This window comes from Arvicola amphibius, chromosome 6, assembly GCF_903992535.2.
Source record: "Arvicola amphibius chromosome 6, mArvAmp1.2, whole genome shotgun sequence".
Lineage (NCBI taxonomy): Eukaryota > Metazoa > Chordata > Mammalia > Rodentia > Cricetidae > Arvicola > Arvicola amphibius.
Window position 1 is genome coordinate 132,957,763 of NC_052052.2, and position 72,089 is coordinate 133,029,851.

Below are 72,089 nucleotides of genomic sequence, written 5' to 3' on the forward strand. Positions count from 1 at the left end.
CTCAGAGAGGAAGTGAACACAAGCCCCATCTCTACCCCCAAAGCTATTTCCAGTAGATAACCATTTGCAAATGAAAACTTAGTTCTATGCAATGAAGTCTCTCTGGTGATACAACCCACTCTCAAGGACAGGCCCTATGCCCAACAGAAGATGACCAACACAAAACAAACTCAACAGCATCTTTGGAGGTTCTTTGTCTCATATTAGTTTGTTGGGGCATTTGTTTTTAACCTTACAGGTCCTTTGCATATGTATTATGGCTTCCAATTTTGTGGGGTTTTTTTTTTGGGGGGGGGTTCGAGCCAATTTTGTGTTTTTATGGAATTCCTAAATGTTCGAATGTGTGTGTCTCTGTGTCCAAATGTGTTTCTTGTGCTTTTTCTTTGACTCTTCTTTTTTCTTATTTGTTTGTTTTGTCCTATTCTGGTTTGTTGTCTTTGCTCTGTGTTATTTTATTATTATGCTGAAGATGTCTGTTTGTTTTCTAACTAGACACAGGGTGCAGATTTGGGTGGGAGGATTCTGGAAGGATCTTGGAGGAGGTGCGGAGGAAAAAACCATAATTAGAATACATTGTTTGAAAAATATATTTTCAATAAAAGAAAAATAGAGGAAAAAAAGAGAAAGCTCGGAAGCATACAAATCCACCACTTCTTGTCAGTGTCTCTCTTGTTACTAATTGCTCATTTTCCATCCTATATGCTCTTATATTCAATGTTTTTCCTGCCAACAGTGCCCACATAGCATCTTTCTTTTAGTTAGTGTTAGTTCTTTTACTGTGTTTCCTATGATTAATTTATCATGTTTTGTTTTGCTTTTAAACTTTTTGTGTGTGTATGTATGTATGTATGTGTACATGTGTATGTAGGAGAGTGCTTGCATGTGTAGGAGTGCTCGTGTGTGTGTGTGTGTGTGTGTGTGTGTGTGTGTGTGTAAATGAAGTATGTATGCATTTGCCATGGAGCGCATGGGGAGGTGAGAGGACAATTTCAGGTATTGATTCTTATGTCCCAGGGAGCTCATTGCTGTGGTATCTGCCAGGCTAACCAGCTCCTGAGCTGGCCGGGGCTTTCCTGTTCCTGCTGCCCTTCTACCACGGAGTATTGGAATTATGTTTGCTCACACGCTCATGCGCTGGCACCAGGCAGTTACATGGGTTCTGGAGATCAGAACTTAAGTCTTCATTCTTAAATGTCAAACACCTAACCCACTGAGTTATCTCTCTAGTTCCAACTTTAGAACAAAAACACACACACATAAACTTCAATTATTTCTGTCCTGAAACGTATTAGTTTAATCCATTTGCATTTATCAGATTATAGATATAAGCTCACTTTGCCATCTTTTGTGTTTTATGTTTAAAAATTACCATTTTTTTAAAATTATTAACCAAGTATCTTTATTTAAAATGTTTATTTTTATTTTACTGCATTGGTGTTTTGCCTACATACATGCCTGTGTGAGGATTCTGGATCCCCTGGAACTAGAGTTATAGACAACTGTGAGCTGCCATGTGGGTCTGGGACATTGAGCCATCTCTCCAGCCCTGTAACAGAGCTTCTGTCTGGAAGGACTGGGCCATCAGGGCAGCACAGGTGTTCCATAAACCCCTGGAGATTTCCTGTCAGTCACAGCCCAGAATGGCCTGTCTTGCAAGTCATCGGCAGAGAGCCAGCCTCACCTGTTAGAGTCACCCTGGCCCCTTGTGTCATTCCCTGCCTAGTTGGAAGCAGCCCCCAAAGAAACAGAAGGAAAGGTGGAAAGGCTTGCAGTTTTCTCTACAATCTACAGACTGATTATAACTTCTTATTGTCTTTTAAGAACTGGGAAGTCAGTGTTTTGCATTTCAATGTGAAACCTTTTGGACCATCCTTCTGTAAAGTACACAGAAAACCACAGGGACCTGAGAGATGCCCCAGAGCCAGCAGCCCATCCTCTGTCTTGCCGTCTATTCCTCTTTTCCTTCCCAAAACTGCATATGCCACATTTTCTTCCCAGGGAGTCTCCTGGGACTCCCTGTTATGCTTCAAATTCATATCCATCTTTCTTCTCTACTGAGCTTCCTCCCACTTATGCAAAAAAAAAAAATGGGAGGACAAATATTGTTAAAATATTATGTACTTTCAGGTTTGAGATGTCTAACTTCTGACGCTGCCATTTGCTGGCTATGTGTATTTAAGCAAGTGGTGAATCCTTCTGAGCCACAAACATTCCAGGTCAAATTGGCAAACAAAGCCAATGGGGAGGCCTTGTCCCAGGGAAATTACCAGAGAGTAGACAGAAGAGTAAATAACCAAGCCACATGAAAATCTGCTCAAAGTCTGGCATAACTAAACTAGCCCCTTATAGCAAAGGCATTAGAGAGGTTCATTGTGTTGGGGACTCCAGTCTCAAGAATATTGTTCTTGGAAAGTTGCTTCCCTTTCATGACAATGTTGAGGTAAATGCTAAGCTCTATGAGGTAGATCACAGAGCACACACTTCCACACAGTAACTAATAAACACATTCACATAGCTTCCATGATGTGGGATTCCCCTTTGTATTGCTGTGATTATCATTAATGAGTAAAGAAAACTGTCTTGGCCTGCTAGGGTAGAACAGAGCTAGGTGGGGAAAACTAAACTGAATGCTGGGAGAAAGAAGGCAGAGTCAGGGAGAAGCCATGTAGCCCACCAGAGACAAGACATTGGGAACTTTACCCGGTAAGGCACAGCCACATGGAGATACATAAATCAATAGAAATGGGTTAAATTAAGATGTAAGAGTTAGCCAATAAGAAGCTAGATCTAATGGGCCAAGCAGAGTTTTAAATAATATAGTTTCTGTGTGATTAATTTGGGGCTGGGCAGCTGGGAAACAAACAAGCGGCCTCCCCCAACACTTCCAGACCTGGCCACAAGCCTCCCCTTTGAAAGATGCTACATAGAAGACAGGAGGGCAGATGCTAATAGGCTTTAGCCAGAAAGTACTAAGGATCAAACACTCACTCATCTTCCATATTCTTTTTTCTAAACCTGTTTTGAGCTACCTGTCTACAGCATCATAGATCTCATACAGGATGAGGATGACATAGTGGTTTAAAAAAGAATGGCCCCTCGCCGAGCGGTGGTGACACACACCTTTAATCCCAGCACTCGGGAGGCAGAGGCAGGCGGATCTCTGTGTGTGAGTTCGAGACCAGCCTGGTCTACAAGAGCTAGCTCCAGGACAGGCTCTAAAGCTGCAGAGAAACCCTGTCTCGAAAAACAAAACAAAACAAAACAAAACAAAAAAAAAGAATGGCCCCAAAGGCTCATAGATTTGAATGCTTAATGATCTGAGAGTGGCACTATTTCAAAGGATTAAAAGGATTAGGAGGTGTGGCCTTGTTGGAGTGGGAGTGGCCCTATTAGAGGAAGTGTGTCACTGGGGTTGGGCTTTGAGGTTTCAAAAGCCCTTGACAGGTCCAGTCTCTCTTTCACTCTCTCAGCTTACAGTCAGGATGTAGTTCTCAGCTACTGCTCTGGCATCTGCCTGTGTACCACCAAGCTCCTGAGCATCATGACACATGATGACAATGGACTAAAACTCGGAAACTGTAAGCAAGTCCACAATTAAATACTTTCTCTTACAATAGTTGTCTTGGTCAATAATATAGGCACTAAGACAGATGCCCACAAAGTTAATGGTAACTGTGGTTGCTGTCACTGTTACCCCAACCCTGGAGACACCCTGAGAGACAGAGAAGTCATAGCTGTGATCTGATATGCAATGACCCCAAAGACAGTAGAGAGCACCAGGGCAGTCATGAGGAAGACAGAGGCAGTGCTCATCAGGTAATCTAGAAGTCTGTCTTTCCCGGTCAGCTTATCCTCACCATCAGCTTCAGAAGGTTCACAAGACTCCATGCACTAGGGCAGAATGTAATGGCTGCAAGAGTGTGTGGCAGGAGAAGGCTGGTCCTGTCTTACAGCAGACAGGGAACAGTGACTGGGACTTCTTCTGGTTTTTAGCCCTCTTTTCCTCCTTTATATCAAATCAAATTTTCTTTATTCCCATCATCTATCTTCTTTTAAGTTGAATCTTTATTCTTTTTCTGTTGTTCCCACATTTACATGTATTTGTAATTTGCATTTTAAATGGCAGTCTGTAAGGAAGCACAATAAACTCATTGGTTCCTCAGAGTGAACTAAGGTGGAGTTGTTCCTCAGTTTGTCGCTGGGACCCTGGGAGGAGGGAGTAGACTTTGCTTTATGGCTCTCACTGGGAAGCAATTTTAGCAGCAGGCATCTCTTACTACAAACAAGCTTTCTTCAATTTCCCTTTCCAGTTAATCATTTCTCTCTCTAGCTGCATCTAAGCTATTGTTCAACCAATGGATTATTGTTTGGGTGACCGCAGTTTCCATACACACACACACACACACATATGTATGTATATATATATATATATATATATATATATATATATATATACACACACACACGTGTGTGTGTGTGTGTGTGTGTGTGTGTGTGCTCGCGCGCATGTGCCCGTGTGTGCTTTATTAGATATTTGTAGGCTGTGGTCCTGTTAGTCCAACAATGGCTGACTCAGGATGGAAAGGCTGAGAATCTAACAGTTGTTCAGTTCATGATGCTGGATGTCTCTGCAATCCCAATCTGGTGCTGCCATCCTGGAGGATTCCTGAAGATTGATGGAGTCTCGTTGAGATCCTGATGAAGTAGGATTTAATACCAGGCACAGCAACAGGATAAATGAGTTTGCCAGCAAGAGTGAGGGCAAGCAAGCCTTTTTTTTTAATGTTGGCTACACCCAGGTGTGGCCCAGATGGAAGGTGGGTCTTCTTGCTTCAGTCTGATTAAGAAAATGCCTGAAGGGAATACCCAGCAGTTCGGGTTTTAATTGATTGCTGATGTAGTTGAGTTAACAACATAATACTTCCCTCTTAGTTTATCTCTAGCGGGAATTGCTCTAATGAGGGTTCCATATGTATCCTAGGCTGTTAAGGGCTTTCTGAGGACATCTTCCCCATTGCTTTGGAATCTCCTCCAGAGCTAGAATAGTTTTCTATTAGAGATTCTGGCCCTGCATGAGTGGTGTCAGAAATTCTGACCACACATCAACACTCAGTAGAAGTTATAGCATCCAATTTCTCACAACTGATTGTATTTCCACCCACAGTCCAGGACTGACTGCGTGGGTTGTAAGTCATACAGATCTCACTGGTGCCAATTCTATACATAGCACTATTTCTATGGCTCCATAATTCATGGAAAAATCTCATCATAGATGTTCCTAAAACTTGGACCCTCATCCCTAACATTAAAATCCCACTCCCTAGAAAATATTTCTAGTCTAGCGCCCTTGATGTGACATACTACTTTTACTTTCAGCTTCACATTTTTTTTTTTTACAGAATAATAAACACCTTTATTACATGAGCTATGAAGGATGGTTTATTTGCCTTTCCGGGCTTTGATCTTCCTCAGATAGAACTCCAGCTCCTTGCCTTCTAGCACATAGCCATCTGCTCTGCTGCACTGGCCTGGTCTTGAGGCGATACAGGCCAGAAGCTTGCCCTGCTGGAACTGCTCCTCTAGAAGACTGCTGATCTTGGCGTTCTTTTTCCTTTCATCATATTTCTTCTGAATTTTCTTTCATCGTTTTTTGTTTAATATTTCTTCCTCCTCAGGAGTCAGCTTGGCCCCCTTCTTGCGGCCCAGGGACAGTGCATAGTGGGACTCGTGCCACTGTCGGTACGGTGTGCTGTCAATAAGCACAATGCAGTTCTTGACCAGAGTCTTGGTGCGGACCAGCTCGTTATTGGATGCATTGTAGACAACATCAATGATCCTTGTTTTGCTAGTACAACACTCGGAACCCCAGGAAAAGTTCCCCACATCCAATCTTAGGGCACGGTACTTCTTATTGCCTCCTCGCACATGGACCGTGTGAATGAGACGAGGGCCAATCTTAGTGTTAGCCGCAGGCCATCCCAGCTCATACTTCCGCTTCTTGTGGTAGGGCTTTCTTTTACCCCCAGTCTTGCGGCGCTTGTGCCAGTTGTCCTGAGAGATGCCCATCGCTCGGCGCTGGCAGGAAAGAGCTCAGCTTTACATTTTTTTTTTAAGGATGAACTGAGAGTGTTAGAAGAAAGGCTCCCTGCTGTACTTTATCCTGTCCTTGCTGGCTTGAATTTCAAGGAAGATGCTCTTCCTCAGACCCCAGGTTTACCCAGAAATGGCTAGATACATATTTAACCATTATGACAGGAATTGCTGGATAGGATGGAGAGGAAACATGGTCATTATTATATAGCAATGTTTACAAGGTTTGCAAATTAGTAAAAGAGAAAGGAAGGATTAATTTTGTGGTATATAATATATAGAAGGCATCAATATGAACCTATGGAGTTTTAATGTAAAGATGGTAGATGAGTTGTACATATACATTGTTTAATATATATATATATATATATATATATAAACACACACACACACACACACACACACACACACACACACACACACACACACACATATATATATATATATCCTCTGCTTAAAGGGCCTTTGAAACAATGAACTCTGAGTATCAACAACACAACTAAGGCCCAGTTCTTGGCACTTAAATATTACTTTCCAACCAAAAGAACCCAAAGCTTATTTTAAAAAGTGTTTAATTCCAGGGCAAGGGCAGAAATAAAAGAAAGACACTCTCTCAGGGTCTGATTCCCAGAGAAGCTCTGCTGGGTGGACGGACAGATAGACAGACAGACAGACAGACAGACAGACAGACAGACAGACAACACTTACCGACGAGGCTGTAGTTCAACACATGCCAAAGGGCATGCTTTCCAGGAGGTCACTGTCTTCCATCTGATGTCTCCCGCCCGAGTCTCTGCTTGTTGGTTGAGCACACCCACAGACCCCTGATAAGTATTTCCATGGAAACCACCCACAGAAACATGAGCCCTCCCGGAGTTAGACGGGTGACCCTCCCAGCTGCTAATTTGCTAACAAGACCTGGGAACCTGGGGAAAGCAGGTCTATTCCAATCTCAGAAATGAACAGGACTTGGGCCCATCTTTCTAGCTTCCCTCTGGAACCAGTAGTACATGTACAAACTGAGTTATTCGGACCCTACCTAGACTCAATTAGAAATATACGTGTGTATTTTTAGCCATGAACAGCTTGCTTCGCTTCTAGGGAAACAAATATAAGCTGTTCCAGACCAAACTCTTAACACCAATTGAAAAATAGAAATCTAATAACAGAATCTGTCCCTTTCTGGCCACATTTTCTAGACAAAGCAGAGAGCTTTGCATCTTTTCTTTCATTTAGTTCTCATGCCAATGCTGAAAAGTAGTTATCTTTATCTACTCTATTTACAGTTGAGGAAACCGAGATCATTATGAGCAACTCAGAGAGGTCATGTGACGGGGTCAAAGTTACAGGACTGTGGTAAAAGGACAAATGTTTATAGGTTGTGGTTAGGGATTATGTTAGTTTAGTAAATTAACAATTATGAATTCTCCTCCAATATCCATGATTTCACTAAAACTAGTCCAATTAGAGAGATGATGGTTACTGCATGGAGTCGGAGAGGTGGTCCTGAAATAATGGGCCCTGAAAACATAAATAAAGTAACATTATACAGACTCAGCAATTTATTCATATATATTTAGGAATATATATGAATATGTAAAAACTTATGTGTATACAATAAGGAGTTCGTGAATAAAGAGGCCATGAATTTGAAGGACAGCAGAGAAGGGGTATGAGAAGGGATCATTGGAGGGAGAAAAAAAAGGGAGAATTGTTGTAATTAAATTAATTTTAAATAAAACAAAGTTACAGGGCTGCTTAGGGTAGAACCAGCATGTGAACCCAGATCAATCTGAGCACTGCAGCCTCATGATTGGGCCTAACAATGGTGATGCTACTGATACAAGAAAAGAAAGAATGTACCTACAACCACTTCACCACTGAGGTATGATGACAGTTAGCAACAGTGAGTAACAACAGAAGAACCTGGAGTTCGTCCAAGTTAACACTGAAAAACAGTCAACTAGTGAGCTATGACTTCCAAGGGCAGCCTGGAGGGGGAAAAGCTAATCCTGAGGAAGGATGGGGTGGCAGCTCACCAGCTCACCTGCAGCAGCATCAGCTAGGCCCAGTTCAAAGTCAGCGTTCCCAGTTGGTAATCTAGGAGACGATAAAGTCTAGTCAATCCTGCTGGATGTTTATAAGTTCATCAACGTTAAAGACGCTCGGGTGAATTCTTCTCCAAAACAGACTTCTACTTGACTGTGGACTCTGATCAGGGTGAAGGGAGTGCTTGTGGCAGTGCGGGTAACAAAAACACATGAGATAGTAAATCTACTTCCCATCAGAAACTCCACTGAGATGCAATGTCTTGGTCAGTGGTGGCAGGGACTTAGCTCTGTGGTTCCCGAAGTTGGAGATGGCTGTCAGTCTCGGGGTGGATTCGGGGGAAGAGTGTATGAGGAAGGGGGCCCCATGTACGAGCACATCCTCTAAGGTGCTCACCTTGTCGGGTGCCTGGTCATTCCAGCAAATCCAGATGTAAGGCCGGCCTCCCCACTGGGCCAGCATGTCACATCTGCCAAAGCCCATGGAGGGCGTGTGGCTGCCACCTGTAGACCAAGCTGGGATTTTCCAAACCTCCGGGGTTCTGTCAGCTTCTGGTATTTGTTTAGTAGATGAGCCAGTCTGGAAGGCACAATCAGGCAACCCCACTGTTATTCTTTGGTGTTTCCTTTGTAGTAAGAGAAGACATTATTTCCGGTGTGTGTTGGTGGTCAGGGGTCTCAAGTTCCCCAGAGACTACTGAGGATCAAGTTGAACTGGGGTACCAGGAAAACAAGGACTCCTGGAAGGTCTAAAGGTGTTGTAGGGAAAGTGCTGTTAAGGCCACTACAATATGCTTCTTCCGACATGGCTGTTCTTGTTCTCTCACACAAGACGCCATTGCCAAGGGCTGGAAGTGGGGCTGGGTGGGGTGAGCATGGTTGCTAGATCTCACTTCATTAGGGCTAAGCATTGCTGACGAGTTCGGAGCCTTTCAAGCTGATTGTTTATCTGGATGCCAGTCACATTCCCGAAAAGGTCGGCTCTGCAAGAAGCTTGGTTCTAAGCCCAATCTGAGCCTGGAGTGTGGACTGGATAAAGGCAAAAGCTACAAAGCTTGTGGAGCTCAGCCCTATGGCCAGCGATGGACTAAATGTGTGGGTGCTCCTGAGTGGACTGCCCTGGTGAGGCTGATCAGAGGATGACGTCATGGGGTTCGCTCTCTACAGCGTTAAAGAAACTCTCCAGATGACCTGGTAGCTGTCTTAGCACAACTCCTTGCTCACGCCTGTTACTGTAAGTGCAAGCTTTTTACTCTCCTTTTCCTTCCACATCTCACCCGTTTTCCCTCCTCTTTCAAGCCGTGCTGCTGTATGGTTTTGAACATGCTATCCTCTCTCTTTAGAGGACAGAGACAGCATCTTACACATCCCTGAACAGGGTTCTTTCATAGTGTTTGGGACTCTATAAAAGTCCTTTTCTGTCTCCCCATCTTTCCGTTCCCTGTGGAGGGGGAGAAAAAGACATTTTCATCAGTGGTGTAGCCACCAGCAAGTTGCCCATGTTCCTGTGATTAACTCTAATTAAACTCAGTGTTTCACAAAACAAGCAAGCAAGCAAACAAACCAGGACAATTTGTCTACTGGCTGCTCTTGGTTTCCCTCCTAGTAGTTTGCTATAAATGGTTTTTAAATCCAGCAAGTTTTCTTAATTCATTACCATTACTGATATGGCTATCTTTTCATTAGGAATATTTCTATTTGAAAAAGTTCCCACTTGTTTGAAGAAACAAACTTAAATTATAATAGGAACTTGCTTGAAATAACTTCATATCAAAGGGTTTAAACTAAAATAATTATACTAGGATGCAAAGTATCAGTTTCTTGGTGTATAATCTGTTGGACATTAATATTAATTGATCAAAACCTATCTTGATTTGAAAATAACTTCTCTTAACATTTAATACAAACGAAGTAAGTTTGGTTTAATTGTATTATTTCTACTGATTTTTTCATTGCAATTAAGCCTATAATCAGCCATGAAATATTTCAAGTGATTCCAATGCTGACAGATCAGGGATGTCACTTTGAGAATCATTGATCTCATTTTTCTTTGAAAGTTTCTCTTTCCAATAAAACTGATTTTCATCTCCAGAAATTTCACATATATTACATTAATGTAGCACCAGAAACTTTCATTTCTTTACTGCTAGTTTTTGTTTGTTTACTAAGAATAAGACAAAATCATCCCATTCCTCTTGAATGGCAGGACCACAATCCCCAAACTTCTCTCTTCCAAAATAAGTACCACCTATCCTTCAACCATCTCCAGCTCCACTCAGCTCTCTCTGACTCTGACTCCGGCTGCAGTTCCACTGTCATTCTAGTTCATGTGGCACTTCAAAAGTAACATCATAAAATATTTGGTCAATAAACAAGAGGGCCTTTGGAGCATGACTAGCCATGAGGGCTCCAGCTTCATGAATGGGAATAGTTCTCTTATGAGAGAGGCTGGAGGGACCCTATTTGCTCTGTCTGCTATGAGGAAACACATACAAGGTGATGGACTCCCAACAGACTCAGCTCTACTGGCTTCTTCATCTTGGACTTTCTAGTCCAGAACTGTGAAGGATGAGTTTCTGTTGTTCATAAATGACCAAGTTGAAGGCATTTTTCTTTAGCATCCCAAATGGACTAACAATAGTCTCCCTACTTCCAGCCTCACTCCCTCAAATCTTTTCTCTACCTCAAACCAAGACTGGTACTTACACACAGCCTATCTTACACACAGAACCCTACAAGAGTTTCTGTATCACTCAAAATAAAGCTAACGTCTATAATGGTTCCAAGGTCCTCAAGGCTCTCAAAGGACCTGCATCCCTAACATCTCTTAGTATTTGTTCAAATTTCACCTTCCCAGGTGAACCTATGTAGTCTTTGCATTTCAAACTGTACCCATTACCTTCACATTCATTTTCCTTGTTAACTAGTCTGTTGCATCCCCCATCTGCTAGAAATGAATGTCACTATTCATTGGTACACTCCTTGTGCTAGGACAGCCTGTGTTCTTGCAGATGACACCTTGTACCTATCTGTTGAATTAATGGTGTTTGAGTAAATGGCTAATAGTCTGAAGTATGTGGTTATTGATTTTCAGGTTTTAATTAAAAGAAGAAAGGAACAGGAAGTTTCATGGGGAAATATAAGAAAGAAAGAGTGTAGCCTAGCCACATAAACAGATGTCAGTAGAAAGAAAGGAACAGCTCTCTTGAGAATGTGCATCCAAATCATGAAGTGCAAGATGCAGGTGCATGAACGGTTACACTAGCTTTTAACAAAATTATACGCTTTTCGGGTGTTACCCAGGAAACTGGAGACGACAGCTGTTCCTACATAAGGAAACTGAGTGGCTAGGCAGCAAGGGTTAGCAGGAACTAGCATCTCAACAGGCAACACTTTACTTTTGAATGTTGTACCATGTGCAAACAATATCTATTGATTTAAAATTTAAAATAAAATCCTAAGAAAAGAGCAGCGTCCATGATTAGCAATTCCCAAATGAACACTCAATTGATTAGCCATGATTTGCCTACTCTTTGAATAGGAAGATTTCATCCCAATACTCAACTGTAAGACCCATCTGAACATATTTAAATGTTGAGGAAAGAAGTGGCTCGGGGGCTGACAAGATGCTCAGCAGGTGAACGTGCTTGTTGCCTTGCCTGAGTACATGAGTTCAATACCTGGGGTCCACATGGTAACAGGAGAGAATTGACTCCTGCATGTTGTCTCTGACTTCCACAAACATGCACACACATGCTGCTGCTTCTCCTCCTCCCAGGTTTCTCCTCCTATAGATTCTCTTTGCCTGCCACTCCCATCTATCCTTGTTCCTCTTTATGAGACCATCAGGTGTTTTAAACAGACAAAGAATCACAGCTTTACGGAGTTAAACAAATGCAGCAGAAACAAAAGTGACACACCTTAAAATAATTTTCTACAACAAGGCTGCAAGCTCATGATTCTCTTACTTGGCCAAGTTTCCTGTGCTTGTTTTATGCCCACACTCACAACTGGGATCTTTCACCTAACAAGTCAGAGTTTTTCTCTGTATTGGAATCCATCTGACCATAGCAGCCCCCATAAACAGCAGCAGTGGCTTCCTGGGTGTTGGACAAGCTCTTTGGCTACCACAGATCCATCAGCCTATACCCTGCATGAGGATGCTGAGTGTCAGTAACCACACCATTACACTGAAAGGAATATCCATCTGCAATCCCAGCACTCAGGAGTCTGAGGAAGGAAGATTTAGAATTCACGCCAGTCAGAACTTGCCTCAAAACAATCAACAACAAACAACAAAACCTGTTTGTTTGTACTTCACTTTTCTCTTCCTGGGATGGGGGTAATAGAAGAGAGTTGAGAGAGAGTCTCATGTATCATAACCACCTGCAAATCTATTCCCAAAGGATTAAGTGCCCGCTTCTGGCCTCCAAGGCACTGTGTTCATATAGTGAGCATTCATACATGCAGGCCATACACACATACACACACACACACACGCAGACACACTTCCTGAGAACTTCTTTGTCATAGGGTGTCACTGAATTCCATTTATAGCCAAAGAAGACCTTAAACTGGTCCTCCTTCTATTTCCCTAAAGTAGAGATTGAAGACATATGTACCATGCCTGGTTTTATTGGTGTCGATGTTAATCACTAAGGGAAACTCTTTTTGTATTGATCTTAATTTGACAGAAAGACAAACAAAGATAACTGGTCGACCCCAGTCAGTCCCTCAGTAGCATATATGAAAAGCAGGATGCATTATAAGTTGAACACAGCTGGAAGGAAAAATTCACGGAAAGCGAGCCGCGGTGGCTCATCGTGTAGGGCGCTGGCGATTGCGTGCGTGTGCGTGTGTCCGCGAGTTCGAATCCCGTGTGTCGTTGTGCGTGTGCTGCTTGTGCGAACCGTGTGTCCTTTCCTCCCTCCCACGGCTTCTTGTGGGAAAAAAAAAGAAAAATTCATGGAAATACCATTTGTATTGTAGCTGGGTCACCAGAGAAGCTTCCTGTGACTGCCAAAGAGGAAAGCAGAGAAGGGGAAACCCCTAATTCAAAATGAAAGCCACCCTAAGCTGTTTGTTCATTATCTGGTTTGAATAGATCACCCCCCAGGGAGAGAACACATTTCCTAAATACTAGTGTGTCTGGAAGAGTGAGTGCTAGGGTCAGGTCTCAGGGTGGAGGTGGGGTAGGACGTGGATATCAGCATTTGCCTTCTTTCTTATCCCTAGGCAAAGGACAAAAGGAACCACACCTTTTTACACAAACAACCCCACTCGATCAAAGTAGAACAATAGAGTTTATTTAATTAAAATAGATTAAAAACAGACTTTGTAAAAGAATTAGAATTTTCAATAATTTACTATTATTTACATTAGCAAGTGCTGGTCGTTAGTAGACACAGTGAGGAGGCGGAGCTCGCAGAACCCAGACCTTCCTGTGGTCCAAGCTGTAAGCTTCCTTTCCTCCCCATCCCATCCTTCCTGAGTCATCAGGGCAATTATGCCACTGAGTGCACCAGGGGAGGAACTTCAAGCACCCTCGGTGATGGTAACAGGATCACAGCCTGGCAGAAGAGCTCGGGTGCTGGCAGAGAGAGAGAACTCTCCTCTGGAGGAAAACTTTACACTGGGTTCGTATGCACTTTACGGTGCATGCTCTCCCCTCCCTGAAGCTGGTGATCCCTCCCCTCCAGGGTTGACCCTTTGTGAACACTCCTTCCAGCTGACCCCAAACCCCATTTCCAGGGAGGAGATGTAAAGCAAACAAAAGCCACACATCTCAGGGAAGCCCTGAGTCACTTAATATCCCCTGCCCCTGTGGTCCAGACCTTAGTGACTTATCAAAAATCCTCTTGAAATGCTTTGTGCCTTTTGACACATGAGAGAAACGTGGGGAGTCAGAACCATGTGACCAAGCGGAATGCTCCCCTCAAGTAGGCAATGAGAACAAGAGGAAGCATGGCCCGCAGGAACAGTGTGTCCCAGGAGAAGAGGCAAGCTGGCGGGCTGAGGGCAGGTAGAAGGCCTCTCAGAGCTGCAGGACGTGTGGCCTCCAGTGGCTGGAGTCAGCCTGTGGACATCAAGAGCCCCTATGCCTCCGCTTTCAGGATATCCAGGCCTGGTGAACTTCAGGACCCTGGGAGGCCCAGGCTGAGCAGCAGCTTTGGCCCTTGGGGCCACCAGTGGACAGCATGAGGACATGCAGTCAAGGATTGAGGCAGAGAAGGCCCGATGGAGAGACTCAGTCCAAAATGTCTGTCTCAAACGGAACCAGGTGGTAATAGGACAAGTTGGTGACATAAGCTGCCGGGTCATCGCCATCCTCCAGCTCTGTGGTGAACTCACCGCCGTTCTCGAACCTGAAATAGATGACAGAGGTGAAGGCCACCTTACAGGACCGCAGCTAGAGTCAAGGACACTGGGGGATACAGGCTCTGTGGAAGGGGACGAGGGACATCAGTGAGATGAGGTCCTTCCCAGGCACGCGGCAGACACATGGGAAGAACCCTGGATGCACAGACTGGAAAACACAGGCGGCACAGCGCAGGAAGAGCTTCTGAGCTTTGGTGCCCTCGCAATTACTGTCCCCATTTGTTTCAGTGGGTCGGTGGGGCTCTCATCCTTTGTTTGTGGTGACATTCCAGCTCCTGTTCTGTGTCAGGCCCCATGTCAGCTTGGAGAGCAGCAGGGGGATAGGCAGATGTCAGCGATATGTCCTCAGGGAACAGGAGCTTGCAAGGACTCCCCTCATGTCTAGTGACTGGGTGACTAGGTCTCTCCCTAGATCAGTTAACCAAACTCTCACCAGAATAGGAGACAATCTTTTAAAATAGGAACTCCTAAACTGGCAGAGTCTGCGGCCGGGTCCATATTGGAATGGGACGTGTCCATTCCTGCCTGTAGAGCACTGCACACACCACCCGCTTTCAGCTCCAAGTATGAAACCGCATCAGAAGCGGTGTACTCACAGATGCTCTGTGGAATCCGCGTCCAGGAGCTGGTCCTTCCCGTTGGGTACGCTGTGGTCAATGACTATCGTCTCTGTGTTTGCCAAACAAAATCCATTGGACCTCATGATTTCTGAAAACCAAAGCCATAATCAGGTAAGTATTCAGGAGAGGTCAGCACTTGAGGTTTAGAATTTCAGGACTTATCATAGATTGACCGCTCTCAGCCTTGGCCAGAGAAGTTTTTTTCCACAGTGAGCGATTGTTAATGCAAACTCATAATTGATCACAGTGCTGAGAATAAGAGATGCTAAGTGCCTGCCCCCCAAATAGGGCATCTATAGCACCCTCTCCAAGGCTCAGGGAGTGTTGCGGGAGAGGGGAAAGAAAGAATGTAAGAGTTGGAGGATGGGGAGGAAGGCGATGTGATGCTGTCTTCTATAGCTGTTGCACCCAGGAACTCACAACAACAGAGGCTACCTGACCAAGACTGGAGCCATCAACACCTGTCATGGGTGGGAGAGGGACTCCAAAGGGCCCGCCCCTTCCTAAGCAACTGCAGGCAATTAGTAATGGGAACCGTGGGAAGAAAAGTGATAGTCCTCGCGGGTGTCAAGTTGCTCTTGCTCAATAAATAACCTCGCACCCATGCTCATGCCAGCCACTCTAATTAAATAGTACGTGTCATAAAAACAAAAAGTCATGAAACTAGGAAGGGGAACTGTAAAGAGAAGGGGTTCTGTGTGGGAGGGAGAGGGTGGCAAGAGAGAATATTGGGAGGGTGAGGGGACCATACAGCGCATGTGTGTGCATGTGTGTGTGTGTGTGTGTGTGTGTGTGTGAAGCTGTGAAACAAAACTTTAGAATTGAAGTTCACACCAATCTCCCCTCCCCCATCACCCATTGTCCCTAGTTCTCCCTCCCACTGCCCAGAGAATCCTTCTAGGGTTCAGACAGACAGATTAAGGTGCTGACACCAGTGCCCAAGGGGCAGTGTGCGTCTCCCTGAAGGAGAATCCTCTGGCTATCCGAGCACCTTCCCACACGCCAGTCCCTCTGGGATTACAGTGGAGGATGAAGGGAAGTGGGTAGAGGACTGGGCTCGAGCTGGAGGCAGAATCTATATATCACTATGACGTGTGACATCTCGTTTTCCTGACCTGTCTGACCTCAGCCCTAGCTGAGAAGGGGGTGGCAACATCCACATCCTGGTTAATCCTAAGCATCCGATGAGAGCGACCTGCTGGCTTTGCTTGATAAAATCGTATATATACATTAAGATTTCTCCTGTATTCACAGATGTGGGTTCTTTGGAAATATCAACAAACAGAAGTGACTTCCTGTATCTACGCCGGCTGTTAGGTTACAAGGGCTCTCCTATGCCTGGAAGGGTGAAGTGAAGGGTTGGTGCAGTCACTAAGCTGGAGGCTTAGCCTGTAGCCTCATGGCCTTGGAACTATTCTCCTCCATGGGACACCTTCAAGATTGTATTTGAGAACCTCTAAGGATTTGCCTAACTCTAGTATCCCATGATTTCCTGGGCCCCATCAGGGCAAGCAAGCATCCATTTAGCTACAGACACTCTCTTTGAATAGCAAAGCTTACGATGTTCAAATCTCTAATGCAAAATGGGGCAGTGTTTCTGGACTCTGCACCCATCCTCCCTCTAGGCTTTAAATCATCTTTAGATCACATATAAAACTGATACAAGGTAAATGATATGTAACTCACTATTATAATGACCGAGGAGAAAGGGCTACGCTCGATCGGTAGACATAGTACTTTTCCCTAGTATTTTGGCCTACGCTTGGTTGACTTCACAGATTCTGGACCCACAGATGCAGAGATCTTACTATGCAAAACCCAGAAGGGCTTGGTTCTCTCTTTTTTATCTACTACAGCCTTGACATCTCAGAAGAGACTGTATTGCCTTCCCTCAGGAGCTCAGCAGTCTAGGTGCCATCTCAGCCTTGGAATCTTCCCCTCTCTGTGAGCCTCGCTCATCTCTGGTCCTTGACTCATAAGCAGCGGAGCTTCATTCTCAGGACCACCTCTGTTAGTCCTCTCAAGCCAGGCTCTTACCCTAAAATCCAAGCTTAACACATACTCCAGAGAATGGGTATGTTTAGTTTGCTAGGTCGTATCCTCGTATTGGGGACACAGCTGCCTTTAGCCCCTCCTCTCCTCCTGGCACACACAGCCAACAAGAGTATCTTTCCCTGGGGCTGGAGAAATGGCTCAGCAGTTAAGAGCACTGACTGCTCTTCCAGAGGACCCAGGTTCAATTCCCAGCACCCACATGGCAGCTTACAACTGTCTGTAACTCCAGGATCCAACACCCTCGCACAGACATACATGTAAGAAAAATACTAATGTGCACAAAATAAAAATAATTATTAAAAAAAAAAGAGTATCTCTCCCGTCTTAAGGGTTAGGGGACATCAGATGCCTTTGTTTCTAAAGGATTATCTTAGTCCTCTCCCCACCTGACCATGGTCTAATTTATTCCTGAGTATAGAAATTGGCTTTTCCATGAAGAAATTATTACTTCCTGTTTATTTTTTTTAACCTTTCTAGGCACTTGGTGCTCCATTCTGTGAACTCCTCTCCATATGTGGAAAATCAGGGAACCACCCAAACAGAATAAAGAAAACTTGGTTTCCTCCTCTCACAAAATTATCATTCAGTCAGTTTTCCAAGTCCTCGCTGAAAAGCACATGGGGCTTTCTGGAGAAGGAGCTAACATGTGTTCTGGATCTCCTGTAGCACTTCCCAGTCAGTCACACAGGTGAGGGGGGCGCTATCAGCTTCTGGCTTCCTCCCCTGCCTTCTTCCTCTCTCTTCCACCTGGGAGAGACTACAAACCACTAAGGGGTGGGTCTGGGAACTTGGGCCAGCTACATTTCTTTGTACGAAGAACAAAGGGAAGATGCTTAGCCAATGAGCTGTCAGACTGAAAACCAGCAAACCCCACTCGAGTTCCGATTCTTAGCCTCCCCACTCAAAGGGCGAGGCAGCAGAGAGCCAATTTCTTTATTGTTCTTATTAATTCTGACCCAAATCTGTCTGTCTGAGGAAGTGCAGGCAGCCCCTGTGCAGCCTCCACACCGCTGACTGACAGCCTAGGTCTCCTTCTCCCACCCCTTTGCCAAGGGAATCCGGGCTGGAGAAGGGATCCTGGGAGTTCCAATAGATGTCACTCATGCGAGTCACTTCTGTACACACTCCTGGAGTTATTGGCATGTCTAATGTATCCTGCAGAGTCTAGGAAGTACAGTCTATACTGGTCCCTCCAGAATGGATTTGGAACAAGTCAGTCCTTGGCTGTCTATGACAAAGAGTCTTTGGGAACATAAATGAGATCTAAAGTTCCCAAGGCCAGTTGGGCTCTGAGGACAATAAGTATATTGGTCTCCAAGTCCCTCAGAGTCCCTCCACCAGGTCACAAAGGGACCCTGCTCAAATGAGTAGTATTTCACAAAAGATGATCCCGGAGAAGCTCTTGGTTCCTCTTGGATCCCCAACCTCACCCTCATCACTCTGAGCCATCAGCCCTCAGGCCTCTCAACACACAGCATCTGTAAACCTTTAATGCAGCCATCCCAAGCTGGCTCGGAGAGGGATGGCTCACTGAGAAACACTGACAAAAACAGGTACCACAGCAGGCTCCAATCCTCGCCAGATACACACAACCCTCCTATACCTGTGCTAGCTAAGACTAGGACAAAGATTCTGGGACACTTTGTATTTTTATCTCCTCCATTCACTTAACAAACAGTGTCTTAAGAAGGGCTGTGACTTCTGAGGAATTATTCAAAATTTACAACAAAGACAGTCTAACCTTAACACGCAACTAATTGCCGGGGCCATCGGTTTAAGAGTTGTTCAGTGGCGCCCTCCGCAGGCGCCGTCCACCCACTGAACAACGGCTTGAAGGGGTGGTTACCCTTGGGCCAGTCTTCACACGAGGGTGAAGCTGTGGTTGAATGTGAAATGTCCCCCAAAGGCTTGTGTGTTTGAACACTTAGCCCCAGCTGGTTATGCTGCTTTGGAAGGTTGGGAATCATTCAGGAAGTGGGCCTGGCTGCAGTGAGTCACTAGGGGTGGGCACAAATATAGAAAAACAACATGGCCCCCAGGCTATTCTCAAACAATCTGCATGAAGTTCTTGCATGTCAGTTTAGAACCCACAACAACAACAACAACAACAACAACAGATCACTAACTAGCTTAATTTTTGAAGTCACATCCCTAACTCCATCAACCCCGATGCAAGAATCAAACTCAAGGCCTCAAATATGCTAGGCAATGGCTCTGTCACTGAGGCACACCCCAGACCTCGAGATACTCTTATATTCCTATGTTCATATTCTGTAATCCAGGGAAGCCACGAGGACATAGACAGGGCTCAGAGGTGTCCCCCAGCAGCTCCCCTCCTGTCAGCGCTTCATGCAGGGTCCCTCATCGCATCCAGGGAACGACGACGTCACTAGGGAAGAGCCCCTTCAGTGGGGTTTCACCTGTCTTCTGCTAACGGCCCTTCTGCTGCAGATCTGATCCAGGGCCCCTTGTTGCACTGAGCTAATTGACTCCGATGGCTCCAGGTCTTTCCTTGCTTCTCGTGACTTATAAAGAATTCGGCTGAACTACTCTGCAACTCTTCCTGGAGCTGGATTCCCAGCTGCTTAGACCAAGGTGATGTGCCATTGGGAGGAACCCCAAGGGACCTGTTGAGCGCCCCTGCGTGGAAATATGGGGTATGCCTATGTGCATGTGTGTACTCTACAATATCCATAGGCCCATTATCCAATACTATTAACAAATATCTTAGAGAATACGTTGTTAATACTGGGCAAACCCTGCTTTTCCTTGAACTTCCACCTACTGCTTATCTTATCTCCATCAATGGATTCTTTTTTTTTTTTTTTTTTTTTTTTTTTTTTTTTTTTGGACATCTTCCAATCCACGTGCATGGTGCCATGATAGTGGTTCTCCTAATTCGTACTTACGGCAAAGTTTACATGTACCTTATACCACCACCCCTTCAGCTCATCAATTCTGATCCCATTTCTTCTGCAGACCTTCAGTCAGTCAAGGGAGCGTTCACAGTATAGCCTTCCCCCTTCTAAGTCCTCCCAGACATCATGCTTTCAGTTTATTTCAGCAACAGAACAAAAGCACAGACAATATCCTTTTATTAACTGGCTAATACGTCTCTCCCCATACAGTAAAAATTAATGCTAACATTGAATAGATACTAGATTAAAGAACATGCACAAAAAATTATTTGCTTTCAAACCCTGAATGGCAACAATGTGATTTTTGGAATCTATCAGTCCTACCAGCCCTAACTAGGTGGAGCTGAGACCTCTGTTTCCTTGGAGCTGCAGTCACAGCCTCATTGCAGAACACTTAAGATCTGTGCTCTCTCATGCTTAATACACATTTAAGTCAACATAGAAAAGGAATGCTTAAGTCTGAGTGGTCATCTTTGACGAGGCCCCAGAATATTAAGATTTTTCAGCACAACCAATGTCTAGTGCCATCTGGTGGAGCCCTCACCACCTACGGCTTCAACATTCAAAGAGAAAAGTCTGGAGGCTCAGGGTCCAGGCTCAGTAAATCGCCATCCCAAGAGAGGGGGGATCTGTGCCAACTCCATAACACCCACCACCTCCCCAAATGCCAGAGTGCATGAAGAAACCTCTTAAGAGAAGAGACAAGGGTCAGGGTAGGTCTTGTCCATCAACCTCTATTTCCTAAATGGATAGAATCGACGAGAATGGCCATGGATGGGCAGAACTTGCCTGGTGACTCTTGAGGGTCACAGTACAAACAATGACCAGAGTCCAGGGGAGGAGACTCAGGGTGTGGAGATGATGCGACAAAATTAAAATTCATCCGCCATTCAGACTTTAATCTGTCTGACATGACGAGAAAGCTGGGCTTGCTTCTGCCAGGGAGGCTTTGAGAAGAGCACTGAACAGCAGGAGTCAGTTTGGGGGTCCTCATGTGAGCACATGGGGTGAACTCCAGAGAAACAGAGAGGCAACAGGAAAAGTCAAGGTCACGGGTTCATGGGAAGCCAGAACTCCTCAGATTCTGGGCCTTCTCCTGAGAGCCACATCCCCAGAAACACACCGGTCCATAAAGGCACTGAGATTGGAAAATCTGAGGTACCCACAAGGGAACAGTTTCCTCAAGAAGATGCCAGTGTTTCTGAACAAAGAACTTCAATAGAAATCAGTGGTTGGGGACAAGGGGAGTGGGGAGGAGGTGCTGAGGAGACAGATGGATCAACAGTTAAGAGCAACTGTTGCTCTTGCTAATGACCTGGTTCGAGTCCCAGTACCCACATGGTGACTCATAACTACCAATAATTCCAGTTCCAAGGGATTCAGTGCCCTCTTCTGGCCTCCATAAGTACCTCATGCATGTGGTGCATAGACATATATGTAGGTCAAACATTCACACATATAAAATAAATCGTAAAAAAAAGAAAAAGAAATCAATGTGGAAGTCTTTGCAGCTTGTTGAATGTGTCTGCTCCCTCGGTGGAGAGTGGAGCTGACAGAAAGCTGCCCGCTGCATACACTCCAGTTAAGATTCATGCACTCCAGTTCATATTAGGAAACTCCGGCTCGAGGGAGGCCTGGTTGTTCTGGGAGCCAAAATAGGAAGGCTAGGAATACTGAAGGGTAGAGAGCCCCAGGAGTGGAAGAAACCCATAGAAGAATTCCAGACAGTTCACTTAGCAGGAAGCTATCACCCAGACTGCCACCTCACACAACAACAACCCCACAACACACCACATGTGCACACACACACATACACACCCCATACCTTGCACCAAGACTTTTAGCTGCGGGTCATTTACAAATTCCCTTCTTGTTAGCCAGGGTTCTGTGCCAACCTGACCCCAAATTAGTGCCCAGCCAACACTTTCCATTCAGGTCCACCAGTGCCTAAGGGGCAGATTCCCAATCCCCCTGCCTCATTTCTTCCTACTCATTGTCTCTCCCATGCCTGGTCATTTCTGAGGCAGCAGCTCGTTTTGCAGAGTCTCCGGAGCCAGGTATAACATCTCATGTGGTCTGCTGTCTCAAGGTGCACAGGAAGACAAGATCCCTGCCCTTGTAGGCTTGGATGCTGCACCTCTGTCATGAGCAAAGGTCACTAAGCGAGTTCTCATACAGCAGCAAGGACCTGTCACCAGTCCTTGAAAACACATAAAAACAAACTTAAAGCCCCAGGTGGCATCTGCATTCATCCCTTTAAATCCACCTCATTATTTTCCATCACATGGTGATGTGGTCATTACATCATGACATGATCATTACATGATGAAATAAGGCAGGACGGGGACAGGGGACAGGGGACTCCTCCAGGGGCAGCGCCTGAAACTGTCCCCTCAACTGCGATGCCTCCTGGTCATCTTGAAGCCGTGTCCCACCCCTTTAAGGGTTCTGCTGTTCTCTTTCCCATTTGCCCAAAATGATGAAATCGTACAACACACAGGCCTAGGACTCTGCACTGTTCCCACTCAGACTCAGGAACAGAAGCTTGTCCATGCACTACGGTAGGCAATCAGAGCCCCATTGGACAGCCAGTGAGACGTCAGAGCCTGTGGTGACCCTGTAGGACAGACATCAACCCAGACAAACAGCCTCACTACTTGTGATCAGCTGGAAAGAAGGTTTAGAGGCTACGTCCCAGTTACCAAGGGGCCCCTAGGCCCTTACACCGTCCACTCTCCTTTAAGATAATCCAGGAAGCTACCAGATACCAAACAGCCCAGATGGACTACCCACCCCGTACACTCACAGCCATATCGAGGAGACCTCTCCCACCCATCCAGCTCACCCCTGCACACAGCTAGGATTGTCATCCCTATGTGGTAAAGACACCATCACTCTGTCCCTGCCAGTCTTCCCTCCTTCCCTTACCCCTCCCACAGGTGGCTTTGAGCATCTCACCAAATGCCCTCTGTTCTTCCCAAGGGGGAGGCTGAACCTGCCCAACAAAATGCCACGCTGGAAAGACCTTGCAGCCACCACAGCCACCCAGAGCAGTTCTCCCATGCCTTCGCTGCGGCTCTTACCTGATATTTTGACAGGACTTTGAAAGCTGGGCTGAATTTTATGGACATTATCATTTTTTAACACCTGATCCAGAGGTGATCTTTCAAAGAAGGTGAGTACAACCTCTGACCTAGAATACTGGGGACAAACACAGTCATTACTGAAGATGAAAAGCTCTCCACAGTAGGTCCCATGTGTGTGCTGGGGTGAAGTTTGTGCACAGAGGTAACCCCAACTGATACGATGCTCAGAAGGCAATCCCGGGCCTGTGCAGGGGCTGGTTGACAACCTGTGCCCAGTAAGTGGATCACTGTAGTTTCTTGTTTACAAGTGGCTAACAGGTGAGCCTCTGGCTAGGGTGGGTGGCTCTGTGGAATGCTTTGCACATAGCTGGTGGATTATACCCAGCTCTGTTGTAGGAGGCTGCTTGTTCATTCCCCACTGCCCAGACTGGAAATAACCACACAGAAACAGTATTAATTAAATCACTACTTGGTCTATTAGCTATAGCTTCTTATTGGCTAACTCTTACATCTTAATTTAACCCATCAGGCAAGATTCTGGCTTGTCTGTTCCCAGCAGCTACGTAGCGTCTCCCTGACTCTACCTCCTTTCTCCCAGCATTTAGTTTAGTTTTCCCCACCTACCTCTATTCTGCCCTGTGCAGGCCCATGACAGTTTCTTTATTCATTAACCAGTACAAGCAATACACATACAGAAGGACTTCCCAGACCACAGCTCCCTCCTTTACTATCAGCTTGGTTGCTTCTACTTCCACCATTTGCCCATGGGGAAAGCAGAACCTTTAAGAGCTAGGGAGTTCTGCCTGTCCTTCAGATAAATTCTTAGTTCTCCACATCAAGCTTATAGACTCAGTGTGTGAGTTCCAAGGAGACGGAACTGAACACCACAGTTTGCCAATAATGCTGACACTGTCCTTGGCTTCCTGGTGCTCATTCTAAACCTAACAGGAGAGCAATTCTGAGGTGAGGAAAGAAAGTAGGGGCTCCTGGCTGCTTCCAGAGAAGTCCTGTCCCCTCCTGCTTCACACCCCAGGATTCGAAAGAACCTGGTAGAGCTCACAGAAGCCTTCCTTCCCTTGATGGTCTGCCGGGACGTCTAGTGGGAATGAAACACCGAGTGAGATGCATGGACCTGTCTTTAAGTCTGCTTGGTGCTAGGACACTCTGGCCTTCCTGCCCCCCCCTAGACGCCTCACTCACCTTACACGGCATGCTGATGACTGTCTCGAGCAGTTTCTCAACCTCGTTGAGCCTGGTCTCTATGTCGTGTGCTTCCTTGATGGCAAGCAGTCCTAGAACAGAGTCAGAAATGGCCAGGTCAGAGAGGCGAGCAGCCTATGATGAAATAAGTAACAGAGAGACAACAGGTGTGTCCCATGATGAGGACACCACCCCTATGTCATCTTCCACAGCAAAATGTCCTGCACCTAAGACAGAAATGTCTCAGTGTCTCCCATGGATTCTTGAAACCACAGATAGACCCAGACCCAAAAAGATAAAAGTTTTATTCTACCATAATTCAGCCCAAATCACATACCGTGGCCATAGCTGTTGCTTTCACAGTTTGAAGTGAGATGGGAAAGCTACCATGAATTTCACCTCCATAATTTTACAGACAGGCAATGCCTTCTTCAGTAGATCTTCGCTACCTCAGCCTGCATTGGTAGGGTTTGTTTTGGGGTTTGGGATCCTTTTGCAAGTGAGACTATTCGCCTCTTCCCTTGCAGACAGGCTTTGTAGCTGCTTCTCTCTGCGTGCCCCAATGGCCAGCATTACCAGTCTCCCGTTCTATGGCCAGCATTAAGCAAAATGCGGGGCGGGGGGGGCGGGATGACAAAGGACCCTGAGTACTGAGATCCCAAGGCAGCTGCTAATGATTGGTGGCGGGATAGCAAATACAGGGTGCAGACACGAGACAGGGAAACCATTCTCATCTCAGGAGAGTCAGGGTGGGGTAGCTTAATCCATCGTGCTACTCAAGGTGGCATGTGATTTGAAACTTGGGAGCTGTTTGTTTTGAGACCATTTGGCCTAAAAGAACAGAAAACCAAGCCTCACATAGTGGAGACTCGGTATTCGTTCAGCCCTGTGTGTGCCAAGTGCTAACCTGTAAGGTCCTGAGTTACCGCTCCCCACTGTGCACATCACTGATGTGTAACTCTCCTGCTATCGGTGCCACACATCCCAAAATGACAGTGGAAGGACAAGGGTAGAAGATCCCCTGCAGTGGGACATTCTGGGGCCACACCACCAACACCTGCACACAGTCAGAGCTTAGCCAGGGATCCCTCGGCTGCCATCAGCATGATTGGCTGCACACGGGGTGGGTGGCCCAGAACCCAATAGGCCTGATATATCACAAGCAAGGACTCACTCAGCCAGTGCCAGCTGCCCAGACCACAAGGCCTGTGAAAACGGAGCCCATATTTAGGCAAGTCATCTAAATGCAACGTTCAGAAGGGAAAAAGATCTCAAAGAAAGCCCATGCGGGCATGAGTCATGGCCCTCTCCAGGAACCCAAGCACCAGTACTTGTTATGGGCACCACAGAGGGGGCACCACAGGCTCTGACTGGATGTCGGGCTTGCGGCACGTTATTTTTAAAGTCTTATAGCTCAAGGACATACGTGGGAGATGTGGAGTTTTCTGTCTCCCATGAGCAATACAAACGTAAGACTTCCCACTTTAGCTTCCCCCAGCAGCTTTGAAGGGATGGAATTATGATTCCTTTGTATACTAACTTTGTCCAAGACTCTGTATGACCAGAATGGCACAATCCCCACAAACTGCACCAGAACCCCAGAGACCTAGATCCCAGAACTGTGGCCAGTTCCCAAAAGTTTCTCTCAGATTCTGATTTGGTTTTGTTCACAAAAGGTAAAGTGCTAAGGTTTCAGGTAACTGATCACCTAGATCAACAAGCATGATCAAAATAACTTCTAAAAACAACCTGATTGAAATTAGGAAGTACCAGAACACATAGTTCCTGGGAGCTCCTACCAGAGAGTCCCCAGATACAATGAGAAGGCATTTTTGAAAGGCTAGCCTAAGATATCCCTAATGGCCATGCCAGTGCCTCCTTCACATGACCCTCCGGGTACGCAAGTACTGCTGCATGTTGATAAGATTTTCTGATCCCCTCCCTTCCTCCTTCCTCCCTCCCTCGCTCCCTCTCTCTTTCCCTTGCTCCCTCTGTCCTCAGCCACCCAGACCATAGGTGGTCAGCCATGGAATGTGAAAACCCGAGGTGACAGAGTGGGTTGTGACGGCTCCACTGGAAAACCCCAGGCTTCATATGCACGGCATCTGCACACATTCAAGGACAACACCCTGGACATCCCCAGAGAGAGGGGCTGGGCCACCCTCCTCACTTCCCAAGTCCCACCCTAACCCTGTCTTTTGAAGAAAGGAAAAGAAAGGCAGAAAACAGCAGGTGCCAGAGTTCCTGAATGTCTTCCCAAAGCTCTGGGCTCTTCAAAGAGAGAAACAGAGAGTCATAAGAGGCATGCTGGTGTGTTTGGGGCACAGCATGGTATGAATGACAGTGGTTCCATAAGAGACATCACCTAGAAACAGCACAGCTGGTGTATATGTTCTCACAATGTTCACACAATGACAGAAATCAATGACACCTTTCTCACTTTCTCACGATCATTAGGAGGGCTTGGCTGTGTGCACACATGAGGATAAAGGTGTGGGGGTGTGGTTGTGTGTGCACATGAGGATGCAGGGGGTGTGGCTGTGTGTGCACATGAGGATGCAGGGGGTGTGGCTGTATGTGCACATGAGAATGCAGGGGGGTGTGGCTGTGTGTGCACAAGATGAGGATACAGGGGGGTATGGCTGTGTGCACACACGAGGATGAGAATACAGGCACTATTCTTTGCACTAGGTCACTTTAAACATCCTTCCTTGTTACAGAGTAGTCTGCAGTGGACAGAGCCAAGTCAGCACTCCTTGGAAAGTTATTCGTAAAGAGAGGGGGAAATCACATAACAGTCCCACAGAGCTTCTTTCTTCAAAGAAGCAACACCGTCCTCTGGTTTCCAAGAACTGCAGTCCTAGACGGGAGTCCATTACACCGACACAGGACCTACCCTCACTCTCTGAAAGCGTGGTTCATAGGAGACCATCCTCCTGTACAGCCAGCGTATAGACAGCCTACACACTTTACAGGCGGAAGCATCTGTCTGGATTCTCAATGAAGGAGCTTGATTCTAGCTCATTAGCTGTGATGCTAGAGCCCTGGTTACATCTCTGTTTCTCCCGGTTGGATTTACAACCACCAACGGAGAGGCAAATACACTCTGCTCTAGCCAGTGTAGTGGTGTGAATGAGAATGTCCCCAGATAGGCTCAGATGTTTGAACACGCATCCCAGAGTTGGTGACACTGGGGAGGGTTAGCAGGCATGGCCTTATGGGAAATATGTCACAAAAGGAGGGCTTTGAGAGTTTAAAAACCCGTACCGTTTCTCGTTCTCACCTCTTCTTGCTTATGGCTCAAAATGTGAGCTCCCCGTTCCCTGCTCCTGCTGAGTGCCCACCGCTGGCTGCCATGCTGCCCTAGCCATTTTGGACTCTGGGGCTAAAAAGCCGCCTAAGCTCTCCCTTCCATGAGATGCCTTGGTCCCTGTTTCGTCACCGCGAGGGGAGATCATCTAACACCATCAGTCTTCCAGGGCAGCCAGATTGCACAAGGAAAATAGAGACCTCCCAGTGAACCGTGAATTTCAGATAAACGAGGGGGGATGTCGTAGTATAAAGGCTGGCCTGCTGAAAAGATGGCCTGCTGTCTGTCTCATGTTCAACATGAACTTCATGCCCTGCACTCTGTCTTTGCTATGACCCATTTTCCTGGCTACAGAAGAGAAAAGCACAGGCACCCTTCAGGCCTCTAGAAACAGCCGTCGGCACGTTGGCCCTCCTGGTTGTGACACCAGCCCACCTTACCAATTCCATGCTTTGCCATTTCCCACAGCTATGGGTCAACACTGAGAAACAGGCCCTGCTGGCCAACAAGTCTCCAGTGCCCACAGGGCAGCCTCTGGCCACAGTCAGAGGCACAGTAGCATTCAGACTACAAAGCCCTTCAGGTGAATTTGCATCTGCTTCCTCCGACCAGTCTTTATGATTCTGAATGAAAACCAAGTGGTGTTCTTAGCAAAAGTCACAGGGAGAGACATCCAAATGGGGAAGGAAAGCCTGTGAGATGCTCACAACGCAAGCTCCAAAATGATCAAGTTGGCATTAGCTTGGCTTTCTTAAGGCGCCTCATCCTGTCTCCAAAACCACTCTCACCTGAGTGACAAGGAACACTCACCCCTTAACCAGATGGCAGGGCAGCAGCTTTGCAAAATGGTGGATTCCTCTGTGTTTGCCAAAACTTTCCTCACAGCAATACAGCCTGAAGACCATTGCTGCAGTTACAGCCCCGGGCCAAGGAGCACAAACTCAAGAAAGCAGGAAAGAGGCACCATTCAGCACCCTGCCCTTACCCTTATGAGCCCCGAGGCCAGCAAAGCATGAATGAGTTACCACCTGGCTTCTGGCAGCCAAACCCCAAAACTGACAGTGCTCTTCTCTTCAATCATTTTAAAAGTGTTTTCTATCAAAAAATATTTTCATGTGAAATACACACACACACACACACACACACACACACACACACACACACCTCCCTCCTCTACTCTGGGACCGCAATGCAGAAAATGAAATAAATTTTCCCCTGGAAACTTCTTGCTTCACACTCCTGGGGTTTCTTAGTTTCACAGCTGGTGGGTTCCCCGAATACCTGCAGCCACGTGGTAATAATAATCAGACTCTCCAAGCGCCATCTGTGAAAGGTGGTGCTCTGAGAGGAGTCTTCCTATGGGTTTCTGCTTTAATCTTCAGGGACAGGCGACAAGAGTCATGGGTCTAAGCAGGGTGGCCCCAGCACAGTACACTATCTGCTCATATTTGCATATTCTCCTATTGCACCTGCGGAGGTAGTTCCTTGGAATTTAAGTCATTTGGCTCTTAAAGGCTTAGGCCGGCTCTTGCAAATCTCATCTGTGTATAGTAAGCCACAATTTGAACTTTACTTTTTAATGTACTTAAATACAATAGCTTTACAGTACCTGATACTTCTGGGTTTTATACTCCTCATACTATTAGTGGTTTAAGAAAAGTCAGCCTCAAGCTGCCCAGAGGCCCTTTCCCCCTAAAGGGCTTCAGTCTTGCAAGGAAAGAACCAAGAATTTGTTTGTGCTTAACTGATTTCATCAAAAGCAAACACCTGCTTCATTCCTGGAACCAAAGCTAAATGAAGCAAGCATAAACAACTGTGTTTTCCAAGTCATGTCTAACATGCATTTGCTAGCAGGGATCGTAACGGTCAATACTTCAGGTGGATGAGATACTTGTGAATGTGTACAGACGCGTTCAAAACATAAAGCCACATTGAGAGGCTGTAGTTCTATAATTGGCCAGCAGAGGGTGACAACACACCGCCTAAGCCTAAGGATTTCAATCACACACTCACAGAAATGACTATTCAACGTGGGGAAAAATTGACCCGGAAGGCTTCATAGTCCCTGAAATTTGCCTGATTTCTGAAAAATTAATTACTCACATACTCTCAACTTTTAAAATTTACCAACACATAGTTTGTGACTCAAGAATTTTACCCAAGTTTAGCACAAACAGTTAAAAGCATGAAAAATTATTAACAATATGCTATATAAACTTCAGTAAGCAATTTATATGATATATAAAAACTCAGGGGCTAAATGTTGACCTGGTTGTGCATGGTGGTACATTACGTTAACCCTAACATTCAGCAGAGCCAGGCCTGGTCTACACAGGGAGTTCCAAGCCAGCTAGAACTACATAGGGAAACCCTATCTCAAAACAGAGTCAGCCTGGGGCTGCTCCCACCCCCACCCCACCCCTGCCCACAACCAGGGAGGTGGCTTTTATTCCTAAAGGGCTTTGGCCTCACAAGAAAAGAACAGTCCGTGACAGTTTTATAATTGGCTGTTTTGGGCAAAAGTAAACACCTTTACTCCTGGAACCCAAACGGAATGAAACAAGCACAAACAAATCTGCTTCCTAATCTCTGATACCTGAGTCTGAGGTCCCAGGTTTCTGTTAAACAGAGCTTGGTCTCCACACTTGCCACACTACCTCAGGCTTCCTCTGCAGAAGACTTGTGCTAGGTGGGGGATGGGGCGCAGTGGGGCTGAGGGTGCACTTCTAACCCCAGTGCTTCTGCAGAGGAATTTGAGTCATAAGAGCAAGATGCGGCCGAGGTCAACAGAGAAGCCCATTAAGGAATGTCCACGGCCCACAGCACCTGCCTCTCATCAGCAGGAAGACGTTTTTCTGACTCCCCCACAAAGGACAGCCCAGGGGGCAAATTTTCTCTCGGGGCCAGATAACAAACTGCATTGAAATGGCTTTTTGTCCACTTAACAAATGTGCCCGTCAATACACTGCACACAGAAGTGCAGGGCTCTCAGCAGCATTCTTTTGTGCACTGCAAGAGAGGACACACAATCTTGGGGCTGGGGGTTACTAAAAGCCTGAATACACATGTATTTTAGAGACAACATACTTCAAAATAAAAAAAAAATCAGCACTTTCTAAATATCTATTTTCTTTTCCTCCTTCCCTCCCACCCTCCTTGATTGTCGGCAGGCTTGCTAGGGATAAACCAGGCCTTGAACACACAGGCAAGAATTTCATCTACTAGTCAGGAACCCCAGCCTCTAAACAAGGCTCCTGTGGGGATTCTCAAGTCCTGGAAAACAGCAGGGACTCTTTGCTCATTGCAGTTGCACAACATAAGCGCATGGCATGCACACGTGTGTGTTGACACAGGGCAGAGCAGCCCCGCATACCAGCTAACTGGTCACTGGAGCCCTAGCACGGAGGACTCTGGCTGGTGGGCTTGCTCCTCCCTTCTGTCCTATTGGTCTGGGGACAGCCAGGCTTCTGGGAAGGGATCACAGAGGTGGAGGTGAGGAGTGATGTCCCATCCAGGGACCACAGAGGTGGAGGTGTCCCTCCATGTCTCTCCCAGGATAAAAAGCTGGACCGGGAACACAGGAGAAAGAAGCAGAAGAGGTGGAGCCAGAAAGAAACTTCCCTGGAACCCACAGGAGGAAGCTGCTCTTCCTTCCGGTTCCAAGGCTTCCTGCTCCCTGCAGGGGCCTCCTAAAGGGACCAAGTGTTTTGTTTTTCTCAGTGGGGGAAAAATGCTTCTGAATCCAAGCTTGCTGATTTTTCCTGTTCTCTTAATCCCTCTTCTCTGTTCATTATTCTCCCCCAACTAAAGCAAAAGAAGCCATTCACGAGCCAGGCTTGGTGGCACATGCCTGTAACTCCAGCACTTAGCAAGCCGGGACAGGAGGCTATTAAATGTGAGACCAGCCTGGGCTACAAGGTGAGACCCTGTCTTAACAAAACAAACAGGAAACTCAGTCAGTTGGCCATTCCTTTCCCCTGTGCTGGAGAGCAATCCTAAAACCTCCTTCATATGCTAGGCACGCGCTTTACCATTGAGCTACCCTACTCCTCCAGCCCCTGACGGTCTGTCTTAAAGGCACAGGGTACCTGCCCATTTTCACCTCTCCACACAGGAAGGGCACACTGTCTAAAGTTCACAGACCAGAGGTCAGGTGATGATGTGGCCAAAACAGTGGCTGGAGCCCTGCCTCTCCTGGACATTTGTGTTGGCCACAGGCAGTCAGGAGGCAATCGCTGGCCACAGACAGCAGCATCTAGGCCCCAGGAGAACACAGAGCAGGCACCTACTCACCCTAGCGGGAGGAGGCCTGAAGGATGAGCTGATGTAGAGGGTGAGGGAGGGACAGAGGGAGGAAGGAGTATAGAGGCCCACCAGAGGCCCTGAGGCTGGGGAGGGGTGGAGTGGTAAGAGCTGAGGGGCAGAAAAGAGACCACAGCCTCCCAGGCAGGTTCTGGAGGCAAGCACCCCACATGCTTGGCAATTCTGTTTCTTAGAGTGACTGACACACACACATAACCCTGGATTTCTCAGTCTCTCAAGTCTGACCCACATCAAGCAATAAATACTAGTTTGGGAACCGATGAAGCCACAGGCCCAATCAGTCCCACTGTGGTACGTGCTTCATTCTCTCTCTCAGTTAGGGCAGAGTCACTGGGAGGGTGGGGTCGCACCTACAAAGAGCACTGTTGGGAACGAGTAGGCTCTTAGGTGAATCGGCCTTGCAGGACGCTGGGGGTCCCGGGCACCAGCTACCCCCATTTTTAGCCCCCTCCCATTCTCCTACCTAGAGGCCTTTTATTGGGGTTACTGGGATCACTCAGGGCATAGCCAGCGACTCCATGTGTCTAGCTTGGTGCTGGGCACTTTGTGGCTATTAATCAGTGAAGCTCGGTCACACCTTGTCTCACAGATGTTCTAGCGAGAATGAACCACCAGCAAGGAGAGAAGGGGAGAAAGGGAGGGTGGCTTGGAAGGCCAATTAGAAAAAAAAAATATTTGCATGGACTGTCACCATGAAACTTATTACTTTGTATGCTAAATAGAAGGGGGCGCAGAAATACCAAGCTTTGAGGATCAAGCAGATTGGCTGAAAGCCATAGGGCAAGCAGCAGGTGACAGAGCAAGCAAAGCAAACCCTCTCCCCTTCCCCTACCGTCTAGGAGCAAATGAGGTGCCCTCCTATGGTGACCTGGCTGTGTCCCCTGCTTTGCCACCCAATCTCCCAGGCCCCCAATGTTCTCAAACAGAAAGCAGGAATGATAATGGTGGGAACCAGACACTATGTGACAAAGTCCCTTTCTCTCCCTTCCTTGCCCTGTTCTGTCCAAGGACTGAGACATGGCTTCCTCATCAGCGAAGGGGAAGGAGACTTCGGTTTTCCAGACAAACAGGAAAAGGAGTTTGCATGTATCCATTACAAGATGTGGCCTGTGACCACCCTCACCCTAGTTGGGGGTGGGATGAAGACAGGCACCCGCCCTCAACGTCATCAGGAGAGTTAACAGCACCTGAGCTCACATACCAGAGACCTGGCCTCATTCAGGAGATGCTGTAGCTGCGGGGGGGGGGGGGGGGGGGGGGGGGAATTAATGGAGCTCAGAACTCTGGCTACTCTGGCCCCTCCTCTTCCCACCAACAGGGACAAAAGTCAGATCAAGGGCTCTCAGGAGCTTTTCCAGACTGGGAAGTGACAAAACACAGTCTTTCCAGTGATGGCAACTAAAACTAGCCAGTGGAAGCATAGTGTGACCTGAACATGCCAAAGACGAACAAAAACGGCATTAAAGCAGGGCTGGGAGTGTAGCACAGAGTGGGTGCTTGGAATGCACAGTCTTGACTTCAACCCCCAGAACACAAAATAGAGAAACACTATAACTGTCTTGCTGTGAATTGGCAGTGCCAACACACGACAGTATGTGCCTGTCCCCAGCCTGCTGCTGGCCCAGGGGAAGGTGCCATGGCCTAGACTTTCACCTTTGAAGATTCTCAAGCAAAACACAGGCTGACTTGTGCCTCCCTCTCAGCCCCCTTGCACCCTCATTTGCAGCAAGCTGAGCTTTGTGGAGAGGTACCACAGGCCTCATCTTTGAGTCTCTCTGTATCACTGCCCACAAGTACCATGGCTACTCTTATTTCCAGTTACACACAATGCATGAATAGATTTCCTTTTACTTCTCAAATGTGTCTACCAAAACAGACGGCAGAGAACTCTCAGGCCCAAACTGATATTTGTAATGGAATGATCTAAGTTCCTGAAGGGCAGCCTTCGGGCACAGGGTTGGGGGTGCCTTGCCTGCGGGCTTACAGTGAGGCCCAGTAGAGACATAAAGGCAAGTATCTCCTTCAGTATTTTCTCATGGAGAAAAGCTGTAGGTGCAGGCCACTGGACTAGCTATCTTAAGTTCTAACAGGTTCCACCTGCAGATGGAAAAGACAACCCAGATGTCATTGTTATCCAAGGCATAGTACAAGATCTATGGCATGAAATCAGGGAAACAGGAACCAAGTACAGCTAAGAAATCATTTATGAAAAAAGAAGAGAGCCGCCAGGTGGTTGTGGCACACGCCTTTAATCCCAGCACTTAGGAGGCAGAGGCAGAGGCAGGTGGATCTCTGTGAGCTCAAGCCAGCAGTCTACAGAGAGAGTTAGTTCCAGGACAACCAAGGCTACACAAAGAAACCCTGTGTGGGAAATGGGAGGAGAAAGAAAGGGAGGAAGGACGGGACAAAAGAACCAAAGAAAAAGAGAGTCCAGGATGTCAGAGTGGAGCCTGGCGTGGGGAGCAGGACATGGATCTGGGAGCAAACACAAAACAAGGAAGAGAGGAGGAGTAGGCAACCCAGGACAGGATGGATGAGGGGTGCTAGAAACAGAAGTCAAAAATGGGTGAGCGAGTCAGAGGAGCAGTAAAAGTGCCCAGATAGGAGAGCAGCATGGCCCCGAGGAAGCTCTACATGGTGATGTGGCTGCAGCAAAGGTCAGGGGCAGAATCACACCACCCCAACATGGAAGGCCAGGCAGAGGTGGCAACTCCATGCCCTGCTCTGCTTCCAAACCTGTGTGGAGCACGCTCACTGAGAAAGTCAAGCTGCTGCCTCTGAGTGGCAGTTGGCTCATCCATCAGGCGCCATTCTCCCTGGTTGGTAGTAACATCCAACTTCTCCCTGATGTCCAGGTGAGGGCAATGTGATGGGGACCTGGGGTAGACCTTGGGAACTGAGCACATGTCTGAGGCGTGGGAGTCAGGTGCTATATCAGTGTCCAACCCTTCCTGGTCCGGTCCCAGCTGTGGCTTTCACGTCTAGGGAGAGGCCATGTCTGAAGATGCTCATCACTGGTGATGAAATTAAATATAGCAAGGACAGAAACACCTTGCACAGGTTCGCATTACAAACTGTGCCACTAAATGCCAGGTTCCAGGCTGGCACCCTCAGGCAGCATCTTCCGCTCCATTATCCCCTGATAATGTGCCACACGCCAAGTGTGAGAGACTTGCAATACCTCCATGGCTCTCGCTTCCAGGCCAATCAGTGTCATCTCCTTCTCACACCGGCCCCATTATGCCTGGTCCCTCCAGCAGCCCTGCCTCCCTGCTCTCCCTCGCTCTATTCCATCTTTCTCAGTGGCATCAATTAGAGCTCAACTCAGATCACATCAGTTCCCTGGCCCAGAGCTCTCGGTGATGATGGAGCCCATGACTGACCACCATCTGCCCCTCTCCAGCTCCCTAACTATACTCTCCTCTCCAGCCACAATGATCTCTTTGCTACTTGGTGATCTTGTTTATTAATGCATTCCTCCCGACCGAAATGTAAGAATCAAAGAGATAGGTCACAAGGTTTTGGTTGCTGTTTTCTCGTTTCATTGTTCCGTGCACCTGCGTGGTGCCTGGCAGCCAATATGGGACCACATAAATGCATGCAAACCCCAAATGCAGTTACCCAAGACTCAAGCTCACCTGGCCACCTTGAAATAGAATCTACAGCAGCAGAGGTAATCAGGCCAGCTCAGATGTCACAGATCTGCAATGGGTGCTACTAAAAAGAGGATCAAAATACTCCAAGAACCTCAAACGGTCGACAGGAAAGTTTAGAATGTTTCTGCTTTCAAACGCAGACCTTCTGTGTGGGAAGTAAACAAAGCGAGAGGTCTCACTCTCACAACCTGAACCAGTAGGCGATACACACGACAGGGGACTTCAACACAAGACACAGCCCCGTGATGAAAGGGCAGAAAAGTAAGAGGGGACCACTGTGGCGACACAAACACAATGTCCCCAGGAAGCAGCTCAGCCACCTCCTCTCCCAGGGCTGGAGGGCAATACAGTAAGAGGTGGCTATTTCAGCCCCAGGTTGTGAGCTACCAACCTACTGCGAGTTAGTGTCTGGAGAGACTTGGTCTGGTGAAGAAGCGATGCATGGCAGAAGCAAGACAGGTCCTGAGATCAGCGCTACCCTAGGTCATGGAAACAGAAGGCCAGGAAGGTAAGGTAGTGAGCACTGGGCCTCCACCCCATGCAGTGGCACTGCATCTCTGCCTGTGTCACCAGGACACATAAAAAGCCCATGGATATCCACCAAGCATAAAACCACAGAGGGAGGAAAAAAGTTTGATTCTCCCCATCTAAAATCTCTCTCACGGCAATTCTGGGGGAATCAAGGCTGAGGGCTCAGCACCTCTTCAACTGCGTGAAGATTCAGAAGCGCAAGGTAGAACCATGGCTGGCCCATTGTGTCAGGAACTCAGCCTAGTCAAGGTGGAGCCATGGCTGGCCCACTGTGTCAGGAGCTCAGCCTGCCAGCGGCAGCTCAGAGATCCATTTCCCTGGGAAGCTTCTCTAATAAACCGAGGACACAAACCTAACACAGCCTAGCAATCTAATAAATACTTGAGAATCTGACAGACTGGAATTCAAATACCAGCTGCATATCTTTCCTGGTTGAAGCTTGAGAAATCCAGACATCTCTTTAATGCAAATAAGAAATTTGCATGGAAACGAGGTAGAATCTTCTTTTGTCTTAGGATGAGGTATTTTACTTGGTACAAGACTTCCTTGAACTTGACGGGATCAAAGTAAAAAAGGGGGGGCCTTCCTGGCTTTGTGAAACAGAGCTGGGGTGGCCCCAGGGAAGAGCCATGCAGAGAAAGGAGAATCAGAATGGAGCACGGCTCCTGGTCACCCTTTAGGGCTCCCGGGACTCCTTCACTTCGTCTAGGGGCTACTAGCTGGACCCTTGTAAGAGGTTTCCATCAGATAAGAATGACCACCAGTGGCAGACAGTTCTAATAGTCACACAGCAGGCTGTCAGAGACTCCCTTCCCTCCAGCCACCGGGACTCACCCCAGCTGCCCCAGCCACTCCATCACCCCATCTAACCCCCACTTCTGTGCTCTCCCACCCTTTACATACTTGAAGGCAGCTCCCATAGGCCTCGTTTTACTCTTTGGAGACTGCATGGAGACAGTCAAGCACCTGTGATGTGATGATTCCAGAAGTTTGTCTAAATGCAAAAGAGGCCAGGTGAACAAGCGCCAGGGTTTCCTCCCGACCGACCGCCCCAGGGAAGGCCTTTCCACCTGTGACTCCACACTGCCGTCACACCCCTTCCCACACCCTCTGGTCCAGCCACCCTGGCCAGAAGAGGCTGGCCCTGAAGTAAACAAGGGACCTTAGCAGACTTACTGTCAGCAGACACTACCCGACTTTTTCACTCCTCACAAAAGCCCCCCGGGGCGATAGGTATCCTCCTAGGCTAGACCTGGTTCCAGTTTGCCTGGGGTAACGGGAGTTCTGAGACCAGGTCAGAGGGACTGCCTGGAAGTTCAACTAGTTTATGGCCTGCCCTGTTCCAGGAGAAGCCACTGAGTAAACCTCAGACCCTTGTTATGCTTTCCTGATCAGACATTCATTGAAAATTTAACAAATAGCAAATTTGAAACAATAAAAACAGGTCCAGTCTTGAAACGGTGCTCAGCCCCTGGGAGGGGCTGGGATGGCAGGCTTGTCAGTCGTGGCCGGCTTTGGCAATCTGTGCAAATGATGTGTCTGCCAGGGGATGTGTCATGAGAATGGAGCTAATTATCCACATAATCCACACACAGGTGGGGCATATCACCAGGGGGGAATGGAGGTTATCTCAGACCTTAGCTAGACAGGCGGCCAAGGAGGTGTGTACTGGCTAACCTTGAGTAACTTCGCTCCAAGCTGCCCCAGAATTGCTGCTCGCTTGGAGGACTCTGAAAAAAGGTCCATGGATCTCGGAGCCCCGGGAGGCCACACACTGGTGAGAAGTCTACTCAGAAATTATCCATCTCTCCTGTCCGCAGCTAAATGCCCCACACCTCATTCTTCCCGGTCTCAACCAAGGCCTCTCTCTGGTTTCCTCCCCTCTTCCAGTCCCTTTGCTGGCAGTAGGAAAGGGGAAGCCACCGCTGTTTGAGAAAACAAGAGTCACAGCCAACCAGGACCGTCACAAGGCCGAGGAGGAGGCGGCCGTGGGCTAATCAAATCCGAATGCCGACCAAGCTCAGGGGTGGGGACCCTGGGTTGGCCCGACAGATGCAGGCGGGGCGGTCTCCTCCTAGGAGAGGTGGAAAAAATTGCTGCGTGGCACTTCACGCTCAGGCTCAACTGTCCTGGGGCAGAATAGGGACCGGGGCTCTCCCAGGCTGGACCCCGGCAGCGATCGTACGATGCAATCACCCAATTCCGACATTCTATAATTGTCTCTACTCTCTTCAGCAAACCCACTCGAGCCGCCACTGGTTCTCCATAGCGGGAAGGCGGCTGGAACCCAGTAGCTGTCAGTCCCGGGTGTCGCCTTGCAAAACTCTGCCTTCTTCAGACTCATTCTTTGGGACAGTCGGGTGAGAGTCCTGGTGACCTCGTCCCCTTTCCCACCCATCTCATTTATCCTCCACGAGTGTGTGCCCCAGGCTCCATGCCGGCTCCCAGTCCTTCCTGAACCACTGCTGGGTACCCTTCTTCGGGAAACCCGGGATCTAGATGTCAGGTGTCGACTAGTAGAGGGAAGAAACAGTCTCAGTTTAAGTAACTCTTCCCTCTCTGACTTCATTGTACTTTGACAGGATCTCTTCGCTCGATTTCTCCCCCAGCGCCACTCCCACAGCCCGCAGCCCCCGGCGCCCCTTGCCCCGGTGTCCCGCAGCCCCCAATCCTGCAGCCCCGCACCTTGCCGCAGCGGCGCGCGCGCCAGCTCGGGCCGGTCCTCGGGGAAGGCGTCGCGGAGGCGCTTGCACAGGCGACCCAGGTCTGCGAAGCTGCGGTGCAAGTAGAGCACGCTGCGGTCCGACCACTCGGTGCGGATCTCGAAGAACTCCTCCTCGTCGCCGCGCCGGCTGACGATGAGCCGGCGGATCCCGTTCACCCAGCAGCCGCGCACGAACATGTTCACGAGCGACGTGCCCTCAAACACCGCCGAGGCCATGCCGCGGACCGCGCATACCCCTGCCGCCGGGGGCGCCCTCGGCCCCCACCCGGGGTCCGCCTGGGCAGAGTGGTTCCGGACAGCGGCGATCCTGGAGTCCTTCTTAGGATGCGGTCGAGTCCCACAAGGGCGGTTAAGAGTCCCCGTGGGGCGAGGTTGGTGCCCCGCAGATATGCCCCGGCTCCGTGCACTTTCTGGAGCGGCTGCGTGCGGTCTGCACACAGGGCGGCGGCGCCAGGAGTCTGTCCTGCAGCGCGAGCCGCGGCTTTATAAGGCACTTCCCATCGCGGGCGGCGCGGGCGTCTACGTCGAGTCCGGGCTGCGGCGCCTCCCTCCCGCCTCCCGCTGACCCGCCGCGGGCCCCGCCGAGGGCTGTCCTGGCCGAGCGCTCCACGCGCGGCGCTGCCTCCCCAGTCTGCCGGCTCCTACGCAAGGCTGGCCCTGCGCTGCCAGGGAGACTTTCTTTCCTACTACTACCGATCCTCGGGATTCTCCAGCCCGGAGTTGAGCACTCTGCCCGGCCCGCGCAGGAGTGGGATCGGCAAGTCGCTGGAGTCTGGAGTCCCCGGGCGGCGCCGCACTGGGCAGGGACGCGGGACCGTACAGCGCGGCAATTGGGACAGTGGGCCTGGTGCTGACCCCCGCGCCGCCCTCGATCTGCCCGGCCTGTGAGTGGCTTGGACCCGGACTCAGGCAGGCCCGCCCCGTGTCCCCTCGGTTACCGGCGTCTCCGCCCCGAGTCCTCCAGCGCATTCCGGTCGTGTTTTAGCCTGGCGGAGGCCCGGGACGCGGCGAGACAGATCAACCAGAAAACGAGACAGTGTAGTTCGCAGAGGAGGAACTCCCAGGAGGTCTACCAGCCACCCCAAGGGTTGTCCGCCAAAACGGCATGTGGGACATGATTGTAAGGGACAGGGTCTCCCGGGAAAGTATGACTCCGGAGGAGCTTAGGAAGTTCAGCTGGTAGGACTGCCCACTGAAAACACATGCACTGTGCGTTTCTTAGACTGTCATCAATAGATAATGTCTAGCATTCAGATTTGTAAGTGGGTTCCAGAAACGCTCTTCTGCCCACAGCAGGGGCGAGAGACTTAAGTCTTTACACTGTTCTAAGAAGTCTCTAAAGTCCAATGTGGAGCAGAGACATTGGAAGCTGGCAACAGGTCTTTCTGGGCTTCATTTGACCCTGATGTCCGTTGCCCTTCACCCCCGGTTTTCACTGCAGAAACCTGCTGGGTAGAGGAGTGCCTCTGTCCTCTTAAAATTTTTCTTAATAGTTTCCTCCTATTGGTCCCTGGACCCAGGTTCCTTCTGAAGCTGTCTACTCCCTCAGCATCATCCCCAGGACCTCCAGGCACCCCATCTTTGGGGGAGGGTGTGCTGGGAACAATCAGGTCTTCAGTCCCTGACTGCCCAAGTGACCTAGCTTGGTGAGACTGGCCTGCACTTTGAGCCTAGCATTCCTGAGCGCTGAAGAAAGTGTGTTCATGTTAGCAGGGCTTCCTTAAAGGGTCTGGAGGTAAAAAAAAAAAAAAAAAAAAAAAAAAAAAAAAAAAAAAACCTAGACGGCAAAGCAGAAATAGTCACTGTTGGGAAGCCACTGGTTAGAACACATTATCTTTTATTTTCTGTAGAACAGTAACCATTTCTGTCAAGGTTTCTCTGTGCAATCCTGGATGTCCCTTCATTTTAATACTTAAAAGAGAAAAATAAAAAGATTTTATGGTTTTGGAATTGTGACTCACATATATAATTCAAGTATTCCAGGCAGGTGCAGGAAGATCTGAAGCTGGCCAGAAGCCTGAATTATTTTTGCCTTATATTATATTTCACCGCATAAGTGTGTGTGTGTGTGCCTCAGAAAAAAAATAAACACCAAGTTCCTTCATGTCAATTCTCTTTGAGATAAAGTCTCACTTTGTAGCCCAGGCTGACTCAGACTTCTGACCCTTCTCCCTTACCTTCTGCCCCCTTACTCTCTGGGAAATTGGGTACATGTGCCATTCCCAAATGGTCTTTAAATTAACTTTTTCATATTTCAAATTTTCCCAACTGACTAATGAGTAGAACACATTTCGGCATATATGCATTCCATGGAAATATTTGGGACAAGTATTTATAGCCTTTAAAAATGGATAAATTTGACAAGAACAGTGTGTTTGCTTCTAAAGGAAGCATGGACTTTCAGAGACTGACATGGATCTTTCTATTGAAACAAGTCCTTTGGAAGGCAGGCTAACAGGACTTCCTAAAATTAAAAACGTTTATAGAATATAGCCCAACATCTCCCTCCGGGGAGCCTTTTCCCAATTCTAGAAAAATGCCTCTGTGCGCTAAGAGACACGTAGCAAGCAACTGTGGTTGCCTTGTTTGTTAAGGGGTGGAATGACAAGGTAGACGCCCATCCAAAGGGGAATGAATAAACCTCTGGCATGCAAGTACAGGGAACTACCATATGGCTGCGAAAATGAACCAACTCCAACTCTGAATGCTGCAATACCAACTTGCCCAGCAAGATGCACCCACTAATAAAATAGTGGTTTCATGGGTATGGGCACATGTGAAGCCTGCTCCACTGTAGGGATTTCATGACTGGTCTATAAACGTGGTCAAAAGCCCACTACTAGGCAGATCACAGGCCCTAGGAAAAATGATAATTGTATCACTTAAGCATCATGTTGTCAAACTGCTTTCTAAATAATATGCCCACACCTATAGATCTGTGTTGCTCTCAGTTTTGGTTAGAAAAGCTTCTTTTTGCAATGGGTAATGGTTAATGCAGAAACCCCTAAGTCATCTAAGTGCCCAGTACTGGGAGTGTTGTGCTATGGAAGACTCATCTACATCAACCCCCACCCCCACATCTAAGGCTCAGAGAGCATCACAGAAAAGGCAGCAGAAAGATAAGTTGGTGGGTGGGGAGGAGCCATGGAATGCATTGTACAGCGTTGCACACATCAGTTCATAGGGGCTGTGGTTACCAGCACTAGCGCGGTGCTTGGAACCAAAGGTGTTTCTGATTTTGGAGACTTTCAGGTTCTCAGATATGCACACAGACATTCACAGGCTGAACATCCCTAATCCAAAATGCACCAAAATCTGGAATGTTTTGAAAAGCGTCTCAAATTCAGTTAAGAATTTAAAGTCAGATTTCAAAAGCCTTTCACGGTATTATGGGCAGCGGCAAGGTACATGGTGCTAAGTGTGAACACCTTTGAGGACCTGAGTTCCATAAACGTTGGTAACAGATACACAGGACATGGAGTGGTTTCAGGTTATAAGTCAGGTGGGTTGACTGATTCAATGCTGGGAGCTACATAATAGAATGTGAAAACGGAGAGCAAACAGGAGCTCTCTGGGTCACCTGCTCCACATCCAAGTCAGGTTTACAATTACCGAGTTGTATCCAAGGCAGAATTTTGCTCACAGTTAAGAGCTTGGGGAACCAGACACTTCTGTCCGATCCATGGGAGTAAACAACAGGCTTGTACACACAAGTCTGCATGAAATTCGAATCCTGCATTTTGGGAGGGGTGCTTGGATATTCAGTTGATTTCTTCCGTGGTTGTTTTGCTTTTATTTCTTTTTTTTTCCTTCAAGCTTTTCCCTTTCTTCTTTTGCTTTCAAAGTTAAGAGAAAGAAAACACAAAGATTGGTAAACTTTCCCGCAGCTAAACCCGAGTGAGCCACATATTTGGCAATACTAAGACCACACTAAGAGTTCCTAATAAGCCAGGGTGCCCAGCCCAGAGCAGAGAGTGAGGATGAGTCAGAGGATATGTCCCGGGGACACCTGGGACCCTGTAGTGCCATCCTTTGTAACCTTCCCCAGAACCCCCTGTTTGTCCCCCACCCACTTCTCTCACCCACATCTTCCCAATATTCAAGGTTGGAGCAGAGGGCAGCATGATTTCATCCCTCACTTGGGGAGTCTGGAGGCTTTGACCTCACCAGCTGCTCTGCCAGAGGATGATGAGCAGCTGGACATCCTGCAGCAAGTGGCTCAACTGTTTCTCCTCAAGACAACAGCAATGGGACCTCAGCGTTGCGGACAGGTTTCAAGCACACTGACAGGTATGGGTCTCAGTAGACTAAGGGCACAAGAAGGTCATTACACCATGACAGAGGAGGAAGCTGAAGACAGGGACCTCCAGAGCAGACATGGAGCCCCAAACCAAGGACCTCTGAGGACCTATTCAATGCAGACTACTCACCCACAATCCTCATCAGCCAGAATATTGGCCTTCCTTCATTGCCCCAAAACACCAAGTATCTTCACAGTCTGGGCCACGTGTAGAGCCAGCAGGCCTTCATTGTGGAATGACCTTCCTGCAGTGCCTAAACTACAGATTCCTACTCGGTCTTCCCACCAGCACTTCTCAAACCCAGTAGGCCTGTCAATTTCCCAGGACCTCAGTGCAAAGCAAATTGCAATGGAGTGTATCTACATGGAGTTTAAGCTTCTGTATTGCTGATGAGGACCTAGAGTTTATTGGTCATCTAGAAACTTCTCTGTATTAATAGCACAGCTGGACATGACACAGCCACACTTAGTCGGGAAGGTACCAGGAGATGCCATGGTCTAACTTCACAGTGTCTGCATGTTCATGGTCATATGAAGTGGCCATCAAATTTATCTGGCTAAAATGGAATCTTTACAGGGCAAGGGTTTGCTTCAACCATGTCTTTCATGCTTGTGTTACCAGTGTACAAGGCCAGGCACCTGGTAAATGGTCCCTGACTACCTGCTGAATGAGTGAGCCAATGGCAGCTGCTGAATGAACGAGTGAGCCAATGGCATCTGCTGAATGAGAGAGCCAATGGCATGAAGAACTGGATGAGATAGTTAGAAAATCTGTTCTTGGTCTGGAAACTGCCATTCTTCCCCTTCCTATAATGGGGCATGGGAAACATTTCACAACCCATCATCAGCCCTGAGTTTTACTGGAGATGCTAGCCCTATGTATTAAACCACCTTGCAAAAGTACAATGTTCATGGTTATTGTACCTCAAGAGTGATAGGAGCTCTTAGGAGCATGAGGTTTTCCTTTATGCAATGGTAGCGTCTTCTAAATTTAACACAAAGCCAGGGCATCGCTGCTGTGATTGCAAAGTAATTTCAAAGCTCATTTGAGAAAATTCTTTGCTCTCAATAATCACATTTTCTTTTCTTTTTTTTTTGCCCCTTTGCAGATGGTGAACTCACAGTGTGGTCACCGTCTGTTTCTACCACTCACTTTACTCAACTTTCCAGCATTGTGACCAAAAAGCTCAGGGCAAGGCAACTTAAAAGGGGAGAGAGTGTGCGTTTGACTTGTGATTTCAGTCCATGGTCACTTAGTCCTGTTGCTTTGGGCCTATGGAGAGGCCACATATCAAGGTAGAAGCACAAGGTGAAGATCTGCTCACTTTGGAAGCCAGCAGGCCAAAAGGGAACGGAAGGGGTTGAGGATCCCAGCACCCCGTTAGGAGCTTGACTCCAGTGACCTAACTCCCCCACCAGGTTCCACCCCTTAAAAGTTATACCACTTCCTAGTAATGCCACAACCTAGTGGCCAAATATTTCTATATGAGATTTGGGGGACACTTAAGCTCCAAACCATGAAAGCCACAATGTGAGGATGGGCTACAGGTGACCTCAGTCCCGAGCGTGACTTCTCCAGGATTCTGTCTTTGAATCTGTGTTTGCTGTTCCATCTCAGCCTCACCACTCACAAGATGAGGCAATCCTGGGGCCTGTCTTGCCTGTCTCATATCTGCCACTCACACCAACCCACCCACTTTCCTGTCTGCCCCTTTCCTGAGGACGGAAGTAGCTACGCGTGGCCTAGGTAACAGATTTCGTTTTGGGCTGCCTTAGAGGTGTTAGCATAACTTGAATAGATTGTTTTTATTTTGAGACTTTTATTTATGTATGGTACCATAAAACAAAACACAAAACTACGGTTGGCCAGATGCGGTGTCGTGCACACCTTTGATTACAACATTCAGGAGACAGAAGCAGGAGGATATCTGTGAGTTCCAAGCCAGCCTGATAGTAAGTTCCAGGCCAGCCAGAGCTACATAATAAGACCTTATTTTTTTTTTTTTTTTAAAAATGTGGTCAAGAAAAATCCAAATTTTCTGTGAAAGGTAAATATAAAATCAAGGATGAAAAGTTCCCATGATTGCAATCTGAATTGGAGGCATTAGGATGAGGCAGTGGTTTGCCTTTCCTCTGTCACTACAGATCCCCACTGTACTCTGGGAAAATGTGTTTTATTAGGAGCCCTTCCCATGCCCCATGTTGATTAGTCTTTTAGCTTTGTTTTTTGTCAACTTGATACAAGCTAGAGTCATCTGGGGAGAGGGAGCATCAATTGTGTTTGGCCTGTGGGCAAGTCTGTGAGTCTTTTTCTTGATTGAGGGTTTGATGGGCAAGGGCCCAGCCCACTGTGTGTGGTACCACTCCTGGACTGGATTGGGTAAGGAAGGCAGGCTGGGCCAGCCATGAGGAACAAATCAGTAAGCAACAGTCTTCCATGCCTCAGCTTCAGATCCTGCTCTGGCTTCTCTTCATGGTGGATCACACCTATAGGTTGATATCAGCTCCTCCCCAAGTTGCCTTTGGGCATCGTGTTTATCATGGCAACAGAAGAAAGCTAAGACATACTCAATGATGCTAAGATCTCTTCAACCAAATGGCGCAGCTTAAGCACAGAAATATGCAATCCTCCCTTATTAGTTAAATTATGCCTAGATGACTCAATATTATTTAAATAATTATATATACTAAATTACCCCAAAAAAGTCTGTAAATATTTAGTAGGAACACTTCTTTCTTTTCCTCTGTGGTTGGTTGGATCCATGAATATGGAGGTCTGGCTGTATTATCTGGCTTTGTCCATTGTAAGAATTTGTATACAAATCCCCATGTTTGAGCACTGAGATTCTTAAGATCCAAAGAAAACTCAAGATCATATGAAACTAGCCAGACCTGGTAGCTCAAGCCAATAATCCCAGTTACTCAGGAGACTCAGGCAGGAAGGTTGGAAGAAGTCCAAGGCCTCTCTGAGTTGGAGTGAGTTCAACACCAATATGGACAACTTTGAAAGACCCTTTGTCAATGCAGAAAGTAAACAAAAAGTTGGTAATATAGAGTTCAAAAATAAAATGCTTGATTGACAAGCAAGAGGCCCAAGGTCCAAGACTGTGAGACTATTTGTAGCCATGAGTGACCCCATTGGAAAGGGCTGCTTGGCGTTTTGCACTTTTCCTAATACTTAGCCTGTGAAGTCATTGAGCAAACAGCCTGTCATCATGCAGTGTTGGCACCCCTCCCCCACCATCTCTATTCTCTCCGTCACTGGCAGGAGCACATGAGTGTTATCTTTGGGGTTCATGTTTCTTAGCTGGTGGAAGCATCTACTTGACCCACTTTCCATGGGCTGCCTGAGCTTGCTGTGAGCAGGTGAGCCAGTGAGTCTGTTTGTGGAAACTGTAGGGAAAACAAGGAAGGTCTAAGGGTCAAGCTGGAAATGTTTATGGGTCAACACTGCGACTGGAGACAGCGACGTCATACTGCTTTGTCATACTGATACTGGGACTGCCTGTGTTTTGTGCGGTTAGATAAATTCAGATATCACCCTTCCTACTAGGATTCAGCATTTCCTTATACAGCCAAAAGGCCCCAAGCCTGAATGCCATTCTTACCTGTTTGAGCTAATGCAATGCCTCATTAAACAGCAAAATTATTATAAAACAAGTAATATGACTTTCAAATGTTTACCACATAAGTTGACAGAGGTATAGAGACAATGATATATAAACATAATACAGGTGTGTTTGACTCCCCCAAAGGATTTACGATAACTTGCTCACACTGATGTGTAATGAAACGTGCATAAATTTTGGATTTGAGGCTTAGGGAAATGTAGAAAAATAAGGAGTGAGGAAAGTTGATACACGGATAGGTAGTCCACAGAAGTTTACTTGATCACTGTGGGTGTGCAGTGGCTCCCCCCCCCCCCCCGCCAGTGGCTTCCTGTGTCAGAAGTAAATTCTAGAACCTCCGCCTGGTTTCCAGACTTCTGCATTCTGTCACCCCTGTCTTCCATCCCATTTCCTGACACTTTCACAGCTCCGGTGGTCCATTCTTCTAGCGATATACACAGCTAAGGTTCAGCAGCCACTCCAGGGTGGCACTGTTCCCTAGGTCCTCAAATGACTCCTCCCTCACTGCAGTTGAAACCTAGCACCTCTTCAGAATGTCACCCGTGAGTGCCTCCCAGGGTGGGTATGCTCTTGCATGTCACTTCTTTGTACTGTGTGACCTTGTCTGGTTTCTGCTGTTGCAACGCTATTTCGGAGACTCGGTACTTTATAAAGATCAAAAGATTATTTATTATAATTGAGGAGGCTGGAAGTCCAACAGTCCGGGTTGGCAACTGGCAAGTGCTTTGGACCACTGGGAAATTATTTTTAATATTAATAGAATATTATATGATATTTTATAATTTGTGTTTACTTTCCTAAGCATACTTCTTGTGCTTTGTAATGTAAGTGTCCTTTTTGGTTTTATATCCTGAAGAATTTAAATTATGCTTGAAAACAACTGCCTTTAAACTACTCTGCAATTGCTATACATATAACAATACATATAAGCATAATGCATATAGACAGACAGGTAGCAAATTTATGAAGGAAATAGAGCAAAATATTAAAAACTGTCAAACCTAAGAGAATCCAGACTTTTGTAAGACTTCTCCGATTCTCTCAACTTTTCTTACTAAATAAATATTTTCACAAGAAAAAGCTGGAGAGGGAAAATAACATACTTAACATACTTCTGCTTCCTACAATATCCAGATAACCTAAACATGGCTTCAAACCGGTGCATTATACATCAAAAGGAACAGAAGAACAAAGGAAAGCTTTCTGGCTTCGGAACCTGTATTTCTCCTGATATTCTCATGGGTCACGTCTGATGGATTCCAGGGAGCGAGGATCTGCTCTATGGCCCTCTGTGAACACCTCTGTGAGCACAGACAGGATGATCACCTCTACCCAGATGCCCTGATGAGCCCCTTGGACCAGTGCTAGAATCTGCCTTTCTCCTACTGCCGCTAAGAAAATAAATAAGAAAGGCTCAGGTTCTGTAAACTCAGGAGTGGCCTGAACTGTGATGGAGCCCATTAAAATTATTCTCAAGCTGGTGGCTATTCATAGATTCAGGGGTCAAGGAAGAAGATCAACGTTGTCTTGTAAGTAAATCAAGTCCACAGAGTCATGAACTTGCAATGTAATTTCACAGAGACATGCAGCATGTGAGACAGCCTTGGAGTGTTCACACAGAGTGTTAATAACTACATGGAGTCTTTACAGAATGTGTGAGACAGCTCCACAGAGTGTTTATGAATTATGGGAGATAATTTCCTAGCACATTCATGGAGCACGTATGATAACTTCCTGGAGTTATTCAAAAGGTAAAAATGATGTGGCTGCTGTATTTACAGTTTCCTCATTCCTGGGAAGGCAAAGTTTAAAGCATACCAATCTTATCAAAAGGCCCAGAGTCTTTAGCAAATTGGGTCTAGAATATTGCTTTTTATACCTAACCCCCCAAGGAGACATTCAACTACACATTCATGGAATCTTTTCTCATGGCCACTGAAAAAGCTGGTTACAGTCATTTGACTGTAGTGAGCATCCATTGTAGAATAATGCCGGCTCACTGGGGCAGCGATAGTGTTCTGAGTGCATTAGTGTGTCATATGGCACGGATGTCTTAGTTATTTTTCTGCTGCTATGGTGAAAATGGCGTGACAAAAAGCAACTTACAGAAGAATTTATTTTTTCTGTATTCTTTCTTTCTTATTAATTTTTATTGAGCTCTACATTTTTCTCTGTTCCCCTCCCTGCCTCTCTCCTCCCCTTCAACCCTCTCCCAAGGTCCCCATGCTCCCAATTTACTCAGGAGATCTTGCCTTTTTCTACTTCCCAGAAAGAGTTTATTTTGGGCTTATGCTTCCAGAGGGCTAAGGGTCCATCATTTCAGGGAGGCGTGGCAGCAAGTGGCAGGCATGGTAGCCAGAGCAAGAAGCTGAAATCACATCTTCAACCATAAGCAGGGAGACCAAACTGGAAGTAGGGCGAGGCAGTAAATGCTCAGAGCCTGCCCCAGTGACATACTTCCTCCTGCTAAGTTCCTTAACATTCTCAAACAGCAGCCAGCAGGGACCAAGTATTCAAACACCTGAGGCTTGGGGGGGGGGGGGGGACACACGACACTTCTCATTGAGCCCATAATGGGCTAGTATCCAGTCAACTTCTTTTCCTGTGAGGGAACGAAAGACGACAGAGGTCCTTCATGGTTGTTTAAGGAGTTGTATAAGAGTATTTGTCATGGTGATTGCATTTTTGGGAGCTGCTTATATGTGTACAACCCATGTCATGTTGTCTGTATGCAGTTTTAAGGATAAAGATCTGGCCTCCATACTGCATAACAGAGGTCATAGGTTAAGATCTTTTTAAATATGTAAATAAATATTTAATGAGGAGAAACCACTAAACACCTAATTTTGATCAATGACTTAAAAAAAACTAGGAATAACTAGGGCACTCATTCCCTCCTTATTAATAAAAGTTTAACTGCTGTCGGGTGATGGTGGTGGCTCATGCCTTTAATCCCAGCACTCAGGAGGCAGAGGCAGGCGGATCTTTGTGAGTTCAAGGCCATCCTGATCTACAAAGTGAGTTCCAGGACAGCTTGGGCTACACAGAGAAACCCTGTCTCAAAAAACAAAACAAAACAAAAACAAAAAAACAAAACAACAACAAGAACAAAAAACTTAATTACTTATAATGCTTATAAGTATGAGTGAGTAGTATGTGTATACATGTGTACATGTATATGTATGTGTGCAAGCGTGTATGCATATATGCATGTGTATGTACAAGTGTGAATAATTGTGCATGTGTTTTTAGGTGCGCATATATGCATGTGTGTGTACAAGTGTAAATATTTGTACATGTGTTCACATGTGTGCATAGGGGTGTGTGTGTGTGTGTGTGTGTGTGTGTGTGTGTGCATGCGACTGTGAAAAGCTTAGGCTCTGTGGTATCTGTTGCCACCACTCTCCTGCCCCACCACAAAATGTTCCGTCTAGAAAGTCAATGTTAGTCCTGGTGGCCACAGTTTAGGAGCTAAGCAGCTGCAGGCCGCTCTTTGTTAATAACCTATTTTAAACTGGCATCGCCTTGGACTCTAATTACACTTCTTCTTGAACCCCACTCTAAGTTCAACATCAGCAAATTCCTGCGTGAGAGCAAGTTAGATTGTCTCCCTGGCTCGTCAGTGTCCTGCTTCTGAACGGCACACGAAACAAGCGCTGCCTCGGAGAGTTCATAGGCCTTCCCGCCACATCGGAAGATGCTCTTATTCAAATCAGTGGAAATAGCTGGTAGATGGAACCTGGCCGTGTGGGCCTGTGTCGGCAAACAACCGAGGCTCCGGGACTCCCCACAGTGTCTCACTCATAACCACACCTCTGTGTAGGTTAAGCTCTGTCTCGTCTTCAGAGGCCTTTGTGTAATTTTATCCTTGATGATAATAGCTCTTGGTGATTAATTTTCCTCCACTTTCAGGGCAACAGGTCCTAACATGTAGTCAGTATATTTCAATCAAGAGAAAATGGAATTGAGGAGAGTGTTTGCAAAGGAATTAGTCTCGATGATTGGGAATCCCAGGCATGAAGAAATGCAATCCTTCTAAGAATATAACTGTGCAGAGTGTTACAGTTGCCCTGGTACCTGCAGAGGATGGATCCCATGATGCCTCAAGGAGCCCCGGCGTATGTAAAATGACAGTTCGTCCCTAGAACCTGCACACAGACACCCATATCCTTTATCTCCATTCTTCTTATTTCATTTTACAGGAATGCAACCCAGAACCTTGTGCATGCTACACTAACTCTCCAGCACTGAGATCCATCCCTGGGACTTTTCTATTTATCTTCAAACAGTCTTTGTTAAGTTGCCCAGGCCGGCTTTGATCTTTGGTTGCCTGGTTGAATGGGGACTATGGAGCTGGTGTATAGGGATAGTCAGCTGTCTGTACCTACTTCATTCAGAGAAGGAGTAGAAATAGCTGCCAAATGATGAATTAACTTACAGTGGAGGCTATTGAGCAGACTCTGAACACACCTGATCGACTTTACTTTCCCGTTCCTGTTGCTGTTCAAGTTAGTTCGTGAATTATAAGAGAAGGGTGAGTGATGGGTCAGGGGAAAATGACACCAATTCTGCGAGAATCCTCACTCAAAGTGCACGCGCACACAGGACAGCAACAAGACTCTTGACATTCTCTTGGTTGTTTATTATAAATAGAGACTAAATACATTTCACTATGGTGGCAACAACCATTTCCATGGTGTAACATCTTCCCTAAGCCCTCCTCTCGCCTTCTGCATGGGAAGCAATTATTCTTTAACAGGTGGATTTTTCCTGCTCACTGTATTGATGCCGAGCAATGTGAAACAGTCTGAGGGTTCAAAGCAAACACACTTATCTTGGGTCACTCATGTCGAAGGAAGGGACACGGTTCTCTTGGTTCAGGCGGGAAGGTGGGGGTGCAGGTGTGGAGAGTGTTCTTGTTCTCTCTTCACACGGCACATGGTTCTTCAGTGGAACAAGATGGCCGGAAACCAACACTTTAAAAAGGTTTCTGTGTAGCATGGTGTGACCGGCACGTTTCCTAGGGAAGTGAAACTTCCAAATGCCACCGTGATTTTACTGGTGATTTTGAAAGAAGTTGCTTTTTTTTTTTTTGATTTTCCAGTTTAATGATTATAAATTCTAAATTCAAATGTGAAACCCAGGTCTAATTCCCAATATTAGGCAATTTTTTACATGTATAAAGATGTTTGTTCTTTCATTTAATCTTCCTCAAATATGTATTCACCCAGAACTATTGTTCTGCCTCTGAAAGTCTCTTTGTCCACGTGTTTTTCTCACCCTTCACTACTGATCATTTATCCACCCAACATGTTTTCATTGCGGGGGGGGGGAGGGCAAAGCGTAAGGTACAGCGCCCATGTTAGTGGAGAAATCTTCAGTGACTTTGGCTGCGTCTTAATGAAAGACAGTCAAGAGCACTGAGGAGAAATAAGGCAATTGCTTGCTGTTTTAAAGTTTGGATTTTTTTTTTTCTGCTGTAATTTGGATCCATCCCCTGAAGGCCCATGTAACAAGGTTTGGTTTCCTAGTGTGGTGTGGCGCTGTTTGGGAGTCCTAGTTTGCTTTCTATTGCTGTGGTGAACACCATGACCGAAAGCAAAGGAAAGAGTGTGTTTTGCCTACAGCTGCAGTCCATCATTAAGAAAAGTCAGGGCAGGAACTCAAGGCAGGAACCTGGAGTTAGGAACTAATGCAGAAGCCATGCTTACCGCTTGCTCCCATGGCTTTCTCAGCCCCAGGAGCACCAGTCCAGAGGTGGGTGGCACCACCCACAGTGAGCTGGGTCCTCCCACATCTATTATTAATTAAGAAAAAGCCCCCGTAGACTTGCCTACAAGCCAACGAGATGGAGGAATTGTGATTGTCTCCATTGAGGACGCCTCTTCCCAGATGGCGCTAGCTTGTGCCAAATTGACAAAAGACTAACCAGCACAGAGATGGTCGTATTCAGGTCATTGGAGATGCGCTTTCTAGGGGGACTGCAGAGCCCTGATATTTACCTCCCCTCAACCCTAAGCCTGAGGTGAGCAGTTTTCTCCACTATATGTGCTGCCTCACCACGTGCTCAAACCAACAGGACCAATTCGTCATGGTCTGAAAGCTCCAAAACTGGGAGCCAAAAATAAGCCCTTCTTCTTTATAAGGTGATGACCTCCAGTGTTTGTAATGGCGATAGGAAGCTGCCTCCCACATTGGCCTGGGAGAATACAAATTTCCTAGTTCCCAGAAACTACAAGCATGGAAAGATGATATTCTAGAAGCTGATTGTCTGACATCTCCAATAAGTTCATATATCAGATTTTAGTGCACCATGGCTGTGTTTCCAAAGTCAAAGAAGTTTGTAGTGTAACAGGAGCGATAGTCCCACCCCCCACCATGGCCCCAATGATAATCAAAGCGAGCTCTTCAGAGCACAGCCATGCTGCTGTGCTTTCTGTAGGATGTTTCCAGGAAAGTAAGGCTAGGATTCTCCCCAGGTGGCCTGCTAGCCATTTTATTTTTTTTAATTTTTCATTTTATTGTTATAATGGTGCTGGTGATTGGACCAAACCAGGGCCCCCGCATACAAAGAGCACACACTGCATCACTGAACTCAACTCCTAGGCAGACAGTTCATTTCTGCCCCTATTTTCCCATCCACTTTGAAAGTCGCGTTTAGACTGAATGCACACACGATTCAAGGTTCATTTCATGTGATGCCTTCCCAGTGCATTTTAAAAGGCATATTGGATTTGTCAAGGGAGATCTCTTCAGTCCTTCCTTATTATAAAAGTCACTTATAGATTCCTTTCCTGGATTTTAGTCATTTCGGTACCCTCTAAAGAAAAAGCCATCAAGAGAAGAAGCTACGGACGTATAGGAGTGTCCTAAACTTCCAATTACATTTCTCTGATAAAGAGGTTTATCACTGAGTTGCATGCTTCTGCTGTCCAAGTTTCTGCTGAAATATGCTAATCATAAATATGTTAATCACAAGTGTGCTAACCATTCTAAGCCGTTCAGAGCACTGTGTCTGCAAGGAAGGTGGAGATATGAAAACACAATCAACTCAAACAATACGGTGAGAGAAACCATACCTAACAACAACAGATAAAGAAGAAAATAGCCGGTTCATGCTTCCCTCATTTGCTTTGGATTGCTGCAGCTAGGTTACATCTCAGAGCCTCTATGCTCAGCAGTTTGGTGTGCTCAACCCTTCTGTAGTCTGCAGAGCCAACTGGGCTTGGGGGGAGGTGAAGGGTCCTCTCAAGGGAGCAATTCCAAACTATTTTCTCTTAGGAAAAAAGAACTCTAAAGATTGCTTGTTATGAATACATACCACTGCATTTGCATAACAGCTACCTGGTGGTCCTGGGAGCTCATTCTCAGCTTCCTAAGGGTTTAGGAAGGCATTTTAATATGCATTTTATTCTGGGTGATGGCTGAAACTTGAGCCTCTAATCTTATTACCAGTCAGTGTGCTTCCAGTGACTTATTCCTCTGTCTTCAGAATTGTACCTTCAGTTAGTAAGTCCAACTAAAAATTATGTTTTCATTGCTGAAAAATGTTAAATAGAAGAATGCCTTTGGTGAGAATTAAATCAAAAATCACAGCAAGGTTCGACAGGGGCTGGTACTATAAAACTCCTCTTTGGAGCATTCATCTACACCCAGACAACCTCGCAGAAATGATGTCAAGTCGGCCTCGATGAGCCCCATTCAGTGGATGCTCAACTTGATCACACCAAAGAAGAAGAATGTTCAGGCTTGGAGAGAGAGTGCTCAATTACTGAAGCACTCACTGAGTGAGATGGCAGGGAATATGTAAACAACTCACTTTAGCCTGGGCAGAATTGCCAGTTCCTAGCTAGTTCCATGGTTTTGCCACCATGGGGAGATCAATTGATGTGCCTGGATGTTTAATACCTTCTCCACACAGGAGACAGGTCTGAGGTATGGAACTGCATCCGTCTCATCAAGTATGAATTAACCCATGTAAAACTCTTCTTTTACTTTTGAGAGCCTTCCAGGTTTTCTGCCTTTGTGCAGACTTTCTAGGATGGTATAGGGCAGGGTCAAGCTCTCAGATCTGTGCTGTGCAACAGTCTTTGCACACTGTAACTATGCATTGTTCTCACTGTTAATAAAAAGCTGATTGGCCAGTAGCTGGGCAGGAAGAGGTTGGGCAAGGCAGCCTGAAACAGAGAATTCTGGGAGGCAGAAGAGCAGAGTCAGAGGAGTTATCAGCCCGGTGCAGAGGTAAGAGGAAATGAACTTGCTATGCTAATAAAGATACCACCATATGGCAGAACATAAATAAGGAATATGGGTTAACTTAAGATATAAGAGCTAGTTAGTAATAAGCCTTAGCTATCAGCTCAGCATTTATAATTCATATTAAGCCTACAAGTGAATTATTTGGGAAGTGGCTGCTGGGTATTTGGGGGAAAGGCAGTCTCGACAAGAAAACTCCAGATCTGCCTTTGTTATGCCCAGATAATGGAGTCCCCCCTCCCAAAACCAACTAGGAGACTTGAGTCCTGTATGTAAAATCAAAAAGCCCTTTATTCTTATAAAAGTTCGCAAACTCAGATTCTCTGTGTGTCCAACATATTAGAATGATCGGAGAACACCGAGCTCAGTTGGGGTAAAGATTTCTAAGGTTCAGGACCCCTGATTGCCTGACATTTGTCTAGGGGTGTCGTGGTGAAAAGAGATGGGTATGTGCTGGCAGGTGATCCTATCTACAATGGTTGGAATGTTAGGAATTTTCTTTGGATGGTCTGTTTCTGGGTGGTGCCTGGGGAGTCTCAGTTTGTAGTCTTTCTTGGAACCAGGTATTGCCTTAGGGTAAACTACTGAGACTCACACCTCTATTGAGCTTGTCATGGCTGGGTTCTACACCCTCCTTTTGCCTGGCATATTCCAGCCAAAATCCCGTTTTTCTATCTTCTTGATGCCCTGGAAACTACTTTCTAACAAGGTGTGTGTTTCCCATAGCAGCTTTATCCTAGGGTGCTTATTAAAACCACAGGCACTCAGCATCCTTCTCAGAGGCTCTGGACCTTGGTCATGCTTGAGAACCAGAAACGTCCACTTAGCAAGCTTACTGTGTGAATCTGATAACAGCTTGAGTGCATCCTCCACAGATTCATGTGTGGAAGCCAGGACCCCAGCATGTCAGTGGGACGTGGGGTGGGGCTGGGGGACCTGTAAGAGGCGGAACCTAGTGCAACGTGATTAATGTAATGATTCAGCCACAACATGGCTGACACTTCCGAGTTCCAGGGCCGGCACATGCTGACAAGCCCTCAGGCAAAAGTACCTAATGGCTCCGGGGGATGTTAAAGGACCCTGCGTGACCCACGTGTGGCATGGTTGCATCACCTATGTCTGACGCAACTGCGAGAGCCCTTGTGTGCATGTGTAAGCTCCGTCATCTGCATATGATCATGCCATTCCCCTGTGCACATGCACTAGACAGCCCTTAAAAGCTGGAGGCACCATCTTCAGCTCTCTCTCTCTCTCTCTCTCTCTCTCTCTCTCTGCACACCGACCTCACTAGGCCTGCACCCCCCCCCCCCATAAACTCCTAAGCAGACTTGTTGCATGTTCTTGTCACTTGTGCCAGGTAATTTCAATTAAGTTTTGGGAACACGCCCTCTGGAGCATATCAATGCTTGTCTTGTAGAGAAAATTAGTTCTCATGAGCCTGACTAATTGTAAAAGAGAGTAACTGGTCTCTGGCTTCCATCTCACCAAGTCCAGTTACTCTCCTGTATGTTTTCCTGCCATTGTGGTACTGAGACACACTAGAAAGGCAAAGAAATATCAGAGGATGTGAGAAGAGAGAGAAGCTGTTTACCCCAGAGTTCAGTTGAAGCCTCTTGCCAGCTGTGGCAGTTTGAAAGAAAACGGCCCCCAAAGGGAGTTGCACTATTAGGAAGTGTGGCCTTCTTGGAGTACGTGTAGTCTTCTTGGAAGAAGTGTGTCACTGCCAAAGCAGGATATGAGATCTCATATATGTTCAAGCCACACCCAATAAGACAGTTCACTTCCTGTTGCCTGTATAAGATGTAGGACTCACTCTCAGCTACCTCTCCAGCACCATGTCTGCCTGCCTGCATGCCACCATATCCCACCATGATGATGATAGACTAAACCTCTGAACTGTAAGCCACCCAATTAAATGTTTTCCTTTATTAGAGCTGCCATGGTCATAGTGTCTCTTCATAGAAATAGGAACCCAAACTAAGACACCACCTACAAAGCAAGAATTTCAACACAATTAACAACTGGTCAAGGCATTTCTCCCTTCCCAGCTGTAAGTCTGTAGTGTTTTTAGTAATCACACCAAAATTTATATTTAAAAGAAAAGAACATATCCTGAGTCCCTTGAACAACTATAATGACTCTGGGGTTTACTCCTTATCAGATTATAATTCCACCTAGAGTATCTCAGGAACCCCTCTTTCAATTCTCCTACAAAAGAGAAAGAGGATGAAAAAGGCTTTAAGCATCCTTTTGAGGTATAACTTAAAAGCCACCCAAATGGTACTTAGAGATAATATCAAAACAATTCGTTGTGGCTGTCCTTCAAGGAGCCTGTCCTCACACATAAGTCTTATTCACTGAGGCTCTCTGCTTCTGCTCTTAGATGTGTTTTGCTTTCTTCAAAGTGCCTCTTTTTCCTCTACATTGAAATATCTTTAATAAAAATCTGTAACTCATCTTCATTATTCTAAACTTCTCTTCAATGTTGAAGCCACAAATCCCAGTCTGACCCAACAAAGGTCCCTAGGCTCCTCTGACTGCTGGGAATGACAATGCAGAGCCATGTCTCCGTTCCCTCTCTGCTAGCAGTTCCATCAGCTGAGTCCCTTGTGTGCAAACAGAAGCTAGAGAGATACTCTCAAACCTCTAGAACCGTGTGCTAAATAAACTTCCTTCTCACAGACTCAGCCTCAGGTATTTTGTTGTAGGAACAAAAAACGGGATAATAAGTCAAGTTAGAGAAAACATGTGATTTCAAACCATGAAACCCTTCTATATATGGCACTGACCAAATGTCATCTACTTTAGAATATCTAAGGATATTTTGTAAACTGTTTCCAATGTAATATTAGCAGTGATCATGATTTGATTTTACCTTTTCTTGTTCAATGGCTAGTGCTATTCAGCATTTTGATTTAATGTGAAAAGCTATAATTTATTGACAAAACAATTTTAGAATGTCCTGTCACATTGTGCTGGGTCTTGGAAAGCAAGGGTTAAAATAGCTCCCGGTGGACCATGTTCTTGGAAAACCAACCAGAGATTTGGTATCTTCAGTTTTTCATGTTTGTTTCAAAATGATAAGAAAAATGTTTCTTTTGTAAAGGAAAAGCAGTCAGACAGTCACTACTTTCTCATTCACAAAAGATTGTTGGGGTGTGGGAGCTTCAATGTCTTCTAAGAATTTTGACTCAGTGGATGGTAATCAGAAAAATGTTGGTGCTTATTTGAAGATCAATTATGTCATGTTTCAGACACTTTCATTTAAGTGCCTTGTTTACTTAGCTGATAGCCTAGTCTGGGTATAAATTAAAGTACACAAATATAAGATTAAGAATAATGTGCAATGAGAGAGTTGGTCAGTGGTTGAGCACTTGGCTGTCATGCACAAGACCCTGGGTTTAACCCCGCCCTGCTTAGCTCTACTGAAAAAAAATAATAACCCAGGTGTGGTAGCAACTGTGATCACAGCTTTGAAATGAAGGCAAGAGAACCCTTAGTCCCACAGGAGCCTGGGCTGTTATGCTACAGTGGCATAAGTTGGGACCTTAGCTGTGGGTCCCATGGCAGGTGGGTCCAAACTGCAGGGGGTGAGGGACAGACAAGTACACCGTACAGACAGAGTTTGAGTGTAGAGTTTATTGAGATAAAAGGTAGAGGGGAAGGAAAGGAGAGAAAGAGAGAGAAAGAGAGAGAGAGAGAGAGAGAGAGAGAGAGAGAGAGAGAGAGAGAGGGCAAAGGAGCAAAGGCCGGATAGCCTCTTCAGAAAGGGGAGGAGGTAGAGGAGGTAGAGGGGGAGATATCAGGAGTCTCTCTCTCTCCCTCTCCCTCTCTCTCTCTCTCTCTCTCTCTCTCTCTGTGTGTGTGTGTGTGTGTGTGTGTGTGTAGGGAACAGCCACTTTGTGAGACAGGGTCTCTCACTGGCCTGGGACTTGTCATCAGGCTAAGCTGGCTGATCAGGGAGTTCAGGAATCCATTGAGTGTATATGTTTTAAGTGTGAATTCTGCTGGGTGTGTCTATTGTGTATGCATATTGAATATGTACACGTTGAATTTGAATGCCTGTCAGATGCATCTGTTGAATATGCTTGTTAAGGGTAGGTTGATTGTATGTATAGGTCTGCTAAGTGTATGCTGAGTGTATCTTTTCGGAATGTATGTTGAATGTATGTATATGCCTGTTCGGTATCCATGTTGAGTGTGTGTATGGGTAAATGTATATGTCTGCTAGGTATATATGTACCTATATATAGTAGGTATGTTTTGGGGATTCACATACTTTTGTGGTGACAATAGTGTGACAGAGAGAGACCTATAGTCATTATTGAGTACCCCAGGCAGTGTGTGCACTGTTGGAAACAGTCTTGGATGGGATAGGAAAGCAGGTAGTGCTATGAACTCCAGCAGCAGAGGAGAAAACAGAGAGGGGCATGAGCAGAACATAGACAAAAGGCTTCACTAACTGCAAGTCAGGAAGATGAGGGGCTGTTGAATTTCTGTCCACCACGATGGTGCCTTTCACCCAGGCACAGGGTTCCAGGAGACAATGGGTGGAAGACAGGATTCTGGCTCAATTGAGTTTGAGTCTGAGAAGTTTTTTGCTTATAGGAACTTGAAACTCAAGACTTAATTTAATTCTGTTTATTTAATGTGCCATAGAAATACTAGTTAAAATATTGTCTTAGAGGATAGAAGGAAGAAATATTTCAGTGGCAGGAAGGGTTGACAATATGGAACACTCTCCAGACTGAGGAGCCTGGTGAAGGGTTTCTCCCAGGCCTATGCAAGCTCCAGGCAACTGAAGCAAGCCCGTGGGAACAGTGTATCATGGGTCTTTCTCAGCTTGCTGTGTACACTCGAGCAACTGATTGCTGTGGCTTCTTTGCCTGGATCAGGGTGGTCGAGGAGGTGGTCCGCTAAACCAGGCAGCCCTCTAATGAAATTCCACTTCTCGCAGGGTCCCCTTTGTTCCGTGCACAGAATTCCTGAGAGAGCCTTTTGTGTCTGCTCTTTTCGGCTCCAAATAAATAGATCCATAAGTGACAATTGGCAGAAAGAAATGGTTTCTGACTCCCACAGCCCCCCCTCCCCCCTTTGCTGTGGGCTAGGCAAGAAAGCTGCGCTTCTGTTGTTTTCTTTTTCCCACCCTTAACTGTAATTTTCCTGCAACAGCTTGAATTCCTTCCAGGAAAACAAAATGCGGTGAAATCAGCAAGGATATGTATGGACATGCATGAGTGAGTGTGTGCCAGGCATAAGCTCATCTATAAGGCCGCCTGCTTGGGATGAAAAGACAGTTTCTTCCTGACCAGAAAAGCAATGTATGTTTAAGTTAAGCCAGCTCAGCTGGCAAATTTCTGTTTCCCCTCTTTTGCCCATGATTAAAATCCATGTGTAATTCCAAAAACCATACTCATATTATTATTTCATATATTAGGAAATTTGAGTCTTATAAAATGTGTGTTGTATGCTTTATTATAGTCAGCCCAAGGAACTTTACCTCTTAGACTTGATATTAGTTTCAGACATCAATAGCCCTGCAATGCCAAAGTTAGTGAGATTTGGACACTCCATCAGCAAAAGCCACAGAGGTGCAATCTCTCATGGACCATGACATCAACCACAAGGGTGAGTGTGAGCTCCTCCCCCTCCCAGCAATGGGACACAGAACACTGATTTCCCAGCCTCCCATTATTTCCATCATTTACAAATTAGCATGAAAGTCAGTATCAAAATATCTGACAAATTGCACTGACTCATGTCCTAATTAATCCTGCAAATGGCTTGTTCTTCTCTGTTTCAACCTGCATGAACAAACCAGCCAGAAGTTACCCTGGTTTCTACATCAGAAGGGATATCTCAGACATTTCCTTTCCTTGGGATATAAGTAGCCATCCTTCCTGCCTTGGTGTGGAAAATACCCCTAACTTTGGTCCAGAGAAAATGGTGCACATGGCTCATGCCCCACCTCTTTCAGCCTGCTTAGTGGGGACAGTGACCTGTCTCTTGGTTTGGCAGATGCACACTCTTTCCAGGATGTGCTTGTGTGACTCCAGGTCATGTGACAGAGCATGCTGGGGGTGTTAAGTAGGAAGTTTCTCAATGCTCTTACTTCCCAATTGTCCCAGATTCAAGAACGGTGTTTGGTCAGAAGCCTGTGCCCAATGCTTTCCTCTTGTTGTGTGGGCTATGTTACCCTTTCAGGATAATTCCTGCAGGAGCTCTATGGATACATAGTTGAGAAAGGGCCTAGAGGTTCAGTCCAGCATGTCCTTACTCAGTGGGTGAGCCAGACATAGGTTCTCCTCTTCAGTGTGCTCTTAACCAAAACTAGCCACACAGTGGAACTCTGCAACAAAATAGAAGCACAAACGGCATAGTTGTGTTTTGAGCAAAGGAGGCCACCCACATATATGGCCCCGTATGATTATAATGGAGTTGAGAATTTCTTATCATTTGGTGACACCGCAGCTTTCATCATAGCAAAATAACACATTATTCATGGGTTAGTGGTGATGCTGGTGTCAACACATCTACCATGCTGCCAGTCTTGTAGAGTATAATACATACAATTATGTATGGCTCACAGTACCTGATAGCAATAATAACCAGCTATGATACAAGTTTACGTATTCACTATGCTTTTCTCTGTATTATTATTATATCTTTTAAAAATGGCTGTAAATCAGTCTGCTGAGCGACACACACAACCATCTCATCCATCCCGTTTCTATTGCATGGGTAGATTGCATTGTAACTGTGGTGAGCGACAGACCAGGAAATCCAAGTTTGTGTAAGTTCATATAGCAGAAGACATATTAACTTAGTACTTTTCAGAGTGTGTCCCCATGGTTATTTGACATATGACCATCACAACACCAGCTGTGATTGGGTTGATTGTTTCAGAAGTGTTGACACAGGATGCTGGAGTGCCTCTTGTGAGGGCTCACTCTATGGAGAGCCTACACTCTGTGTAGGTTTCTGGAGGCTCTAAGGATTCTGGGAATCACTTTCTTGTTTTCTGTTTCAGCGTTTCGTGTCAACAGGACCCTTGCAAATGAATCTACAATATTGTCTCTTTTTGTCTAGTTTATTTTGATTATGTATATTTTCAAGGCCTGTATCATTTACTTTTCAATGCTGTGATAAAACATCATGGCCAAAAGAGGCTTACGGAAGAAAATGTCTATTTTGGCTTATGGTTCTAGAGGGTAAGAGTCCATCACTGGGGGAAGGTATGGCAGCTAGCAGCATGGCAGCAGGAATCCGAGAGATCACATCTTTCACGCACAGAAAGCAGAGAGAATGACCTGGAAGGGGGACAAAGCTATAAACACTCAAATCCAACCCCTAATGGCATACTTCCTCCATTCAGATTCCATGCTCTAAAGGTTCCCTAAACTCCCCAGTGTCACCAAACAGGGACAAGTCTTGAAGTACACAAGCCTATGGGGGGGGGGGCATCACTCACTCAAATCGCTGCCAGCCTCATCCACACTATAGCACATGTCAGAATTTCCTGCCATTTTATGAAGAGAACACACTTTGTTCATCCATTTTATCTGTCGGTAGAGATGCAGGTGCCTCCATGTTCTGGCTGTTGTGAATGACACTGTGTGCAAGTATCTATGTGTTCAACTCTTTTGAACATACACTTAGAAATGATATTAATGATCATATTGATTTTTTTTTTATTTTTGAGGAAACGCCATCCTATTCCCCGTATGGCTGCACTATGTTACATTCCTCCTACCAAGTGTGCACAAGAATACTAATTTTTTTGCACGTCTTCATCTACACTCATTTTCATAGTGGCCACACTAATGAGAGTGAAACGATATTGAAGTGTAGTTTGTATTTGTATTTTCCTAATGATTGTTGTAGAAATTTTAAACAAAAAAGAAAAAAAGAAACTCTTTTCATTTTTTTTTCTCCTGGATCCAGGACACTGTGCATGCTGAGTATATGTTCCACTGGGAACCAACTGTTTTTAAAAGTTTCAAACACAAGAGAAAGTTGACAGAGTAACATGACAAACACGAGATTCCGTGGTTGAGAGTGAGGGGAACACAAGTTACAGAGGCCATGACACATTATCCCTGAATACTGGGGAGGCTCGGGGGTACAAGCTCAGGAGACCACATCTTGTGGACCTCATACTGCTTCGACTCATCGTGGAGGGCGTGGAAGGAAAGGCGAGAGCAAGCTATCCGGAGGGCTTGCTTGAACAACACAGTGGGGCCTGAGGTAACCCAGGAACCAGTAAATGAATCCATTCCTCTACAAAAGACCCTGATAGGGTCTGAATGTAAAGCGTCTCTCATAAACTCACGTGTTTGAACACTTGGTCCCTAGCAGATGGTTCTTTTTGGAAGACTGCGGAACCATTTGACCCAGGACTTAATTGACAGACGTGGTGCCTTTGGGCTGGTGTTTGTATAGGCAGGCTCAGATCTCTGCTTCCAGAATAACCAAGAGGTAACAACTGGTGCTGCAAGCTCCCCCTTGCTACGGAGCCCTACCGCATTCCTTCCCCAACACGATGGACTAAATCTCCATCATCCGTGAGCCCCAGGGTTCCTCTTTTCTACACTTCCCAGTTCTAGAATTACAAGTATTCATAATTATGCTTGACTTGTCTGTGTCTTCTGGGAATCTGAATCTGTGTGTTTGCACAACAAGTATTTTACCCACTATGCCATCTTTCAATCCCGTAGGCCCCACTTGTTAATAATAGAGAGATCAAACCATATTCAAACACAGCAGAGCATCCCGGGAGACTTGGTGATCTGCTAGTGAGAACAAAGGAGAGGAATATGGAAGTCATATGCAGGCTTCCTACAAGGGTACCTATGAGGATCCAGGGGTACTATTCTCTCACAGAGACCAAAGTGGGGAGAAGCAGGTTAGGGAGAAAAAACAATGGGATTCCTATGGCAAGTGGTGATTTGAAGATCTCTAGGTACACTGACGCCAGGCTGGACACAGGACATTATTTGCAGCTCTGTGACTTAGGAGAAATATCAGGACTTTGACTACAGTACAGAGCTTTAGGGACACAAAGGTCCACTGGATAGTATTTCTGTAGATTTAAGGTCCTCTGTGATGCATAAAGGATGGACAGAGTCAGCATCCTTGGGGGTGGAGGGAGGTCCCTAACTTGGTTGCTTTTGCCAAGATTTATCATGGGAAGGAGTATAATATAATAATAAGAGAAGACAGTTATTAAGCCCATATATGTGCCTTGCACCATGCCTAGGAAGCCCCATGTAATGATCTGATTTATCTCTAAGAGATGGTAATACTGTTAATGTCCTAACTCTACAATGAGAAATGTAAGGCATAAGAAACAAGGCTATGGTTCTTATGATTTGCTATACAGAAAATAAGTACTTAAAACTCATTCTTTAATTCCCCAGTTGTATTTTGGTGAGTCGGTCTCCTTGGTGGTCCTTAGGAGTCCCCACAGACTGGGCATAACAGTAGGAGATTCTCTTGAGAGGGTGGGGTTTGGGTAGAGAGAGAGAGATGGGGCTTCCTAGAGGAAGCTAGAGGTTCCAGCGGAGTAACCCTACCAGAGGTTCTCTGGTGGTTGTCTGCACCACCCCTGTTTAAAATTTAGGGTCCATTTGCATGCTTGGCTGCTATCTCCAGCTTGTTTTAAGAGCCAAGCCATTAACTCATCCTATAGGAAATCACAGAATTTATTAACGTATAATTCATTTAAGGACATTTGCTCTACATTTTTCACAGAATGGGGTGATCTAGACCCAGTACCTTGTGAGCACTGGTAAGAAACATTTTCACCCATGCAAACAGCTCACAGGCATAGCCCATGTTGGCGCAGATATATACTGGAATGACTCCAACATCAGACTTTCACTGTAAATCATTTCCTAAGCTCTGTTTGAATGTGCTGGCTCATCCATAAAGGCAGCCCCCAAATCAGTACAGCAGAAGTGGGGATAATCTTTGTATGGCATGGCACACAGTGTCACAATGATACCCGCAGTGGCCAGGAGGAATGTACATATGACAAAGGTGTCAGGAATACTGAATGCTCCTTATTCTGACCAAGGCAAGGCATGTAATCCATCGTTCTGCTAAAGGAAGCAGTGTGGTGCAGTACCAGAAAGAAGCAAGGTCTTTACAAAGGGCAGTCTCCCCCAAATTGAAACATTTCCCTCCAGAGCGGGGAGGTGCTTACGAGACCCAGGAGGAAAACAAACTCACACCTTGAGGATAGCTGAAGTTTGCAAGATTCTTGAAGGCCCTTCCCTTGCCTTCCAGAAAGAGTAAACTGTCCCAGGAGGAGGCTCTGACCAGCCAAGCTGCCTAGAGATCTCTCCCACTTGTGGAGTTGCCTGCAACTTGTGTAGGGAGCCCCAGGTGATGTGGGAGTACCCTCTGTGTGCTGTGATTACCATTAATGAATAAAGAAACTGCTTTGGATTTATAGCAGGACAGAACTTAGTTATGCGAGGAATATGGAACTGAATGGTGGGAGGAAGAAGGCAGAGTGTGAGGGAGATGCCATGGAGCCTCCAGAGTCAGACATGCCAAAACTTTGTCGGTAAGCCACTGCCACATGGCAATATACAGATTAATAGAAATGGGTTAAATTAATATAAGAGTTAGCCAATAAGAAGCTAGAGCTAATGGGCCAAGCGGTGCTTTAATTAATACAGTTTCTGTGTGATTATTTTGGTTCTGGGTGGTCGGAATGAACAAACAGCTCCTTGTAGCACCCAGGGTTATGTCTTTGGGGACTGTCACTTGTTTGGGCTGGGCTTTTGATGCTGCCTTTGAGTTATCCTTGCTTCTGTTAGTCACCCCTCACCACACTCCTGTAAGTAAGCTCAATAAAAACCTGTAATCACTAAACTGGACATTGATCATTACTTTGATCTGCCACGGGTCTTCTTCAGGGGTGAGTAGACGTGTGTAGGTGTTGTATCTTCCCAGAAAAAGTCTCTCATACAGCAGTCTCTAAAAGACCACCATTGCCCAGAGTAGCCCAAGAATGTGCCTGTAGTCTCAATCTGGACAAGACAGCCCACAGTTGCCTCTCTTTTTGGTCCAATGGAGTTTCTCATACTAATTTCAGAGACAAAAAATACTGACTTCCTGACCCAAACCTCTAGGCCCTTTCATCACCAGACTTGGAAAATAACAGGCCAGATATGTCTCCCTAGGTGAACACACCCATGCCCTCACTTTGTGCTAATTATGCTACCAGCCGGAAATCTCAAACATGTAGTCTGTGGACATGTAGAAGAACAAAGCCATGTTCCAAAAATAAGCACAGGTCAAATTTGTGGGTGAGACTTCATGGTTGAGCAAGCAAGCTTAGTTAGAGGCTTCAGATCCTCTGATTTTAGTGGTCCAAAGTTGCATCTGAGTGAGCCTCAAACCAGCCTGTTTGCAAACAAGGAAGATGCTGGGCTGAGGAAGGCAGCTAAACTATTACATCAACAGCAAGAAATGTCTTCTCGTGCATCCTTGAGTAGGTGTGTGTGTGTGTATGTGTGTGTGTATGTATGCGTATCTCTGTGTGCACTCACGTGTGTGTATATGTGTATCTGTGTGTGTGTGTGTGTGTGTTTTACTGGTGATGGACCCCAAGGTCTCAAGCATGAGGCAAACAAAGCCTAGACACTGAGCTACATCCCCAACCCCGCGTGGCTGTTTGCAGAGACTTGACAGTGGATTCCTGATTTGAACCCTGCCAACATGTCACAGGGATTCACTCTAAGGAACAGGTCTGCAAACTGCTGCAATGTCACACTACCGCCCTGTGCCAAAGTCAGAAGTTTTACACAAAAAGCATTTCTTCAGAAACTCTTTAGAGCCTCAGGAGACCTCTCCTGTGGTGCCTCCCCTCAGCAGTTCCAAGGGCTGCAGCATCTGCTGTGTGCCTCCCCTCCCCCCACCTACCCTTCAGGAAATTTAAAAAGGAATCCATCTGGTGTTTAGCATCTTTATGTTGGTTCTTTATATAAACATGTTCTGTGATGCAATCAAGAGTTAGGTTTTTCTGACCACCTGATTCATACTGACTTCACAGTCCCTTCTCCTTTCTGGACCGATGGCATCTAGTATTTCCATATTCTCCTAGAGCAGTGGTTCTCACCCTTCCTAACGCTGCGACCCTTTAATACAGTTCATGTTGTGGTGACCCCCAACCATAAAATTGTTTCATTTTTGCTACTTCAAAACTGTAATTTTACTACTGTTACAAATTGTAGTGTAAATATCTGATATGCAGGATATCTGATGTGTGACCTCTGTGAAAAGGTCATGACCCACAGGTTGAGAATGGCTGTCCTTAGCACCAGGGCTCTTACTCTGTGTGGCTGGACTTGACTCTGAGGACCATGTATCTTCTGAGGACAGGCTGTGAAAGTCACAAGGGAACTAGCTTAGGAGACTATGAATCAGCCGGTGGCAAAGTTCCTGTTTGGTAGAAGTCCTCACAGTTATCTGCCCATGGCTAGGAGCCTAGGTTTAAACTGCCAAGTGTGGTCTCACTCAAAAAGAAGTGAGGGACAAAGAATGCTTCACTTGTCATTCTGAGAGCCAGTGATTTTTTTTTTTTCATGTTACCGTGTTGTAATTCAGTATATTCCGGTGACCAGCTCTAGGTTTTTAAGCCGACCATAGACTAAAATCACCTGGAAGCCTTTCTGAGACTACCCCCCCACCCCGAAAGTGGGTGCTGCCGTGTTCTAAGCGAATGAGCATGTCCAAGCCACAGTACTTTTACAACTCCCCATGTGGCTCTGATGAGCAACATATTTTGAATCCCAGCTTTGGGGACAGGCGCCTCTCAAACTTGTCTGTGCTCCAGTTGCCCCCAGTGCTGCCTGATTGTCTCCTCAGGTTCAGGAGGGGGATGGGGTTACTGCATGACTGTCACACCCTAGGAGATGCTGCTGGTCAAACAAAGGTCATGCTTCAATTAGTAAAGGTTAGAGGTTTGTTAGTAGAGGTTAGAGAAACATGATAAGCCATGGCCCGTAGGCCAGCTGCTTCAGAGTGTCCCTGGGACACTATGAGAGTTAGTTAGCTTTCATTATCAACTTAACTGGACTGAGAATTGCTTAGGGGCACCCACCATGATGGTACTCACCTGTAAAACCAGTACCCAGGAGAAAGAGAGAGAAGTCTGAGACTAGTCCAGACTATACAGAGAGGTCATACCTCAAACCCCAAAGACTGGATGTAGCTCAGTCATAGAGCAAGACCCTGAGTCCTTATGCCCAGCACTCCACTCCCGAAGTCGCCTCAGAAATTGGTGAAGACATCACACTGGAGAGGGCAAATCCAGAGAGGATTAATTGAAAACAGAACGGACCCTGAATATGGGGAACATATTTCTATGGGGTCTTCAATAGTGTGGTTGGCACAATGAGAAACAGAAAGGATTATTGTGGCTAGTTCTGCCTGTAACGTTTGTGGGGCCTGAGAGAAGAGCACCAAAGTCCACATACCGTCCTCTACAGATTTAAACATCACTTGTCAAACTGCTAAGAAAAAGGTTCTTAACTTCCTGACTTTGAAATATACTTAAAGACAAAAATCCTGTAAACCTAGCACTTGGGAGGTGGGGGTTGCAGGAGGAAAAGGAGTTCAAGGGCATCTTTAGGTACATGGATGAGCTTAAGACCAGTCTGAGCGACACCAGACCCAAAGTCAGTATTTCTGGCCACTTAGGGTGTCAATAGGGCAAGCTGGCTCTTGGCCACCATCCTGGCCTCTCTCCTCACTCTAGCAAGGAATGGAATCTTATGAATAGATACAGGATCCCCACTTATCTCCTTGTTTGGGTAGCCACAGCCCATGAACCTTTCTTCATCCCATGGCCTAGGGATTTGATCACCTGGAAGGCAGACCCTTGAGAATCCACCCACATTGACCACAAAATGAGAACATGGCAGTTTGGACAGGAAATTTTGGATCCAAGTTACCTGGAATGTGATCCAGACAAAGACACATGGGTTCCCGGAGAGTTCAAGTCTCTTCCCAACAGGCTTTGGGACTCTACTGTGATCTATGGACCTGGGCCAGGGTAGACACCGCACTCAGACAGAGCCACACTGTGAACAGCATTTATACAGCTGCCACCTGTGCTAGACACTGCCCTCTGAGCTCGCACTCACAACCCTTTCTACATCCTAGGCTCTGCTAGGGGATTGCACCATTCACAGCAAGTGCCTGGAGAGCCAGGATTCCATCTGGAGGCCTAGTGCAGAACCCACACGTCCCCCTGCTCCCCACTGCTGGGTTTACTGCTTCTCATAAAAGGCAGAAAGTCTGGATCAGATCGTCTCCTGATCCCAGTTGCCTCTCCGGAATGCTTCTCAGCTGTGCCAGCAGGTGCCAATCTCAGTGTGGCCAGCTGGGAAAGGAGAAGGTAGTCCCGGCACTCTCAGGATCAAAGTCTGCTATACCATGACTGTGTGCGTGACTTTGGAGTTTCACTTTCTACGAGATATGCTCCAGGGTTAGCAAGTATTGCAGATCCCCTCCTCCCCGACCCCCCACCGTCCAGCTGTTATTACCAGAGTTGGAGACTTTGTTGGAATTTTCTCCTCTGGTGAGCAGACGTGTTGAAAGAGTCCTTCCAGGATGACCTTTCTTGGGTCCTGGTGCAAATTACATTTCATTCCTGCCCTTGGTAAATGAAGATGTGGGATAAATATATTCATTTAGATCTGCTTCCAGTTCTGTTTCTAGATTTGTACACGATAAAGTATCTTATCAAAGTAATACTTAGACAAAGGAGCCTTTTCCCGCTTTCGGAACTCGGCCGGCTGTATGGATACTTTAGCCAAAATTGTGATCTAGCTTTTAATCCCACCTGGCAGGGCTGGTTCAGGAGCAGTGTGGGGCCAGTAGGACCCATTTTCTCTGCTGTATGGGCCAGCTTGGGAACTGTGACAAAGGAAGCAGGGAAAGACAACCCATTTGGCCAAAAGTCTGAAGATTCCCCTTGCTGTGTCTTGGCTGTAGACATACAGGGAATATTTTACCTGACTCAAATCTGTAAGGCAGCTCACATTCCTGGAGTGACTCTCTTGGACCAATTTAACAGGCAAGGGCCTGAGAGTAGGCTGGAGCTGTGGTGCAGCTGTGGCATGGAGGCCCGAGCAGGAGTGATGTCAATGTGTGTGATTCTCTGTTGACGGCAGCAAGAGGACTCTACTTTTCTATTCACACGTACACAGGCTGGAAGAGGTGGCTTCATGATTTGGCTTGTTCACACGTTCATCCCTGCTATGAGTGATCTTAGGAATGCTGAGACAGTGTTCTGAGGTTGGCAGTGGTAGCACGTGCCTGTCATCTTAGCGCTGGGAGGCGGAGGCAGGGGGATGGAAATTTCAAAGGAAGATGGGCTGTATATTAGGCCCCTTTTCTCAAGCAAACCCATAAAAGAGGAAGTGAGTAAGTAGTCTTATGATATCGGAGAGGCTTGTGTTCCTCCTATGGGGTATTTTATGTCCGCCTTCACTCAAATTCGACAGCAACTTGCTCTTTTTCCACAGTTCAACTTAAACCCCCTTTTTTTGACCCTTAGAAATACTGATCAATAACAGTTTGGAGCCATCTCTCAATGTGGCTATCAGAGAATGATCTGATTACAAAACCTTTGAGCTCCCAAGCCATGAGTTCTCGGCCTGTTTGTACCATGGCCGAGCTTCTATCCATTGAAGACCCTCCCCTTTGTGCCTTGATTCCACTGGTAGTGAGCTGAAAGTAGAGGGGCCTGCCTTGCCTAGATGTGGAGCCCAGCAGCCCAGTGGGTGACTCCCCCAGAACCACTCCAATCAACACAATGGGTAACGGGGATAATGAGAAGGGGCAACACATGGTTCCTGCTCTTACAGAAAACAAAAAGGGAAATGGCCAACTGTGGCCCATTGTGTGGGCTAAGGAGGCTCTCTGCACGAAAAGGTACTGTTGTTTGCCGTTTGAGGTGCGGCTACAATGTAGGAGGAAACAAAACCCCCAAATGTCAGTCAGAGGCTGAGTGCTCAGAGGCTGAATCAGCACAGGTTTGTACAGCCAGAGGAAGACAGTTTCAAGGGCACCAAGGAAAAAGCCAAAGTTCTTTGGAGGGCAGCTTCTGGGATTGTAGACATGGTGCCTAGGCAGCCATGGGTTTTAAGGACTGAGCAGGCAAAAAACAAACCCCTTTGATTAAGATTTTCTCAAGCTGTGCTCGTAGTCTTTTGGAATGTATTCATAAGTATAGCTCACAATGGAGTAAGTCGGGGCTCAGTGGGTTTGGGGCATGTTGTATATTACATGCCCTTGCGATTCCTTGTCTTTAGTAACATGTTTAGAGGAAATGGAACACCCTGCGAGGCATTTTAGATTCCTACAATCTAATGATTGATGGAGAAGTATCTTACACAGAGCAGGTTTGGGAAATGCTAATGCTAAGTGTTACAGCAAAAGCTAGAGATGCATTATTAACAGGACACTTGCCCAGCACGTGTAAGGCCCTGGGTTGAGTCCCCAGCACTGCAAAAGCAATAACAGCAACAGTAAGTATGTTGGAACTCTAGTCAGAGGAAAGAAAAACAACCCAAAGCACATGACTTACAGACCCAGTAAATCAAAATCCAGATGTTGAGTTGGTCATTGAGTTGTTTCTTACAGCTCATGTAGAGTTCATGCCGATTCCTCCAGCATACCACGAGTTCAGGCTTTAATAACACACTTGAACACTTCTCACTCAGTATTTTATTTCAGAGCTGGATTTTAATTCATTGTCTCTGCTTTACTGATTTGGGCGAATCATGTGACTTTCCCAAACACTCAGTTCCTTCATTTACCTCGAATGAAGATAAAAACCTAACTTACTCCCACCTAAGATGTGCTTAAAAATTATTAATCTGTGTTAAAATGTTAACTATCATTATGGGGTTTACTGCAAAAACCCAAAGACATTAGAG

At 46.4% G+C, this 72,089-nt stretch overlaps 1 protein-coding gene and 1 pseudogene across 1 annotated transcript; both read right to left on the reverse strand.

Moving 5' to 3' along the window:
* Window positions 1–5,439: 5,439 nt before the first annotated feature.
* On the reverse strand, window positions 5,440–6,066 carry LOC119817587 (annotated as a pseudogene).
* Window positions 6,067–13,422: 7,356 nt separating this feature from the next.
* Pxdc1 (PX domain containing 1) lies at window positions 13,423–39,846 on the reverse strand. The gene is made up of 5 exons (XM_038332948.2): window positions 38,901–39,846; window positions 24,396–24,487; window positions 23,193–23,310; window positions 15,113–15,224; window positions 13,423–14,503 (listed from the first exon to the last, which is right to left on the reverse strand). Exons 1-5 carry the CDS (start codon window positions 39,154–39,156, stop codon window positions 14,386–14,388), a joined length of 696 nt encoding a protein of 231 aa, XP_038188876.1. The 5' UTR covers window positions 39,157–39,846; the 3' UTR covers window positions 13,423–14,385.
* Between the last annotated feature and the right edge of the window lie 32,243 nt (window positions 39,847–72,089).

Bases quoted from the DNA above. Each gene is read 5' to 3' on its own strand.
- Pxdc1 (XM_038332948.2), bottom strand. From the start codon at position 39,156: ATGGCCTCGGCGGTGTTTGAGGGCACGTCGCTCGTGAACATGTTCGTG. The intron at 23,311-24,395 runs GTGAGTGAGGCG...GTTTGTCCCCAG, and splicing joins TCATCAGCATGCCGTGTAAG to TATTCTAGGTCAGAGGTTGT. The intron at 14,504-15,112 runs GTGAGTACACCG...CATCTATTTCAG, and splicing joins GCGGATTCCACAGAGCATCT to GTTCGAGAACGGCGGTGAGT.